This window comes from Benincasa hispida, chromosome 1, assembly GCF_009727055.1.
Source record: "Benincasa hispida cultivar B227 chromosome 1, ASM972705v1, whole genome shotgun sequence".
Taxonomy (NCBI): Eukaryota; Viridiplantae; Streptophyta; class Magnoliopsida; order Cucurbitales; family Cucurbitaceae; genus Benincasa; species Benincasa hispida.
In genome coordinates this window covers 10,176,532-10,248,620 of record NC_052349.1, presented here as the reverse complement: position 1 = coordinate 10,248,620, position 72,089 = coordinate 10,176,532, and the positions used below count along the sequence as shown (strand labels likewise).

Here is a 72,089-nt window from a genome sequence, read left to right as displayed (position 1 = left end):
TAATTCGTTCATGTTGGACATAAGGAGTGGAGGTGTCCTTGTGCAAAAGAGTTTGTACAAAATCGGACCACGAAATGAGTCACTCTTACTTTATAACGTTGTTTACTATTTAAGACGGACTATTTCAAAGCGATAACCTAGGTAACTTGACCTTAATCCTGAGCTAATTATGAACTCCTGTTTATTCGGGATTCCCATTAAATTTGCATAAGTGAGGATTGGCTCAATAGCGCTGGCTCAATATGACTGCCATTTCAGGGGTAAGACTGGATAGATAATTGGGGACATAGGGTGCAAGAGGGAATCCACTCCTACCCACTTTAGGGATAGTAGAGAGGTTGTTCCCTTAAGTACTAATTCTGGGGTTTGAACAAGGGATCCCGCCCTCTCATTTGGCATGAGATGGACTCGGTTTTATGATTGGATCACAAAACAATTGTTCATTAGGGGATCAGTGGGGACTTAAGGAACAAGAGGTAATTTCGGGGGTAAAACATAGATTTGACCCAGCCGTTATTGTGAACAACCTGTGAAGGGTTAACTTACTAATCATGGATATATCGAGTGGACATGATATATCTACAGTGAGGGGAGTTTAACTATGGGATTTAATGGAGTGACCCATTAGTTAAGGAATGGGGATTAGATCAGTCTAATGAGTTTAGCCGATTAATCTCGGATCGTTGGAGCCCATGATCTGTAGGTCCATGAGGTCCTTTTACTAACTCGAAAATGGATTAGCTCTAGAGTAGTGATAAGTTAATTTGAAACGTTCAAATTGAATCAAACAGAATTGGAGAAAATATATTTAAATATGATTTAAATATGAAGATAAATTTGTGTAAAATTAGTTTAATATTGGATATTAAATTAATTAGAATTATTTAAATTCTTTAAATGATTATTTATTAATTTTATTAGAAAATTAATTTATGAAATTAATTTGTAAAATTAATAAATTTTTATTTTAGAAATAAAATATGATTTTAAAATCAAAATGATTTTGAAATTGAAAAATTACACAAAACTTGAAAAATGGGTTTTTCAAGTTCATCTTCAACTTGCTCACAAGGAACCCACCACCTCTTCTTTGGTTTACTCCAAGCATGAGTTGCATCCCATGCAGCACATCTCTTTGCATGATAGTCTACAATATATTGAAGAGATTGGAGTAAAAAAAAGATGTTGAACCGACTGAGTTTTTACTGAAAAATTCGGATGAAGGTGTTCGGGTTCTCTTCAGTGAGCTTTCTTCATATTCCCTTTGATTCTAGCTTATTTTAAGTTCCACAACTCAATCTAGAGCACCAAGAGGATAGTAGAGAAGATCTTGTAGTGGTCTACACAAGGATTCAGCGGATTTTGCAGCTGGAAATGAAGATTTCGCTGGTTTGGCCAAGGTATGTTCTTGAAACCCATTATACTCTATTTTAGCATGTTTCTTTTCAACCAAAATTAATGAATTAGAATGCTTATGGATCCTGATTTCTATCGCTGCGTGCTGGTGTCGATCCAACATTGCTCACGCTCTCATATGTAATCACAAGGATCTGCCTTAAGGTAGAAGCTCGGATACCTTGAATTTGGGCTTTAAGGCTCTATTTATAGAGCTCAATTGCCGACAGCATTGATGGTCCTGCTCTGAATCACTGCCACATTTGGCGCGGTAGGTGAAATGTCAACATCACCTTTTTTATACTCCCAAGGTATGCATTCATGCTAGTTTTTTCCAAAGTACCATCGCATTCCACCAACCTTGCGATCACCCTTCTATCATGGTTATTACTTTATAGCCGCAACATCCATACGATGAATGCATGCGATCAACTTTGCAATGGTATGGGATTCACCGCATGCGATTGATTCCTGCGATAGCTACAAAAATAGATATTTTGACACAGAATAACGCATAATATTGGGTTAGCAGAGATTTCCCGTGTTGATCGACGCAAGCTCACTTTTCACATGAATTCTTAGTATTATCATCGCATATTCTACTTGTTAGCCCTCACAATTCTAAATAAAAGGCTACAGTAACTTGTATTTCTACCAGCTATCAGCGTCGCTTACTTGTGTCCCCCTTTCGAAAGGTGTTTGCATAGGTTAATACCAAGGTGAATGGAGAAAGTGTTTATAGTAAGTGGGTGAGGGACGTGTGTCAACATGTAACAACCCAAATTTGTATGCATACACTACAAGAAATTAAATGTCAAATGTTAAGCAGGATGAAATTTTATTTAAAGGGGTGGTAAATGTAATACCCTAACCTTAATTTAGAAAGTAGGAAAACAAATAAAATATATAATTAAGAATGAAAAATATATAGGAAAATCGAGTAGAAATTTAGAATTGAAAAAAAAAAAAATTATTAATTATCCAAAAATAATGAATAAAGGGGCAGAATTAAAGGGGATTAATTAGAAGTTGAACGGTAGCTAATTCAAGAGACAAAGGGCAGTAGATAACTTTTTGGTTGGGCATTGCTCATTGGAAGAATTGGAGGTGAATTAATTGCCCATATACTCTTAAAATTTGAAAGAGTTAAAAAGGGTAAGTGGAATCCACAAACAGTGAAGGCAACCCACGTGTGAAAACTAGCGAGATTGGAGAGAGTGAAGAGAGTGAGAGTCACAGTGAGCGAGAACGGGAGCGAGAGTCACGAGAGCGAGAGCGAGAGCGAGAGTCACGAGAGCAAACCAGCGAGAAAGCTGGAGAGAGCGAGATTCTGAGAACAGAAAAAGCGAGATTTGGACAGAAGCATGGATTATGCGTTGAATTTGTCCACGATCTTATAGATTATACATGGAAAAACCCTAAAATTGAATAAAAAAAAGAATGATGACGTAAGGGCAAACGTTAGCCAAGATTAGGTGTCTTATTGAGAGGAATCATTAAACCCTAAGTAATTTTAAAGAAGCCACATGTAGAATGATTTGTCACACTGAGAAGAGCTGAAAACTACTATAAATAGGACCCTTTGCTTGAAGATTTAACCCATTCTCAAACAAATCTCAGTAACAAAGAATCGTGTGAAAGAGTAAGTGTGAGTGAGGAAGTTCTGTGAGGCTAAAAGAGAAAAGCTCGGTAAGGTACTGCCCAAATTTCCTTCTAGTTTAAAAAGGGAAAGCTCTACTGATCAAATCATAAAGAATAATAAGGAATAACTAAATCACAGTAAGTAGTTTATATCTTACCCTCTCTTTAAATGTTCTATGTAGTGTACTTTTATTATGTTGCATGACTATGTTAATTGTTATATTGCATTACATGTTTAGAACACGTTTCTCTACAAGGACCCCATGCATTATGTTTGTTCACGATTACGTTAAAATAAAGTTTTAATTAGGTGTAAGTTATGCTTCCAGTATAATCTTACGTTCATGTTAATGGTTGATGTTGGAAGCAACTCTGGCCCTACTAACTGCATGACCTGCTAATCATTCAGATGGGTTAGTTCCGCTTAAGTACTCATCTTCTATCAGGGCAGAGAAATTCATGCTTTCAGGCTGGCAGGATATGTATGGTTGCACCCTCCAGGCCTAATCTTACTTATGTTTCGTTAGGGACTAGCAGGGTATGTATGGTTGCACCCTCTAGTCCAATATTACTTTATGCTATGGTTGATGTTGGATGCGACTCTGGCCCTACTGACTGCATGACCCGCTAATCATCAGATGGGTTAGTTTTCGCTTAGGTCCTCATCTTCCTATCAGGGCGGAGAGATTTATGTTGGAAGCATAACCGACCACCACATGTTATTATACGTTTTCAATCCCAACCATATGTTTTCATGACATGTTGCTTGTGATTATGCATTTGGTCACTACCCTACGTGAGAACTACTTATTGGGTATATTATATACTCATCCTATATTTTACAAACTTTGTAGGTAAGGACACAGCGTAGATGGCAAAATTGGACGTCGCTCAAATGGCCAACCATCAAACTCACTATTATAGGCACATGCATTTTGTACCACCACGCTAATGTTTTATGGATTCTGGTGTTTTGATAAATAAACTTTTTATATAGTTTTTCTATCTAATTAATAAAATTTAGAAATGTTCTTTGAAGTTTTCATGATAGAAAACTCTAAGTATGCATGTCGTAGCGGTCGGATCATAATGTGTAAGGATCTGGTCGTTACACAACACATCTCGCGGTCTCTTTCATTAGTTCGTTGTGAAATTTCATGCTCGACTTTGTGGCACCTTTACTTGTGTCCCTCTTCGAAAAGTGTTTGCATGAAAGTGATCACAAACTAAATAAATAGATAGGATTTCTTTAGTTTTTGCCCCAATCGATTTTTCCTTTCAATTCGCTCATTGGAGTGGAACTCTAGGGTCCTGTTGGGGCTAATGCCCTAAATATCGTACGGTTCTGTAGTTTATAAATACTTGTATGAACAAACACTTGTGATGTAATAATATGAGATATTTTCTTCACTGTTGTCTATGAAATATGGGACATTTTAGTTTCATTAACCACAAACCAATAAACTAAGATCCCTGGTTATCGTTATAACTTAAGCATATATGTGGAGACATACAAATGGATCATGCTTTAACTGATAACCTAAATGGTCTGTAGTATATGGATAAATGAGGGGAACCTTATCCTGGTGACACTACGGATACGACCCTCTTTGTAGATGTTACAAGTGTTGTAAAGTGCTACAAATAGTCTGATCCTAATCATTCATGTAGAGACATGCGAGCGGGGGTATCCTATATAAAGGAGTTTGTATAAGACTGAACCACGAAATGTTTAGTCTCGTTATATAACACTATTCATGACAGAGATTATCATTTCACTAGGATGACCATAGGTAACATGACCTTAATCCTGAGTGAGTTGGGAACTCCTGCCTATGAGGGTGATCCTTTGATTTGTATGGGTGCGAGTGGCCAGATTGCCGAACCACTTTGGAGATTCGTCTGATTGGGGAGCTGGGAACTCAACTACATAAGATGGAATTCACTCCTTCCCCAAAAGTAAGGGTAAGTAGATTACTCCCTTAAGGTCTGATTCCGGGGATTGAACGATGTGGCGGCACACACTTCTCATAGCCAGAGAAGTGTTCACTCATAGTAGAACTATGATGTATTGTTCATTAGAGGAATCAGTGGTACTTAAGAAGTTAGATGTAACTACAAGGGTAAAACGATAAATTAGCCCATTGTACTTACGAGCGATCTGTGGAGGGTTATCGTACTATTGATTGGTTATATCCAATGGACACAGAAATATATCTGTAGTGAGAAGAGTGCAGCTGTCGGTCTTTAGTGGAGTGCCCGACAGTTAACGGATGGTGGATATCATGATTAAAGAGTTTAGTCAGTTATTCACATATCGTTGGAGCTTCAAGCTACAGGTCTGTGAGGTCCCCTTGGTAGCTCAATGGATTCAAGTGGAGAATCCATTTTTGGGTTAGTTTGAAGTGTTCAAATTAACAACAGAGAATTTGATTATATATGATATAATTAAATTGGTTCAATTATATGAGATATAATTGATTTAATGTATTAAATACATTAATTGGAAGATTTGATATAAATATGATTTATATTAAATAAAGTAGAAAAGAACTATGGTTGAAATATTACATATGATGTGATATTAAAATGATAGGTTATAAATATAATATGATGAGTTTGTTATTATATTTATTTATAGTAAAAACAATTATGGGATAATTGTTTTTGGTTAGTTATTTATTTTCTCCTTTAACCGTGCAAGTGGGAGGTTATATTCAATTTTAATAACTGAAGAATAAAATAAAAAAAGTCTTCATTTTACAAAGGATCGCTTCATTTAGTGAATTACTAATCGTTTACTCACGAGAGACTATACGATGGCCCTCACGAGAGACTAAACGATTGAGCGAGATTTGTTAGACGATTGCTCACGAGAGTGAGATATTACTAGACATTGGCTAGACGATTGCTCATGAGAGCGAGATATTACTAGACATTGGCTAGACGATTCTCACGAGAGCGACAGATTATTAAACGATCAAGTACTCTCAGTCTATGCGATAGACAAAAACCTTCTTCCACTTACTTGATCTTATAGTTCAATCGTTTTCTTCCTCCTTCCCTCTATCAAATTCACACTGAGCCCACATCTCCTGAATTCTCACCCCGAGAATACCAAGGTTGCCGAGTGGTAGTGTTGAAGGGTTACTGTTTGAGGATCATACTGTTCGTAATTGTGACAAGAACGTGAGATTGTTGTTCGATTGCTCACGAGAGCGAGAGATTACTGTTGCTCACGAGAGTGCGGAATTTCTAGAAGAACAGTTCTTCAAGGGTATGTCTCTCAATTCCTTTTGTTTAGTTAAAAAAGCATGATGTAATTTTCTTTAAGATGCATAACTGTTCTGTATGTTTGTGAATGCATTTATTCTTTCCCAATAAGCTTGGAAAGATCTTGCTTCCGCTCACTGGTTCTCTTCAATAAGAGTTTCTCCAGGTCTAAAATAAAGAGCTACACTTACAAAAAAAATTTAAGTAAGTTAATAATTTCTTTACCAAGAATGGTGACTAATTGTTATATCAATAAGAGTTATTCTTGTTTAATGATTGGTTGAGATTGTCTCAATTCAGTGAAGAGATGATCGATCACCCTTTGATAGCTTTTATTCTAACACATTGAAGCATCATTGCAAAATAAGGTGTCATATAGACTACATTGAAATTTTGCTAAATTTGATTGGTTTTTAGTGGGTTGTGCATATAACTAATATAAATAATTTGTATGGTTTCAGAAAACTTCAAAATGACTAATGCTACAATCAACCATTTTAAGTGTTAATAACCTAACTAATGATAACTATACTAATTGGAAGAACACAATAAATGGTGTATTCATCATCGATGACTTAACGTATCGGAGTAATGTCCCTAGGTCCTCACTCCCACTACATCTTGAAATGTTCAAGACACATATGAGAGGTGGACGAAGGCAAACGAGAAGGCCCGAGTGTGGGATGTTTGTACAATCGTCCTCATAGGTCAAGCACGACGCTCTAAAGTTTATTTTCAATGCTCGTATACAAGAGGAGGCATTCGCACAAGAACACATTCTCAATATAATGGTCAACTATAATGTGGCTAAAATGAACGGTGTCGTCATTGATGAGGTCGGTCAAGTTAGCTTTATTCTGAAAACTCTGCTAGAGAGTTTCTTTCAGTTCCATTGTAATGTTGTTATGAACAAGCTAGACTACACCCTAACCACCCTCCTTAACGAGTTACAGACTAACCAGTCCTTGATGAAGGTTGGTTGGGCATGCAAGTGAACGCAGTCAAGTTATAGTAAATCAAAACAACGTAAAAGGTTGAGTATCGTCATATGGGAATTAGATTAATATTTTTTTTTTTAGATATTCAGAGATCATTCCAATTTTGTTTAGGGTCTAACTCATGATGTAAGATAAAGAAAACTAACTAAGAAATCAATAAAAGTGATCGATTATGAAGAATTATCAACTAAGAGACGTTTTAGGGTATAGATTTCATCAAAGGTATTATTGAACACACATGCTTTGACTCTTGAAGTAAATAACATAAAACCTAGATCTAGAAGTCTTTTATCCAGATTGAATATTTTGCAAACAATATTTTCTCATTCCAAATAAATGGTAATTAACATCAGGAAATCAAATTAAGAAACATGGCATTACGTTCCTTCATCAACAATCTCTATCATTATCCAACTACAAAAGTGTGTTCAAACGATAGTCTAGCATACATGATCTAATATAAAACTCACTTATTCAAGCAAGATTCTAAATCATGAAATCGTTCAAATACTGATCAAATATTCAAAATCATTAAGAATGGTCATGCTAGAAAGCATAAATATAAATTAACATACCAGAAGCAAAATTTCAACAATTTAAACCTAAAAATCCATCAACCCCTAGAACTATAAGAAATTTAGCCTAACATGACTTCCATAGACAAAACTAAATCAAGAATGCAAAAAAAAAAAATACAGAAAATAATCCAATAAACAAGACCGAAAGAAGAAGTTATCTGGTTTCCAATTACGTTCCCGTGTCGGCCTTTGAACAATCTTTGATTCCTCTAACATCAAGAAAATTCCATATTCTACCCTAAACTCTCTCTCTAGACCTCAGACACTCCAAAATTTGATGTCGTGGCCAGCTAAAAACCTTAGATTAAATACATAAAGTTTTCCAAAAGTGCAAGTCTTTTTTATTTAAGGAAGGACAGCGTAATGTCACTCCAGTCGAGCGTAATTATGTCGGTCTGTTGTTGCCATAGCGTAAAGCTACGCTGGTTGGAGTGTAATTACACTGCATTAGATGCGCAACTACTACCTTCAAGCGTAACAGGGCAGTGTAATTACCTTGTATATTATGTTGTCCTTATAATAATAGACAAAAGATGACAAATGGCAAAAATCTCCACATCTTCATGTTTTTTTTTCTTCTTTCTCTTTGATCAATTGCTCGACTTTGACTTCTTTAGGCATAATTTGATCCTTTTTTGCTCATTTTGAGTATAATTCAATTCTCAAACATAAAACCTAAAAATCACAAGCAAACACATCAAAAATCATAAAATCATATAAAAAAAACCATCCTAAATCTAAGGCAACAAACACACATTTTGTGTGCGTTTCACCACCCCAAACTTAAGATTTTACTAGTCCCGAGCAAAAAAGAAACAAGAAGATAGAAGAGTTCTAAATAAGTGTGTCAGTGATTCATGCTTCAGAGAATAACTAATTAAAAACATTCAAGCAAGTCTACATTATGGTCATCCATGGCCAAATCTAATCATCTCCCATGTGTGTATGTGCAAGTCACATTCAATTCAAAACTCAGAAACTAAAGTTAGGTTTAAGAAAGCTTCTCCAATTTTCCCCTACTCTGGCTCATGCACCAATCATCAAGCATCCACACATTTCAAGAATGAAATATGTCCACTAAGATGCCTTAATTATAGTCTTGCATCCTACACTTGCATCATTTTACCTAGGGCACTAACTTTCACACATTCACTTTAGAGAACCATACCTAGTCAATTTCCAGGTGTCCTAACTGATCATTATAGAAGAGAATGAGAGGTTGGCTAGGGTAGAAGCTCAAGTGGTAGTGATAACTTGTAGAAATACAAGTTTTTGTATCTCTTTCATTTAAAATAATAAGGCAAAGGCATGAAATTTAGATAATTTCTATCAATAAATCTATACCAAAAAAAAAAGGAACCATGCGATCACATACTTTTAATGCATAACATATTTAAATTTCGGACTAATTTTGCTACTTTTATGCAGAATATCCTTCAACAGTCTGATGAACGTGTGATCGCATGTTGCATACCCACTGATGCGATCAAGCAAGAATTGCCAGAGAAGAAAAGGAAACATGATCACATAAGCTACAAGCGTTGAGGCATGACAAGACATGGGCGGTGGGTGTCACATCATAAGTTGCATTGGTGGCTGACAAGAAAACTTTATTGAAGATTCAATGAACCCTTGACACATTCCAGACGGCGTGATAGGTTATGGAATTTAATGTGCCCCCTCAATACAATCATAAGTTAGGGAAAAGAAGTGCTCACGAACGTCTATAAATACCCATGCAAAATATACATCGGGGGAGATGAGAAGAATACCCTGAGAAGGGATTCTGCTAGAAACCCCTACCAATTTTCCATAGAAATTCCTTAGTGGGAGCTTAGGATTATAGGGAGAGAAGAGGATAATATTGTTCAATCACCTAAGTGAAGCAGTTGTAAATTGAGCCGGAGGAAGCAAGACATTACAAACCACGGCTTGACTCTTTAACCTTCTCTTTGTTTTGTGTATTTGTATTGTATTTCTTGTATTGACAAATTCATATTTGCAGTATGAATACATGTTTGTTATATATCTTGTCTATCTTTTTCATCAACATCATGTGTAGCTGGTGATGGGAAATTAGACGTCAAACACTCGACAACTAAAATCCCTTGGACGCAATATGCGATGCATGTCTTTAAGGTATGCGTTAATAGTCATGCGTCGATGGTCATGTATTGGAATGATAATGTGTTAACGAATGTATGCGATGACCAAGCGTCCTGTCACAAGTTTTCTTGCGCTCACGCCAAGTATAACGCGAACGCAAGTTTCTCAGGTGATCCGAGGTCGAACACGAGGACTTGTAGCTGGCTGAATGCGGTAATGTGCATGCGGCGATTAAATAAAAGAATGTTGGAGGGGTTGCTAAGCTAATCCTACTCCTACTCCTACTCCTACTTCTAACTAACAAACAACGCAATGAGAATATGCATGAGAGGTAGAGACACGACAACTCTTGACATGAAATAAATGAATGGGAAAATAGAAAAAATGTGGAGATGATTTCATTGCAACCCTTAAGAGTGACCGCAAGGGCAGCCTTAGTCAACGCAAGCCATGCAATCATGCTACACACACTTGAGCCTAACTCTAGAACGTATACGGTGTATCTGCGATATTGCCGGAAAGCCTATGCCTGCCTAAACCTCCATAACCCGCTCATTAGCTCTCGCCGCATGAGCGTGATAGTCGCATAACACCTTATCCTACTTCCTGGACGCATGCAATATCCTATCCATAGGATGCATACGCTGTGTGAGAGCAAACAAAGTTTATCCCTAAGTTCCCCATTCTTGCCTATGCATTCCAATCCGCTCTCTCGAGTCTTAGATTTGGGTTTTAAACTACTCTCCCAAGTATGCCTAAATGATGAATGAAGCACTCATAGGGCAAGGTAATCGCATGATCTTTACTGACATAAAATTATTCCTATCTCTACTGAACAATACATACATTACTTAATGCAACCAACCACTTACCCTCCCGGGCAGTTGGTTGTTGCTGACTTTACTCATAGACAAGCATTGCGTTGGCCTATAGACAGGCGTTGCTACAACTTCACACTAAGAAAATAAGGTTATTCACACACTCACGCAACGCACACCTCTCAGTGGTTTGCTACACGCTTCATATCCCTAATCCACATGACTAAGTATGCGATACTCTAGCAATCTCACTAAGTGATGCAATGAAGTTAAAGATGCTAAGCAACGAAGATAGAGATGTAATCGAAGGAAATAGAGAAATGCATTGAAAACAAATTGTATTAATTCCTTAATCACAAAATGTATACAATACAATGTAAGAAAAGAAGGAAAAATGAAATGACCGGCTGGAAGCAAAGACTTACTTCCAGCAGATGCGCGTCAAGGCTGCCGGTGGTGCCATGGATGGGCGGAGAAGCTGACTCTCTCGAGATCTAGCTCCGGTCGAAGGCTCCGGTCATCACTCAGAATGGATGAAGGAGATGAAGAAATCTCAAGTGTCTTCTCATGCATTTGTCTGGGTCGCAGGGAAAACCCTGGGTTGCAGGGGTAATCCCAGACAAGTAGAATTTCTGCTCATCAGCTTTTTTATATAAAGCCTGAATTGCCGACAACATTAATGAACCGGTCTGATTCTGACATTCAGCTCATTTAGTCCTTTCTGAACCTCTGCCGCTAACGGCGTGGTAGGTGAAATGTCAACATCATCTTTTGAACTTTCTCGAGGTAGATGCGTTGATGCATTTATTCCACCAACCTTGCGTTGATCCCATTATTATGCGTTATTGTGTAGCTGCAATCATTCAGTAACCGCATTCACTTAATATCGCAACTCTACACGATGACCACAATCGCTTGACGAAGGCAACTCTCATGCGATGGACGTATGCGGCTGATTATTGCAACATCCATGCATTGATCGAACGCGTTCACCGTTGCGATGGAGAGTTTCTCTGCATGCGGTCGTCTATGTGGTGGTTCAGTTTTCACGTTTGCGTCCACTTCCTGCGTTAGCTACAAAAATAGAATATTGAACGCATAATATCACATAATAATGGGTTAGCCGAGATTCATCATGTTGAATGACGCAAGCTCATTTTCTCATGCATTCCTAGTATAATTGTCGCATATTCTGCTTAACACCCTTCATAATTCTAAGTAAAAGGCCTAAGATGACATGCATTTCTGCACAATTTATATGCAACAACCAGAGGGTTTCATTGAGCAAGGTCAAGAGCAAATAGTTTGTAAGCTTAATCGGTCCCTTTATGGATTGAAATATACATCTTAATTTTGGAATATAATATTTGATATAACAATCAAATCTTATGGCTTTGACCAAAATATTGATGAGTCTTGTGTCTACAAGAAAATCACAATAGTTCAATAGCTTTCTAAGTGTGGTATGTTGATAATATCCTACTCATTGAGAATGATGGAGGTCTATTGACAGATGTTAAACAATGGTAGGCCACCCAATTCAAAATGAAAGATTTGGGAGAGACATGTTTGTTGTAAAGATCCAGATCATCAAGAATCGTAAGAACAAAAAAATAGCTTTGTTTTAGACATCGTATATTGTAAGATGCTTGCCAGATATTCAATGCACAATTTCAAGAGGGATTTATTATCTTTCAAGTATGGAATTGTATTGTCTAAGGAAAGACTCCTCAAGAGATTGAGTAAATGAGACGGATTGCCTATGCAACGACTATTGGCAGTCTTATGTATGCAATATTATGTATTAGACCTGGCATTTGCTATTTAGTGGGGATTGTTAGTAGATATCAGTCCAATCAATGATTAGGGTGGGATAGCAGTTTAAACCATCTTCAAGTATATTTGGAGAATGAGGGACTACATGCCTGTGTATGGAGCTAAGGATTTGATCCTTATAGGATACACTAACTCTGATTTTCAGACTGATAGGGATTCTAGGAAATCCACAACAAGATCAATGTTCAGTCTTAATGAATGAGCTATAGTATGGAGAAGTACAAAGCCAGGCTACATTACTGACTCCACCATGGTGGTAGAATATGCAGCGGCTTGTGAAGCTGTCAAGAAGGCTGTATGGCTTAAAAAAATTTTGACAGACTTGGAAGTTGTTCTTGATGTGTCAAAGCCCATCACCCTTTATTGTGATAATAGTGGAGTTATGGAAAATTCCAGGGAACCTAGAAGCCATAAGAGAGGGAAGCACATTGAGTGCAAATATCATCTCATCCAGAAGATTGTGCATTAAGAGGACATGATCGTCACGAAGATTACTTCGAAACACAATATTGCTAATCCATTTATAAAGGCTTTCATGGCTAAAGTTTTTTAAGGTCACCTGGAGAGTCTAGGTCTACGGGAGATGCATCATCTGGTCTAGGGCAAGTGGGAGATGTTATTGGTTATATTGTATGCCCTAGTTTATTGTTTTGTGTATATATGATATATATGATATAACATATAGGCTATGTGTTATATATGATATGATAGAGTAAACTAACATGCAGCGAAGAAAAACAGAATCAATAAGCACTCTAATTACACTTAATTTGAGTTTAAAACATGCTTTAGAAAAACTATTTCATAAGAGGGTTTGCTGAACACAATACTTTTGATGAAACTTCTTCACAACCAGCTGAGCTCCACGAAAAGATGCTTCAATCTACAAGTAGACCACCATAAAGTTCTTCTCTACTATTCTCTTGCAAGGATTGTGTGGTGGAAACACTAAATTGAGCTAGTTTTGATTAAGACTGAAGAGGGTTTCAAATTCTGCAGAATTCTTGTAGAAATTCAGAATGATTGACTAATGATTCAGCCCAACACTCTAATTTATAAAGCTTTCATCATGTAATCTCAAAGCTTGCATGAAGGCCAACTCCTTCTTCATGAATTGAGTGAAATTGGATGAATAAGATGCTTGCACCCATATTGGAGATTTCCAACGTTTGGAAATTTCCATTTTGTTTTTCAAATTTTGTTTTCAAAATTGATTTCTAAAATCAATTTAACAAATAAACTAATATATTTGTTTATTATTTTCATAAAAAAAAAATAATTCAATTAATTAATTTTAAATAAAACTAATTAATTTTGTTAATTTAATATCTAATATTAAATTAATAAAATACCAACTTCACTACAATGAATTTAATTTCATATAATTAATATTTAAATCATAAATTAAACATTATTGATTCTCCAATTTTGTTTAATTTTGATAAAATTAAACATTTCAATTGTATTGAATACAGATAATAGAAGCCCTAATTGAATTTGAAAAATTCAAATTCTAAACCCTAATTTTAAATCTCATCAAGATTACTCAATTTACTAATCCAAATTATGAGCTAGTAGAGAGACCTTATGGACCTACAGATCATGAGCTCCAACGATTCGCAATTAATTGGTTAAACTCTTTAAGCCGGATTAATTACTATTCATTTGATGGAACATGAGACATATGCAGCAGAATAAGGATCTAATTACACTTTAATTGCCTCTAATTAAAAGGAAATTAGCGTGCAAATATAGAAAAAAAACAGTAAACTAAAAAGAGATAGTGTACAACCTTTGTAGCTCCCGAAAAATGCTTTTTCTCGCTGAATCTCAACCAGAACTCTATCGGACCACTACTAGAGTTTCCCTACTATTCTTTATACTCAGAACTGGGTTGTGGGACCTGGTGAATGAAGGAATGAAAAGGAAGAATGGGAGGTTCAAGGTTAATGTGAGAAAAAAGGAGTTTTTGGTGAGAACTTGGAAACCAAAAAATAACAAATTTAGCAAGAAGAAGAAGAAGAAGATTTTATTTCAAAAAACCTCCTTTTTATAAAACAATTACATGCATCTAATGCATGTAAAAGCTCACCAAAAATCAACACCTCACAAAACACTAAACCAAAGTGGGCTATGTATCATTCTATAATGTTTACACATAGTCCACTTAAGTTAGTGAGATTATCCAACAAAAATGTTGGATAATTCCATTAACTCTAGTCAAGGGCAAAAAGGTCTTTTTCCATTTGGTCAAAGTCAAACTTTGACTTTTCCCTAGCGAAAAAGTCAACCTTTTGACTTTTTACAGTTTTGACCCTCTTGACTAATTTTGACATCCCGAACATGAATCCGCATTCATATTTTCGAAATTCAAATTACATTTGAATATAGAGCGCCATACAAAAAACTAATAGCGATATCACATATACTTGTCGGTTTTAATCCCTTTTCCTAATTCGAACAATTCGAATTAATCCAACATACTGTTCTAAGTTTAATCCATATGAGCTAGCAGGGGGACCTAATGGACCTACAGATCATGGGCTCCAACAATCCGAGATTAACCGGTAAAACTCTTTCACCTAATTAATCAACATTTTTTAACTAATGGTTCATTCCACTAAAGTCCAGTAGTTGCACTCCCCTCACTGTAGATATATTTCTGTCCATCTGATATAAGCATAACCAGTAAGTCAATCTTTCATAGGTTGTTCGTGGTCTTGGCTGGGTCAAAATACCATTTTACCCCCAAGAACACATCTTGTTCCTTCAGTCCCACTGAACCTCTAAAGAACAATTGATTTATGGTCCAACCAACAAATCGAGTCCCTTTCAGCCTAGAGAGAGGGTGGGGCCCCTTGTTCTAATTCCGAAGTCAGCACTTAAGGGAACAACCTATCTACTACCTCTAGAGGTGGGTAGGAGTAAAGTCCGTCGTGCACCCTATGTCCCCAGCTATTTACCCGGTCTTACCCCTGAAATGGGAGGCTTATTGAGTCAGCGTTGATGAACTACTCTCACCCATGCAGATCTAAGAATAATCCCGAATAAACAGGAGTTCATAGTTAGCTCAGGATTGAGATCGAGTTACCTAGGTCATCAAATTTGAATTAGTCAGTTTTATACAGTAAACAGTGTTATAAAGCAAAAGTGACTAAGTCTGGTCTAGTCTTATACAAACTCATTGCATAGGATGCCCCCATTCATATATCTCTATATGAATGATTCAGGATCACATCGTTTGTACTAACTACAAAGTGGACCGCATCCATAGTGTCCCCATAACAAGGCGCCCAACCTTATCCCTATACTATAGACCATTTTAGCTATATACTCGAACTTGATCCATGTTTTATGTCATCACATAAAGTTAAAGTCTACATAAAATAGCCTCAAGATCTTATTTTATTGGATCCAAGATTACAATTTCAATAATAATTTTATCGAAAAAACAAAACAGAATATATTTATCAATTTACAAACTATGAGTTTTAGGACATAAAATCCAACATCATTAACTATCAAGACATTCCACTATAGCTCAATAGTTGCACTCTTCTCATCGTAGATATATTTCTGTCCATTTTAACCATAATCGGTAAGTCAATCCTTCACAGGTCGTTCGTATTTACAGTTGGGTTAAAGATTACCGTTTTACCCCTATAAATACATCTTACTCCTTAATCTCCCATTGATCCTCTATTGAACAATTGATTTATAGTCCAACTTATAAACCATAACCCTTTTTTTCATAAGAGGACGAGGCCCATTGTTCAAGGCAAGGCATCAATGCTTAAGAGAACAACCTATCTGCTAACCCTTAATCGGGTAGGAGTGAATTCCATATTGCAAAGTTGTCCCCATCTATCTATCCAGTCTTATCTCCAAATGTGAGGCTTATTGAGCAGTGTTGTTGGACTACTCTCACCTATGCAGATCAAATGATAATCCCGAATAAACAGAAGTTCATAGTTAGCTCAGGATTAAGATCGAGTTATGTAGGTCATTGAGTTTGAGATAGTCAGTTTTAACAGTAAACGGTTGTTATAAAGAAAAGTGACTATTTCGAGGTTTAGTCTTATGCAAACTCATTGCACAAGATGCCTCCACTCACATGTCTTCACATGAATTATTTTTGGATCACATCATTTGTATTTGTAAACAAAATGGGTCGCATCCAATAGTGTCACTAGGATGAGGTACCCAATCTCATCCTACCTATAGACCATTTTGGCTACATACTAAAACTTGATCATTTTTTATGTCGCCACATAAAGTTAAAGTATTCATATTTAGCCATGGATTTGTTTATTAAATTTTAATAAAAGAATGAAATATCAACAATAATTTATTGAATTAAATACTTAACAATATTTTTATTGATAAATAGAGTATGTTAACAACATTTATGAACTACGAGTTTAGGACATTCCTGACAATCTCCCACTTAGTCTAACACTCCAGTGAGACAAACATATAAATATATAATGTTTACAATGTTGAGAGATAAAGAGAGAGAAAAATACAATAAACTAGGGCAGCTAAAATACCCTTTGATATTCTGCACTAGATTATGATGTTCGTAGACCTAGTCCAATCAGGTGGCCTTCGAACACTTTAGCCGAGAGGGCCTTCGTAAAAAGAATAGCAAGGTTGTCTCCTGAGGCTATTTGCGTGACTATTATGTCCCCTCGGTGTACAATTTCTCTGGTGAGATGGTACTTTCTTTCGATGTGTTTTCCACGTTTATGACTCCTTGGTTCCTTGGAATTGGCAACTGCACCATGTTGTCACAAATACAGAGCACTGGGCAGGTGCATATTTGGAATCACTTCCAAATCTGTTAGGGACTTGTGCAGCCACACTGCTTCTTTAGCTGCTTTGCATGTAGCTACATATTCTGCATCCATCGTGGAGTCAGCTATACAACTTTGTTTAATGCTTCTCCATACTATAGCTCCTCCGTTAAGAGTGAAAACTGAGAAGTAGATTTCCTAGAATCTACGTCAGATTGAAAATCAAATCCTTAGGTTCATTCACAAACGTATAGTTTCTCATTCTTCTGAGATACTTGAGGACGTTTTTTATAGCTATCCGATGACTATGCCTTAGGTAGATTGGAACCTACTGACAATTCCAACTACAAAGCATATGTTAGGACGTGCACACAATATAGTGTACATCAGACTCCCAGCTGTTGATGCATATGGAATTCTTTTCATTTCCTCAATTTCTTGAGGTGTCTTAGAACACTATTTCTTTGACAATTGAATTCCATGTCTAAAAGGTAACATACCCTTTTTGGAATTTTGCATATTATATCTCGACAACATTTTGTTAATATAAGATGCCTGAGATAGTGTAACGGTTCTGTTCTTTCGATTTCGAAAAATCTGAATCCCAAGAACATATTGTGCACCCAAATCTTTCATTTGAAACTGTGATGCTAACTATCTCTTTACGTCAGCAAGGAAACTTTTCTCATTCCCAGTGAGTAAGATATCATCAACATAAAGTACCAAGAAAGCTACAGCTTTGTAGACTATTTTCTTGTATAAACAAGGTTCGTCAACATTCTGTTTAAAGCCATAATATTTTATCGCAGTGTAACATCTTATATTCCGGGATCTAGAAGCTTGCTTCAATCCATAAATGGATTTCTTAAGCTTACAAATCTTTTACTCTTGATCCTGTTCAATGAACCCTTCTGGTTGAGACATAAAAATACTTTCATCAAGATCGCCATTCAAGAAAGCTATCTTGATATCCATTTGTCATATTTCATAGTCATAATATGCGGCAATGGTTAAGAGTATTCTTATTGATTTTATCATGGCAACAGGAGAGAATGTTTCTTCATAGTCAACCCCCTCCCTTTAGGTAAAACCTTTTGTCACGAGTCTGGCTTTATAAGTTTGCACCTTACCAGTTTGGTCTCTTTTCCTCTTGTAGATCCATTTACAACCTATAGGTTTAACCCATATGGTTGATCTACAAGTTCTCAAACAGAATTGAAATACATTGACTCCATTTCTACGTCCATGGCTTTTATCCATTGTTCTCTATCAACATCTTCCATTGTCTGTTTAAACGTCAATGGATCCTCTAGACCATCATCAAGTATGATGTCTTGAGTTTCTATTAAACTTATGTAGCATTCAAGTTGATTAACAACCCTCTCACTACGTCAAGGCATTCTCAATTCTTGATAAGAATGTGATGGGGCAACAACTATTGCTGATGGACTAGCATGATCAATAACTTTTGTTGACTTGTCTGTAGTATCTTTCGTCATTTCTTTCAATATAGTTAACTGAGAGATTGATGACTTTTAATATGATCTTCTTTCAAGAATGTACCATTTGACAAAAAAAATATATTTTATCTTATTAGGGATCATAGAACAATCAGCCTTTTGTTTCTTTAGGGTATCCAACAAAGAGGCATAATTTTGAACGTCATTCCAATTTCTTAGGGTTTTGTACCAACACATGTGTTGGACATCTCCAGACCCAAAAGTAATGTAAACTACCTTTACGTCCTTTCCAAATTCATATGGTGTTTTAGAAACACTTTTCGAGGGAACCATGTTCAGAATATATACTGTAGTATGTACTGCATAACCCCAAAAGGATTGAGTTATCTGATCAAAACTCATCATTGATCAAACCATGTCTAACAAGGTTCGGTTTCTCCTGTCTGCAACATTGTTTTATTGTGGTGTTCCAAGTGCTATGAGTTGGGATTGAATTCCATGATCTACCAAATAGTTCTAGAATTGTAAATCCATATACTCACCACCTCGATCTGATCGAAGTATTTTAATTCTTTTACATAATAAGTTTTCTTGAACTTTTCGAGAGTTTCAGACTTATGACTTATTAAGTAAATATAGCCATATCTAGAATAATCATCAATAAAACTGATAAAATATTCATATCCACCTTGTGCTCTTACATTCATCAGACCATAAAGGTCTAAATGTATAAGTTCAAGGGGTTCTTTGGCACGAAGACCTTTTCCAAAAAAAGATCTTTTAGTCATTTTTCCTTTAAGACATGACCCACGAAAAGGTAAAGAATTGTCTTCTAACTGATTTAGATGACCGTTTTTAACTAATCTCTCAATCCTGTTGAGATTTACGTGACTAAGTTTGAGACGACCGAGTTAAACAATAGAATCGTTTAACTCTATTGTTTAATTCGATCGATTCTACCCCTGAGGGCGGTCCTTTGATTTGTATGGGTGAGAGTGGCCAGATCATTGACTCAACAAACCTACCATTTTGGGGATTCGTCTAATTGGGGAGCTGGGAATACAGCTACATAACATGGAATTCACTTCTTCCCCGAAGCAGGGGTAAGTAGATAAATTGCTCCCTTAAGAGCTGATTCCAGATCTTGAACAACGTGGTGCCACACCCTCTTCTGGCCCGAGAGACGTTTAGTCATAGTAGGACTATGATCTATTGTTCATTAGAGTGAACAGTGGTACTTAAGGAGTTAGATGTAACTACATGGGCAAAACGGTAATTTGGCCCAGTTGTACTTACGAGAAATTTGTGAAGGGTCATCGTACTGTTGATTGATTATATCCAGTGGACACAGAAATATATATGTAGTGTGAAGAGTACAACTGTCAATCTTTAGTAGAGTGTCCAATAGTTAACGGGTGGTGAATAATGTAATTAAAGAGTTTAATTAATAACACATGTACCGTTAGAGCTTCAAGCTACAGGTCCATAAGGTCTCCTTGGTAGCTCAAAATGATTTAGTTAAGAATAAGTTTTTGGGTTAATTTGAATTGTTCAAATTAATAAAAGGGAATTTAATTATATATGATATAATTAAATTGATTAAATTCTACATGATATGATTATTCTAATATATTTGATACATTATAGTTTAATTTGAGGAAATAAATATTTGAATGAAATTCAAACATATTTTCTATGAATGAGATTCATAGTTGTTAACTTTAATATAAATATGATTTATATTAAATGCCATAAAATAGAGAAAAGAAACTATAGTTTATATTGTATGTGATACAATATTAAAACTATAGGTTATGTGTTATATTTAATATAACATATAGTTTAATATAAATATAATATGATAAGTTAGTTATCATATTTATTTGTATTATTTTGAATAATAAATTCCTATTTTCTCTCCAACCACCTTAGTGGGTGGTTATTGGGTTTTGTGACAAAAAGAACTAAAAGAAAAATATGTTTTCTTGTTCTTCAACACCCGACATAACACCTACACGATAGAAGAGATTACTATACAATAGAATTTCACAAAAACGTTATGTGTTTCTTTAATCTTCTTCCTCCTCCAAAACTCAAACAATCCCTCCTAACCAAAATAATCAGAGCTCACCACTCCTTGGTTCTCACCCGGAGAATACCGAAGGTTCACTGTGGTAGTGTCTCCGTTTGGTTCGTGAAGTTCTTGAAGAAGGTCTTCAAGTTTTTGCTAAGTTCGAGGCTCGTGACCGTTCGAGGGATATACATGAAGAAAGGTTCTTCAAAGGTGGATATCTCTTGAACCCTTTTCCTTTGTAAAAAAAATGTTATAATTTGTTTATGAATGTATATCTTGTATGTTTACTGTGTTGGTATTGGTGTCCTAATCCTTCCGGAGTCTCGTTGTTTTGTAAAGATACACATTGTTCAATAATAAAATTAATGTTATTTAATTATGGCAGTTACTCATATCCAATAAACAAAGCTCCCTGGTTATCTTATGTGAACTTAAACATGTATATGTGATATAAAAGTGGATCATGTCTTAAGTGATAACCTAAATCGGTCTGTAGTATAAGGATTAAGGTAGGATACATGTTCCTGGTAACACTACAGATACGGCCTGCTTTGTAGAGGTTTGCAAGTGTTGTAAACTACTATAGATGGTAGATCTTGACCATTCGTGTGGAGACGTGGAGCGGGGGTGTCCTATACAAAAAGTTTGTATAAGATCTGGACCACGAGATGATTAGACTCTATATATAACATTGTTGATACTAGAGACTTTCATCTCACCTAAACGACCATAGGTGACACGACCTCAATCCGAGTGTTTTGTAAACTCCTGCCTTTGAGAGCGGTCCTTTGATTAGTATGGATGAGAGTGGCCAGATTGCCAACTCAACATGCCTACCTTTTTGGACTTGTCTGATCTAGGATCTAGGAACTCAATTCACAATATGGAATTCACTCCTTTCCCAAGCAGGGATAAGTAGAGAGATTGCTCCCTTAAGGGTTGATTTCGAGGATTGACATAGTGGCCACAACTTCTCTTTGGAAAAGAAGACTTAGTCATAGTAGAACTATGATTTATGTTCATTAGAGGAAACAGTGGTACTTAAGGAGACAGATGTAACTACAGAGGTATAACAGTTATGGCCAAGCTGTACTTATGAGTGATCTGTGAAGGGTTATCGCACTGCTGATTGGTTAAGATGGACACATAATATATTTGTAGTGAGGAAAGTTCAGTTGTTGGTCTTTAGTGGTGCCTGGCAGTTAACGTATGGTGGATCCCGTGACTAAAGAGTTTAGTCAATTATTCACGTACCGTTGGGCTTCAGATCTACAGGTCCATGATGTCCCCTTGGTAGCTTGGATTCATGTTGAAGGATCAGTTCTTGGTGTTGATTTGAAATGTTCAAATTGACAAGAGGTATTTTGACTATATGTGATATAATCGGTATGATGTATGAGATACATCTAGTGGAGGATTGATGTAAATGAGATTTACATTAAGTACCATGGAATAGAAAAAGAATTTATGGTTTATATGTTTCATGAGATGAAATATTAAAACTAAGGTTATAAATATAGTATGATAAGTTGGTTATCATTTATGTTTATAATAATATTAATTTATTAGATAATTAATACTTTTTTGTTTTAAATAACCAAAGTAGTGGGTGGTTATTGATCATGGTACCGTGAGTTTAAAAGGAAATCGGTTTCCTATTTTTTTTTTAAAAGAGAGATTTTTTTACGAAAGTTTTCCACAAAAGTTTGAAAAGAATTTGAGTTTTCTCTTCGGCGAAAAGAAACTTACGAAAGTCATCAAGTATAATATAGATTTACTAAACAGGCGGCTAGGCGAGCTAAACGATCGTGCAGGTGCTAAGCTAAATGATCGTGCAGTATTTACTAAACAATCGCATAGCTTTGCTAGATGATCGCTGGCCTAAGGTAAACGATCGTGTAGAATCGACCGAGTGAAACAATAGAGCTAAACGATTGCATAGATTTTCTAGACGATCAAATAGTTTTATCTAAAAGATGGGCATCGACCTATACGATAGGTCTCTGACTTCTCCCACTTACCCAATCGTGTACGCGATCGTTGTTTCCTCCGTTCGTTTGCCTCACACCAAGTCCGAATAGAGCCCACCCTCTGGATTCTCACACTGAGAATACCAAGGTCGCCTTGTTGGTGGTGTAAGACTCAATTCGACACCATACGAGGTTTCCCGGAGGCCATTCGTGGGTGCTTTGGAGGAGTCCGTTCGTGTTGCGGAGAAGATCGTGACCGAGGAGATGTTGGGATCGGAGCGTGAAGAGTTCGTGCTGTGTTTGTGTGGTGTTGTGGTCGTGTAGATCGAGAGCTCGTGGTTGCGATTGTTCGATTAGAGTCGCGTATCGGAGCGTGGAGACGTTTCTGCATATGTGCATAAAGTTCTCTTTATGCATTTGTTGTTCATGCTGTAATTTCTGGAATTATTTTTATAACTGTCTGTATTGAAGTCGACTATAAATGTATTATTGATTCATTATTGTAATTTGGAATAGTCTTGTTCCACTGCTCATGGGCATCTCGATTCCAATTTCCTTGATACTATAAATTTAGTTTTCAATAAAAAAATGAAATTTGGACGATCTACTTTCGCTCAAGGATCTCCTTTAAAATGAGTTCCTTCAATTTAACTCTATGTAGTTGATGCACAGGTGCAATGATCAATCCTTTTTTTTTACAAACAATACTGGTGCACCCCACGAAGACACACTGAGGCATATGAAACCCTTATCCAAAAATTCTTTTAACTCGACTTTAAGCTCCCTCAATTATGTTGGTGCCATTATGTACAGAGATTTCAAAATGGGAGGTGTGCCTGGCTCCATTATCTCCCGTTACGGAGGCAGTCCAAGAAGATCCTCTGGAAAAACATGTGGAAAGTCTCTTACTATTGGTTCTGAAGTCGAGGTAACTTCAACCTCTCTATTGTCAACCACACTGGCCATGATACCCCAAGAACCTTGGTCAAACAGTCTATTGGCCTTCAATCCTGAAATCACCTTGGGTAGGACCACAGTTCCAACCCCCTTAAACTCAAAACTGGCTTCTGTAGGAGGATTAAAGATGACCTTCTTACGGGAGCAATCTATGTTGGTATAATTAGCAGCTAGCCAATCCATGCCCAATATCACATCAAAATCACGCATATCTAAAATTATTAAGGTCACGTCTAATGCATGATTTGCTATCTGTACCTGACATGCTTTTATCTTTTTAGTAGCTAACATGATTTCACCTGATGAAGTGGAAATTGACAGAGCATAAAGCAAGGGTTCTGACCCTAACATGGCATGCTTTACAAATGCGGAGGATATAAACAAGTGCGAAGAATTGAAGTCGAACAAAACTAAAGAATGGTGTCCCAAGATGGGAAGCGTACCTGTCACAACAGGTGTCTGACTTCTCGGCCTCACACCGAATAATAGAAAAGATTCTACCGTTCTGCTGCTGACGACTCAGACATCCCTGAAACAAGGTTACAGGCTGGCCCCTGATATCAGACACGTTCCTCCTTGGGCATTTCTTTGACATGTGCCCCTTCTGACCACACCGAAAACATACTCTAGAATCGACTAGACAATGTCCCAATGACGTCTACCACAAGTTGTTCAGATTGAATTATCTTCCTTGACAATTATAGCTTGAGAGCCCTGCTGTCCCCACTGACGTGAAGCATTAACTACATTTTGGTTCCTCTGTTGAGGCTTAGGAGCCCTTGGCTCAGCCTTCCTTTTTTGACCTATAGAAGTTCCAATTCTGAGCGACTTCCTATACTTTTCTCCCTCTTGGGAGTCAGCATCAATCCCCACGGTGGCCCGTAGTGCCGCAACATACATTTGAGATTCAAGGCATGCACCATACCTCGTAATCCGCTCCTCAAACCTTGGACGAACCTCTCTGTCCTTGCTACCTCGGTGGCTACCAACTCAGGGGGAAAATGGAACAACTTATCAAATTCCTACTCATATTCCTCCACCGACATAACCCCTTGTTTCAAATTCAAGAACTCTGCCTGCTTGTTGTATCGGGTGTTGGATGAGAAATATTTCTCATAAGAACGCTTCTTAAACTGCTCTCAGGTTGCAAGTCCTCCACGGGTATCAATCATTTTGTTCACTGAACGCCACCAAATTCCTGCGTTGCCCGTCTGCATCAAAACTGCATATTGGAGCTTGTGCTCTTCCAAGCACCTTATATAACGGAAAATCATCTCGATCAAGGACAATCACATCTCTACTTTAGTGGGATCCCTCGACGATCCATCGAAGGGGCGAGGGTCAAACTTCCTGAAATCCCTCGAGTGCTTAGCTTCATTGGACAGATCTTGCATGTTCTGACTCGAAGACTGGGTCTATTGCAACTGAACTGGTGGTACTTCCCCAGTTCTTGCCTTCATTTCTTTTTCATCGACTTGAGCCATAAGTGGACTTGAAGTTGTCGAGACTGACTTCCACCGACTCCCTCTTCTTGCACCCCTAGAGGGGAAGGATCCTGAACTGTGGATGTTGCACCTGGGGGTCTCAAACCCCTCTTCTAACTGCCTTTTTTGGTCTGAACTTAGGTGCCATGTCCTGTCATGAACTCACGAATTGGCTCTTTTTCTTTGGATCCCTCTCAACAAAAACAAAAAAAAACATGTTTACTGAAACGATACATTAATTAATCTCATGTTTATACTAAAAACTTCCATTATTAGGACATATCTGACGATGACGGGGAATCTATTACTGGGCCACAAGGAATATCTAAACTTACATTGTAAGTTAGTCTTCAGAACCCAAAACATGGGCTCTGATACCAACTATAACGACTCGACTCCCTAGGACTCAAGCTAGGCCGTTACTAAACACATGCATGCATGAAACTTAAAATGACACCCTTTTATAGCGAAATAAATGCTACATAAATAAGGTAAATTTAAAAGACCTCCATTGAATTAAAATATTAAAATCGAATGATAGGGTACCCATAAATCATAAATGAAAATAAATAGGTTTGAAAACAAAGCTTAACAGTAAGTTTCCAAATAACAAGACCGGAAGTAAAAATAATAATAATAATAATAAAAGAATTCTTAAAACATGAGTGCAAGCATTAAAACTGGTCCTAGTGGCTCGATCATGGATTCTGCTTGTCATTCACCGGTGCATCCCTACTCTTACCTGAAACATCAATATGAGAAAGGATGAGTATAAAACACTCAGTAACCCCACTACTGGGGTCAGGCTAGGCATCTATGTTCTTTAGATGCCTACCTCTAGTGGGACGTAAGCACTCCCCTAGTTCTCATGGGACACATATATACATGGATATTTGAATTTCATCTTACTGTCCCACTACCTCTAGTAAGTCCCGTAGGACTCACAATCTCTGGTAAACCCCGAAAGAGACACCACCTCTTGTGAATCCCGAAGGAAACACAACATCTGGTGAATCCCGAAGGAAAGCACCACCTCTCGTCAATTCCGAAGAAAACACAACCTCTAGTGAATCTCGAAGGAACGCACCACCTCTCGTGAATCCCGAAGGAAACACAACCTCTGGTGGATCCCAAAGGAAACTATCACCTCTCGTGGATCCCGAAGGAAACACAACCTCTGGTGAATCCCGAAGGAAAGCACCACCTCTCGTGAATCTCAAAGAAAACACAACCTCTGATGAATCCCGAAGGAAAGCACCACCTCTCGTGAATCCCAAAGGAAACACAACCTCTGGTGGACCCCAAAGGAAACCACCACCTCTAGTGAATCCTGAAGGAAACACAACCTTTAATGGGTATCTAATTAACACTGAGGACGTTATTACTATTGCAACATCATAGGCATCATAACATGGTTCTATGACATGAACATACATCTCATCATCCTCAGATCAAATAGAATCTCGTAGAATAATAATATACTCAAATCATGCTAGCATTCAAATATCTCTATGTGCATCTAGTCTTTTAAATCCTCATTTCAGCAAGGCATACATAAACATCAAACCATCAACAATCCTTAGTAAATCATAACTATATTGTTAGAATGTGGGCAGTTTTAGTAGTAAGATTACTTACCTCAAGATTAGGTCCACATGATCAGTAATCCAAACTTTATTTTATCCTGAATAAAATACTTTGATAAATCCCTAAATGTTAACCAATTTTAATTTTAAGATTAAAGGGTTAATTTCAAACCAAGCTACCCAAATCCAAGTGGGTTTTCAAGAATAACCATAGAAACCACAAATCTCATCAAAACACTTGCCGAAAACGATCTCGAACCCACTGGATAGTCGCTTCAATAGTTTCCCAGACTCAAATCTAAAACCAAAAATATAATTAAGATAAATTAGATTTCATTCCAAACTTAATGGGTATCCCATTTTTTACCCAAAACTTTATAAAATAGATCTTACCCAAATCCAAGATTCCGGCAAAAACCCACGAGACAGTGATCGACTGGCAAAAACTGATGGGCGCTAGTAGATCTGAGAAGCAATTGATGGCTGGACTGGCGGCGTGGGTGTGCGGCGGCGTAGATGGTTGCGCAAAGGGCGACTAAGGCGAGAGACAACTTCGGCGTGCGGGTCTGACGACAAGCGGCGGCTGCACAGTGGATGGGGGCGCAAGGAGTGGTGCAGCGTGACTGGTTTGATAGTAAGCGACTGGCGACTAGAGGCACTCACACCTGACACAAAGAGCTGATGGCTAGCGTTCGGATTCAGATCTTGCGGGTTCAGACAACTGATGCATGTAATTATGATGCGTTATGATGTGAGTTTTCGATGATATGTGTTATGCGATGAACATGCAAGTTTCCCTAACAAGGCCCAAGTATAAACCTTCCTAGGTTTCCTGGTAAGTCTAGGGTCGAACATAGGGACTACTGAGTAAATATGCGACAGACACTTTGATTCTATTACGGTAGTAAAAACAAATGAGGTGGATAGTGTTTTGATCAAGGTTTTTTCCTATGCAACGGAGTTGAACGCAGAGTTGATAAAAGCGTAGAGTTACAATGAGTATGTGATGAAGGGGTTGAGAAGGGTTTTAGCTAACATTCCTTAAGATTGTGCACAAGTTATGCGATCATGCTACACACAAATAACAGCACGTCATTTCTTAATGCAAAATGCCATGATTCCTATTTCTAGGACGCATGCGATGTGTATACGAAACAGTCGATATGACTTATGTCTAAGCCTCTATTCTTGTCTATGCAATGATGAATGATGCACACATAAAACAAGGTGACCGCATACAATCATTCCTATCTCTAGGGCGCATGCAATGTGTAGATAGCAATAGAACTTATGTCTAAGTTTCTATTTCTTGCTTATGTGATTCTAATCCTACTCTCTCAAGCCTGGATTCTAATCTTACTCTCTCAAGTCTAGATTCTATCCTTAGACTACTCTCTCAATTATATCTAAAGGGTGAATGATGCATACATAAGACAAGATGATCGCATAAAATGTAAATCTTAAATCATGATAGCTAAGTACTTCTCAACCCATTCAGAAATTTAGCTACTCATGCGTGATATGGAGAGATTGAACATAGATTGAAATGAGATTTCCATTTTCTATAAATAAAGTGTTGAATACAAAATAACAAATGGAATTGAGAGATAAGAAGCCCGGTAAGCAATGTCTTGCTTCCCGTGGCCTTTTACATTGCTATTTTTCACTCCAACTCTGTTCTCGATGTGTATTATTGCTCTCGCAAGTGTTGGCCTTCCCTCCTTTGTAACACTTTCCAGCAGTCTCTCGAGTTGTCCGAGAATGATCTCTCGGCTTCCTCGTCTCCTTGCTCTTCTCCGTCCTCTAAGTATGACTATGTGTGTGAATAGATTAACTCTCTCTAAAAACACTAACTTCGAGCTTGTTAACCCTTTAACACTGGTAGCCTTCGGTATTTATAGAGCTCAAGGTGAAACAGTCTTTCTTGCTAATGATTGCAATAATGGGCGAAATTAATTCCCCTGTTTTGATGCACCGATTATTGGTCACCGAAAGTTGAGTGTACTTGCTACAGTGTGACTTTAATAGCTTGTCAACTAAATTCGGATTCGACCGTTATTAGCTTTCCGTCCCATCGTGATTTATTATGTTGTCACCTTGATGCGTAGTCTTTATACTGCCACCTTTTTAAAAAGCTTCTCACAATCGCATACGATCACATGACTTGCGATCCCAATCTTCAAGCGCGCTAATGCCTTGTTCTTTTGGATCACATTTTCACTTCGCCATCACATTTTTCCTGCACAAAATAAGTAAATTGACTATTTTTATGTGATAGGCGCTTGCGATCGCAATTTCTTTCAGTTTAGTGCTTTTGGACATGATATTGCTTATTTTACCATCACATTCTCTCATTGTTTTACTTATTTGAGCTTTAATAACTTGTATTTCTACTAGTTATAAAACGACGGCGGACAGCGCCGCTTCGAGGTTGATGAACGGTGGCAGGACCGGGGTTGGCGCTAGGGTTCATGTGAAGAGGAATAAAGAAAACGGGGGGGAGGGTAGGGGGTCTTGGTTGCTAAGGAGAAGGATGAGGGAGAGAAGAAGAAAATAATGTATATAAAAGAATAAAATAAAATACTTTATTTTATTCTATTATATTTTATCTTATGTTATTTTATTCTTTTCCTTAAATTTCTAATCCCTTTTTCCCTCACAATTTCCAATTAAAAAAGAATTTAACTAACCCCATTCAAAATGAAATCAATTTCTGACATTAACTCTAATTTAAATTCATGTATCTTAAAATCCAAAAAATAAAAAAATAAAAAATGTTCTCAAATAATAGAAAGTACTGAAATTACATTACAAACAAAATTCAGGGTGTTACAGATTGACTTTGACATGTTTGGAACAACTTCCAGATAAGTAAGAAATTTCCTCAGCCAGACAACCTCCTTGGCAACTTCACAAGCCGCTACATAATCTGTCTTCATGGCAGAGTCAGTAGTGCAACCTTGCTTTATGCTTCTTCAAACTACTGCTTCTCCATTAAAAGTGAACACTAATTTTGATGTGGATTTCCTAAAATCCCTATTAGTCTGAAGATCGGAGTTAGTGTATCTTGTAAGGATCAAATCCTTAGACCCATACATAAGCATATAGTCCCTTGTTCTCTAAAGATACTTGATAATGGTTTTAACGGTTGTTCGATGATCTAATCATGAATTGGACTGATATGCGCTGACAATCCCTACTGCATAACAAATATCAAGTCCAATACATAACATTACATACATCAGGCGATGCATAAGGGATCCATCTCATTTCCTCAACTTCTTGAGGTGTCTTAGAATATTATTCCTTAGATAATACAGATCCATGCCTGAAAGATAATATTGTTGGGGTTGATGCCCTAAATCTCATGGCTTTTGTAGTTTATAATTGTAATGTACGAACAATTTTCTTTATATAATAAAATATGAGATATTTTATTCGATATTTAATAGCATTAACCCACAAACCAATAAACTAACATCCAAGGTTATTTTTTTGTAGCTTAAACATGTATGTAGAGACATGTAAGTAGATCATGTTTAAGTGATAACCTAAATGGTCTATAGTAGATGGATAAGGTTGGGTACCTTGTCCTAGTGACACTACGAATATGACCTGCTTTGTAGATGTTACAATTGTTGTAAAGTGCTACAAATGATCTGATTCTAATCCTTTATGTAGAGACATGTGAGCGATGGTGTTTTATACAAAGGAGTTTGTATAAGACCAGACCATGAAATGACTAGTTTTATTATATAGCACCGTTCATAATAGAGACTTACATTTCACCAAGATGACCATAGGTGACATGACTTGAATCCTGAATGAGTTGTGAACTCCTGCCTTTGAAGGCGATTCTTTGATTTGTATGGGTGAGAGTGACCAGATCACCAACTTATGCCTACCATTTTAGGGATTCGTCTAACTGGAGAGTTAGGAACACAGCTACATAAGACGAAATTCACTCATTCCCTAACGTCTGGGTAAGTAGATAAATTGTTCCCCTGAGGGCCGATTCTAGGGCTTAAACAATGTGGTGTCACACCCTCTCTTGGCCTAATAGAGATTTGGTCATAGTTGGACTATGACCTATTGTTCATTAAAGGGGTCACCGGTACTTAAGAAGTTAAATGTAATTAGGGGACAAAATGGTAATTTTAGTCCAACTGTATTTAGGAGTAATTTGTGAAAGGTCATTGCATTGTTGATTGGTTATATTCAATGGACATCGAAATATATCTATAGTGCAAAGAGTGTAGTTGTTGGTCTTTAGTGGAGTAATTGATAGTTAATGGATGTTGTATGTTATGTTATTTCATTGTTATGTGAAAATAAAAATTGGGACGATCTTCGCTTTCGCTACGGAACTTCATAGTTTCTTTAATTGGTACTAGAGCAGTGATTTTTTTGTCCCAATTTTTTTGTTCAAGAATTGATTTTACAGATCTATTAGTGAGTTGCATTATGTTTATTTTCATATGATGAATGATTATGAATGGTTTCAATTTTTGGATGTTTCGGGATTGGACCTTTTTAGATATATCTTCTTCTTCTTCTTCTTCTTTTTTTCTTTTTTATTTTTTACAAACTGGTTTGTAAGGGTCCTTTGTTTTTGGGCATTAATTGTGACAGAGTATGTATTTCTTTGATATTGAGATATTCGTGATTTTTTTGGTGGATTTTTGGATAAAACGAGACCAAAATCGGAGGAAATCGAGAATTCGCAACTGTACAGTAGCGTTTCAACGCTGCGAACGACGAATGGAAGAATTTTTCGTAGCATTACAACACTAGGTCACAACGCAACACTCTGAGATGGAATTTTTTTTGGTTCGCATGCGGTTCGGTTCGAGTTGCAATTGGTTCGCGTCCGGTTCGAGCGGTTCGGGTGCTGGGCGGTCCGATTCGTGTGGTTCAAGATCCCGTTCGCCTGTTTTGAACCGATTGACTATTACTTTGTAATAGTTAGTTGTTTTTTAATTAATTAAAATAATATAAGTGTTATATTAATTTAATTAATTATGTAGGAGTCCAGTCCCAATTCAATAATTGTTTTAAAGTATGCAAATGATGTATGATTTATTTTATATGTTTATATGTCATAATGTATGCCATATAGTAAAATCCCACCATAGATTATGCATCGTTATATTAAAAATGTTATAATATATAGTTGCATAATTTAGTTTTATAGCATGACCATGCATCATATAATATAAATGTTATAATATATATTTGCATGCATTAATAACATAGTCATGCATCATTTATATGATAAGTGTTATAATATATAGTTTTAATGTATGGATGGATGTATGTTATTAATTATTTCATTACTTTAGTATATAAGTGTTATGTATGTTAAGCAATGAAATAAAATTGCATGAAGCATATCACTACTTTAGGTTATTTTATAATTATTATAATTTACCTATGTATACTTTAACATGCAATAATTAGTTTTTATTTATTTCATTAACCCTTATTGAGCTAGTAAGGAGACTTTATGGACATACAAATTAGAAACTTCAATAATATGAAATTAATTAATTAAACTCTCTAATTAAATTAATCAACCTTCATTAACTGTCGGTTACTTTACTAAACACCGACAATTGCACTATTTGCATTGTAGATATATTTTTATGTCTATTGGGTGTAACTAATCAACCGTAAGTTGACCCTTCATAAATTACTCGTAACTACAGTTGGATCACAAATACCGTTTTACCCCTATAGTTACTAACTTCTCAAGTACCATTGATCCCTCTAATTAACAATTAGTCATAGTCTAACTATAACCAGACCCCTCCCTGGTTAGTGAGAGGATGAGATGTCTCACCGTTCAAGACTCGGAATCAATCCTCATGGAAGCAATTTATCTACTTACCCCAATAACGAGAATGCGTGAATTTCTTCTTGTGTAGTTGCGTTTCCAACTCTTCACTTGGACGAACCCCCAAAATGGTAGACATATTGAGTCGGCGAAACTGGCCATTCTCACCCATGCATATCAAATGACCGCCCTTATAGGTAGGAGTTCACAATTAACTTAGGATTAAGGTCAAACTATCTATGATAACCCTAAACATTTCGTGGTTCGATCTTATATAAACTCTTTGTATAGGATAACCACACTCATATGAATGATCAGGATCATATCATTTATAACATTTTAGAATAATTGTAACACTTACAAAGCGAGCTGTATCTATAGTGTCACTAGGATAAGGTATCCAACTTTATCCATCTACTACAAACTTTTTAGGTTATCACTCAAACATGATCTACATGTATGTTACCACATTAATGTTTAAGCTACATTAAAACAACACTTTATCTTATTAAATAAATAATTTGTTTGTACAAATAAATTACAAACTACGAAACCACTACATTTGGGGCATCAACCCCAACAATCTCCCACTTGTCCTATATATATAGGGTTGGAGACAGAACAATTATCATTATCTCCTCTCCTTTAAAGCACTGTTCTGAACATTCTTTTCTGGTCGATTCCATTCCTAGTTTCGGCAAACACACATTTGAATTAGGGAGTCATGTTAACCTTGGAGCAACCGAATTACGCGATTTAGCACCGAGATCGTGCTGAAATTTGCTTTCAAGGCAGTGAGATTACCATGACACAACAACGAAATCTGGCAGTTGATTATTACAATGATGGTGAGAAATGGAGAGCATAAGCTTAATTTTCTAAAATAAAAACTAAACAAATGAAATAGTTGTCAAATCGACCTAAACGAATTGAGATTTAAAAAAAAAAAAACCTTAAATGCAAGCTTATGAGATACGAGACATGTTTGCACACCTAGTAATAAAATTATTATTTAAGAAAATCATGCACAATAAAATGGTACGAATTCGCCAACAAACGGGGACAGACGTCGAAAGTACCATTAACGACTCAATTTTATTTTTTTTAGGATGACATAATTTCCCAGACTCGAGCAGCGTAGGCCCCTCCAATCCATGACTTACCTCCCACGTAAATCATTAGCCTCACGGCAGTCTTGAATCTTGATCCTTCACCTGTTTGTGGTTTCCATTGCGTCATAATTCGTGTATCGTCGAACTGAATTTCAAATTCAATTCGTTTGTTCCGAAATAGTATTTAGATTTCTTCATCCGTTGATTCCGTTTCACTTCTTCAGCCCAAATCAATCGGTTAATTGACGAAGGCGCACTTCTCAAGGATGAGGGAGAGCGGGATTACGAAACGAGGGGAATCACGCAATCCATCAGTGGTAAGTTATGCATTATGTGAATCGTCCTAGTTTTCCTGTGCGCTGCAATTTGTATCATTTTTATGCTTTTAATTCCGAGGGAAGTTGCAGATTTTGTGAATTCGTAATATTGTCATCTGCGCGAGATCGTTTAGTTTATAGGAGTTTATTGCATTTATTTTTGCCGTTTAGAAAATAATCAGTTGATATGGTAGTTTAGTGTCGGTAGGTTTAGGAATGTTTTTTCATTGTTCGCTTTTCTTAATTGATTTAAAAGTTTATGAGGCTTTGAAACTTCGAATTGAAGAACCAAACAATTGTATGAAATGGTACACTTACTGAAATAATAGAAACCAGAAATTTGGAAGCAGAAGATATTTCATAGTTGATGGAAGTTCGTTTCCCGTAAAAATTGATATAACTTAATGCAAGGGCAAAAAATGAAGATAAGTATTGAGGGGAAAAATGTGGGATTTCTATTGATGGATGAGTGAGTTACTTGGAATCAAGGTTTGGACCATTGGCATCATAATTCCTTCTCGAAATTAATGTCAGGAGAAATTAATAATTGAAAAATTAACTTATTATCTCATTTATGAAACATCATAAACGGTTTGCATAACATATAATTCATTTTCAAGAAGTCTGATAGAAATGCAATAATTGTTGGCATCTTTTTTACCTCCTTTGTTAAGTCTGAAATATTTTGCTTCTACCTGATGGTTTAATTGTTTTTTTTCCCTCGTAAAATAATGTTCCACAAATATAAATGTAGAGTTGGGAATGCTTGTTTTGTTCATACGACTGTTGTTTATATTTAAGCATGATAAAATGCTCATCCTTATGATGACCTCTCTGGCTGATTTATATGGTCCTTCTTTGTTTTACTTGATGCTGAATTTTTGGTGGTTGATGTATTGTCTGCTATTGGAACTTACTACCCTGTAGTTCACAGATATGGTCAATATCCTTGACAAAAATTATTTAATTCTGGGTGGAAGTAACTGTCAACTATGTGTTCTTTATATATACATGTGTGTATATATAATATAATATAAATATATAGCCTCTGAACAATTCCTCTTTCTCAGGAAGAGAATGATGGTTTGATTGAGGGCCTTATTCCTCAGCTATTTACTTCTGTACCAGTTCTCAACGAGGCTGCTTCTTATGTGGCACAAACAACTTCATACTTTACTAGCTGTTTTTCTGATTCTTCGGGTATTTATCTTTCCGTTTCTTTCGTGTTTCTCTTACTGTCTTTCATCTCTTCAACTACCTTTATCTTAGGTCACTCTTGAATTTACCTGCTTGTGCATGTGTAAATTATTCCATCGGTTTGAAACTCTTACAAACCTTTTCAAAATTTGCTCATCTGATTGTTGATTTGTTGACTCTTAGAACCTTCTACAACCTGCCTGTACGTGTGTGCCCTTTTCTAAAATTATTTTGTATTTACAATAATTCTCTATTTTCTGGTTCATTCTCTTCTGTGTTTTTACTTCTATGGTTATTTTATAGTTTCTTTTGCTCATTACCTTTTTATTAATGGTTATTATGATGTTTTCAATTTAACCAAGCCTGGCTCTAGAAGTGCTAATGATTTTATGTCTTACTTTTTTTATATTGACCACTGTTTTACATTTCCATGGCATTCTTACTAATTTTCTGACAGTTTTATGGTGATTTGGTCTCAGTTGACCCTGACCTTAGAGAACCTAGGAATTCTGCTTTACACGAAGAGGAATTAGTGATGTTTTCTTCCAGAGAGCCTGCAGAAACGCCATCCAGAACCAGGGGAAATCAAAAGTCTAGTGCTACACAACCAATAACTTCTGAACCACGTGAACCTGCAGTCAAAGCTCCACCTGTACATACTGAAGTTTCAAGGACCACAGTTGAAGAGTCATCTGGCCACAATGGTGGTCTCCAATTGTCAAATAATACTGGTCGGAATGGCATGTCAATTTTTCAAGGGTATTGTTTTGTTAAACTGAAATACATATACCCAATGGGAATCTTAGGTGTGGGCTAAACTTTGTTTAGTTTGGTACATATAACTTAATTCCTTTCTTTTGTTTGTTTCATTTGTAATGCTCAATCTCATTCAGCCTTATTGATCGGGCTCTGAGGACAGTACGCGGATCTGCAGATGATATAGGATGGCTTCAAAGTGCATCTGGAATGCCGCCGGTTGAAGATGGAACTGAGAGGTTTGTGGAAATTTTGGAAGACATCAGGTACTATGAGTGATAGCTGCCATTGCTTTTCTACTAGTTATCTGCATAAATACATCGTGGCCTCACATCTCTTTTTGTCAGGCATGGTATTCACAGATTACCTAATTCAGTGGTTTACTTGCTGGTTCCAGGTAAATTTTGCTATTTACTTAATTTTGTTAGTTGATATTTGACAGTGCATGTGAATTGGGCATCTCTGAATCATTTGGTCAAACTAAGTTGCAACCTTGTGTTAAGCCTGTTATGAACTCTGATTCTTTTTAAGTGCCCAAGGACAGTATTGTAGACTTAAAGTCACGTTATCTCATGGGGAACTATATCTCATAACTCTGTTTTTGGTCATCAAGGCAAGGTCACCAAATCCTAGATTCGGAAACACAGAACTTAAATTGTTCATGATGTTGAATTAAAAGTGAGAAGATTGAATCTAAAAAAATTTGAGGTTCTGGAACAAAGTTTAATTATAGAAGTGTCAAAATTGAATTGTGATTTGACAATGCCAGATCTAGTTTATGCCAGATCTAGTTTTAAATCCCAGGTTTCTTTGTTGTAATTGAATATTAATATGCGGTAAGGGAACACTTCTTTAAACATTGAGTTTTCTTTAGATGCTTTTGTGGTTTGCTTGAAAACATACTTACCTGGTTCAGCCGCTGTAATACATGTAACTGATAGGCCTTTTCAGCAACCATGGACCATTGTATTTTGTTGATACAAAAACGAAATTCTCAAAGATGGGTCTGGCATGTCATATTGCCAAGATTCATAGCGAGGTATTTTTTATTTGCTTTGAATTTTTTACCTTTCTGTATTTCTCTTCCCATCATGTTAAACAATAAAAAATCTATAATCAGGCGTCAGTGGAGAAAAATGCAAGAGAGATCAAAGACTACGTTGAAGAAATATATTGGGGTTCGGGAAAACGTGTATTAATTCTTGGGCACAGCAAAGGGGGAGTAGATGCAGCAGCTGCCTTATCATTGTATTGGTCTGATTTGAGAGAAAAGGTTGCGGGCTTGGCATTAGCTCAAAGTCCATACGGCGGCAGTCCAATAGCATCTGATATCTTGCGGGAAGGACAGCTTGGTGACTATGTGAACGTACGGAAGCTTATGGAGATTTTGATTTGTAAAGTGATCAAGGTATGCGAAGGCAAATTGTTTTGGAGATTCTTTCATAGAAAATATGCAAATATGGACTCCCTCTCTATTGGCAAAATTCCTAAATTTATGGCGAATTGAAGTTGCAGCTTACTTTACAAGTATCGATGTTTTTTAATAAAAAACTTCCTCTCTGTCAGATAAATGCATATTCTAGCTATCTTGTTTGTATGTCATGGGCTTTATATAACATCACATTTATCTCTTGTTCTTTGGCTGTAGCTTCTCGTTCTTATTTGCTAGCCTAACTATTACTTAAAAGAAGAAATTTCAAACAGCAGGAGCCCTCTTTTATCAATGTTTTTAGAACGATGATTTGTATAGCTTAGACTCCAAATGCGTACTTGAAATTTGAACGGAAAAAAAAATTATAGATGATTTGTTTGCTTTCTATCTAGGGAGACATGCAAGCTCTCGAAGATTTAACGTATGAGAGGAGGAAAATTTTTTTAATGCAGCACCACTTGCCAGCAGAACTCCCTGTGGTATCATTCCACACCGAAGCCAGCATTTCACCTGCTGTTATGGCCACCTTGTCTCGTGTTGCTCATGCAGAATTACCAGCCCCACTCTCTACTGCTCAAGCTGCAAAACTCCCTGTAGTGATTCCCCTGGGAGCTGCAATGGCAGCCTGCGCCCAGCTGCTGCAGATCCGTTACCGCGAGAAGAGTGACGGACTTGTAACATGCCGTGATGCTGAAGTCCCCGGATCCACTGTGGTGCGTCCAAAACGTAAGCTAGACCATGCCTGGATGGTATATTCATCTCTCAATGATGACACGTCCGAAGCAGATGCATCTCAGGTGTGCGAGGCACTTTTGACATTGCTTGTTGAGGTTGGGCAAAAGAAAAGGCACCAGTTGACGAATAAAGATGAATAATAGCATTGATATGATATCGTCTCTGTTCACTTCCAATTTTCATTCTCCCAAGTATAATGAGTAGGTCGCAATGGAATTTGTTGTGTATATAATTTGGCTTGTGAGATCACTACTTTTGATGGGTTGCGATAATTCTAGTATTAAAGCGGCGATGAATCCATAGATAGCAAATTAGATAGATAAAATAGGCGATGCTTGAAAAGCAATAAAACAGTGGTGAAGCAGGTTCTTCGTTTATGCCATTCAATAAGGGCAGGCCGACTGAGTTTTAAATTTATTTGTTCTTCTTCCTTTTTTGGCCTATTTGCTATTATCATTTTTATTTTTATTTTTTACTCTTATGTGCAACTTAACCATAATTATGAGATAATTTAACCATAATTTGATGTTATGAGTACTCATTAACTATTGAGCTTAACTCGATGGTAATTAATATGATTTTTTTATCTATATGTTGGAGGTTTGATCTTTCATTCCTATAGTAGTTGTTCTAAAAAAAACTATCTTCAAATTTAGATGGAAAATCTACTCAAAATCTTAAATGTCCTTATGTAGATAATATATAAAATACAATAATTACTAATTAAAAATCTAATTTGTTTTACATGAAAGAATAAAATTGTAACTACATATAATGACAAAATGTTGTTTTAAAAAAATGGCCAATTCAGTTCATGAAAAATTACACAACTTGTTGAACAAATCAAACCGTAACTAACGACGTTCACTATAACCAATTACACAAAATAATAATAATAATATTATTATTTTTACAAAGGCAAAATATTAATATTTATAGAAGTGAAGCGAAGGGCAAAACACTTGAATTAACTATAAATTTATACTGGAAAGCACGGATTTGTATAAAATATTGACGAGTATAAATAAATGGCGACGACAAATTCCAATGGGTGATTTGCAGTTGCCGATAGAATTTCCACTTTCCGGAAGTGCCCCCATATCTTTCAAAAATTTCGACGCCATCGGAAATTTGGCACTGCCACAGCACCCACACAACTCGCCATTTCCCCCCCCCTTCCATAGAACAAGCACAAAGTGGGAGCACAAGGGCGCATCAGACCAGACCCAGGTTACGCCCCACAAATTCAGCCGTTCCTCCGAGCTGAGGTTTTTGGAATTTCATTCGTTTTACAGGTTTTCGCCTTAACTAGGGTTTGAGCGGCTGAATCGATCATATATATATTTTTTTATTGGTTTTTGTTGCTTCAAGACTGAGTATATAAGCCCAACTTCGTGCAAATACCTTGTTAGCTCTAGGATTTTCTTGAGGAGGGCTTTGGATTGGAGTAGTGAACGGTAATTAATCTTCCAGAAGGGTGATCCTCTGAATTAGGGTTTTCAGGTGCGTATTCAATTTTTGAAGAGGTGTTATGTGAGTGGACCTGGTGGCTGGCTCTTGTGGCCTGTATCAGGGGCAATGGGGAGCACCGTCGAATCAGATAGAAAGCGGCGTCACTTTAGCACCATATCCCCAACGGCTGCTACTGCCAAGAAAGCGCCCTTCTTGCCCATTTCCGAGGACAAAAAGGTAAGGTCATTCAGTTAATTAGTTTCTAACTGATTCGAACTTATTGTGCTTCGATATTCGGCTGTGTAGTCCATCCTGCCCAGCGGTTTCAGTATAGATTATTACGTTTATTGAACAACTTTGCATGTTTAGTTATTATTTTTCCTTAAGCTCGTATTGACTAGAGATATTGGATTTTTAATTTTTATTTGTTGCCATCTTCCTTTTACGAATCCCAGTGTCAGGACTTTATGTCTTCCTAGTCTAATGCAATCATTGTAAATTTCTGTTGGTTTCTGTTAGAATTTGGAGGAAAGTCATCTTCCGAGAAGGAAAGTCATCTTCTGAGAAGAAAAGATCATGAACTTTTGGTTCTATGTACGAGAATTTTTAATTAATGACTTATGATTTGTGCTTATCTTGAGTGGTGTATGGAGTTCAAGAAAATCCAAATTGATTTTGAATACATTCTCTCTGATGTGGCTTGAGATTCGGGAAAAGCAACCTATTATTTGTATTGAATAATGAAAAAATTCCAAATATTGGTGTTTTTCTTTCTCCCCCCAATTGAATCACGTGTTGCAGTGTATACAATAATTCAGAAGAATCTTAATTCTTGTAATTGATACAATTCAAGAATTAGCATTCTTTATATATCTATATCATGAACATTGCATTGTACAAATATGTAATTTTCACTGTCATTGATTTTGTCATGTTAATCTCTTCATAGTTTCCAACATTTCATAAAACTGGATATTTAGAGGACTACCTGTATGGCTTTGTACTAAAGAAAAAAATGAAAAGAAAAGAAGACAACCAGTATGCCGCAGTCTGTATTCCCATGCATGTAGAAATATGTCCACATTTCTGTATGCCCCTCACATGCGTGTGAGAAAAATACTGTTGGACAATAAATAATTAACACATTCTTTATTGGGCATCCATGTGCAATTTAGGAATAAGCAAGGAAGAGGTTTGTGGGTTCTGTTTATTTGTGGAATTTTGTCGAAGTTTTATTTCCTCAACTTTGCTGTATTTAGGATTCTCAACATTGGATATATCTTTTGAATATCTAATGGATACTTGAGTTCTAATTCATTCTATTTGTTTATACTAGGGAATATTTGTTTTTTTTGTTTAGTTTATATATATATTTTTGTTTATGTTTTTGAAAAAACAAAAAGTGTGCTAAGCTTGGTATAAGTTCATTTTGTTACATGTTTGGAAATTTTGAACTATGAGTTGTTTTTCAGTAATTTCATGTTTTCTTTAATTACATTATATTAACTCTTTTAAGCTGGGTTTCATCAGTGGTGGTTTGTGGGTGCATTCTTCGGGTTTCTTTCCAAGTTTTTACGGTCATTACTTATTAGTGCAGTTATCTGGATTTTCATCTCATACACAAAGTCTTATTTTCTTTACAAAAATTTTCTCCTGCAAAACTTTGTTATGTTCTAAATATCCGTGGCATTTGTTCCCTCAATGATTTCATTTGTTGTTAAGAATACTCCGTCCTCATCAAATTTCATTAGTAGATGGGAAAATGCATAATGAATATGTAGTTAGATTTTTGTTAGTTCTACCAACTTAATTTGTTTCCAGTAGAGAGAGAGAAAAAAAAGCAATAGCAACACGACATGCTATTAATTTATGAATTAAGGAAAGACCCCTTAAACATAATGTCTGCATCCAATGAGTGAACTGATAACACCAAAGGAAATGATGGTCTTTTTCATGGTCTGTGTGCATACTACTGTTTAAGAAATTGAAAACTAGGTCCTAATATTCCCCGCTTTCCTTTGCAGCTTGATGTTGCTGTTCTTCAGTACCAAAATCAGAAGCTCATACAGAAGTTAGAGATTCAGAAGGTAGAGTACAAATCTCTTCAGAATAAATATGCTCAGTTAAAGGAGAAACAAGAGCCATATGATATGACAGTGGCTGTGGTTAAAAACTGTTGGGAAGAGGTATGTGTTATAACTATCACTGGTCATCTTCTAGACATACCACACGATCTTTTGCACGTTGCTTGAGATATAAGTTTATCCATTTTGCAACAGCTTGTTAATGGATTGGAAACATCTTCTGTCCGTATGAGGAGGTGGAGGAGCAAGCAGGATGGCGAACCTACTATAGCTGCTGCAGGTGAGGATTTTTATCCTTTATTTGGACTGATTATGTTATCTTTGTCTCTCTGGTGTGATAAAGTGCTTCCATTTATTGTTAAGTTCTTTAGTTGGTTCTTATAATGAAGTTCTGAAACACAATATCAACAATTGTAGCTTCCCTATATGACCTGCTTGTGTTCCTCTGGATGTATTTTTCCTTTCCCAGTATCTACGGAACTCGAAATTCGCAGTGTTACAGATCATTGATAAAATTATTTAGGTTGTCATGAGATCATGCATATTCTGAATGAGGTTGCCAAGATTCTTGACAAAATGCCTCTTAAGTGAACTAGTGAACTGGGCAACATTTCTTTGAAGGAAACATGAGGGTATATTAGAAGACAAAAGAAATAAAGCCTACAGGCAGGGGATGAGAAGGTCCCCTCCCAACAAAACTAATGAATAACAGCCTGCCAGTCTTAAAGAATGAGGGCGAGGCTGTAAATGTCAAAAAATTGCGATAGAAAGAAACAAGAAATAATAGGGTCTTTCTTAAGGTTAATTGGAGAGCTTCTATAACTCTCTTTGGTAATAGTACATCGTAAAAAAAAAAAAAACACGAAGTTCTCTGAAGGGAAGTGCACAAGCTGGGGTGTGGTTCTAAACCTATATTATTTTCATGCTGCTTGGTTTATGCTTTTCAATTCTCTTGTAATTATACTCCTGTTGTATTTAGTCAACTTAGAGCTCTTAAAATTGTTATAAGATGTTCGAGTAACAAAGACAATCTGCATGTTCCTTTGGTTTCTTGCTTTTTTAACGGAAAGAATCTCTGCTTATTTTTCATATCTTGGTCCCATTCTTTTGCTAGTTATGATTTATGAACATTAAACATTTCTTAATCATGTTGTAGATGGATCTTTGGCTAGCTTTGAAGATGCTGTTCTTAGTCGGCTTGCAGAAACAGGTGCTACTCAAAGTTCCTCAACATATAGTTCCTCTAAGCACATGGAAGAAGAAACAGAATCACCATGCGAGAAGACCAAAACCATTGAGCGAAATATAGAAGCGTCTATTGAAAATCTCTGGTATCTGAAGGATGGTTTACATGCCACATTGTTGAATGAGCTCCCAAAAGATGGTATGAATAAAAAAACGTGGATGCTTATGTGATGATCTTTATCTGCTATCATTCTTTGTTCCATTTGGTTTCTTGCTTAGTCTCTGTACATATTGGTTGTTTTGTTAGATTCATTCAGGGATAGGACATCCGGTGACTTGGTTAAAGAAGCAAGGAATATGAGGTTGAGAGTAAAGGATTTTTTGTTTAAGCAGAAGGCATTGGCTAAAGAATTGGAAAATCACCGAGACTTGAATGCAAAAACTAAAGCTGAGCTAAAAGTTTTAAAAGGTAACTTCTGGACATTTCATATGATTTATCATTTGCTGTTGAACCACATGATAGATACATTTTATCGAATCTACACCTTTTATGTCAAAAAAAACAATACTCGGATTTTTTTGGTAACTTGGTTCCCCTAGCATTTTAAGCGATTTGGTTGGATCACTTTTGGTACTTATACATCATTATAACTTTTTTGGTATAATTATTGAACATGTAATGAGAAATGAAACATGAGTTATTTCAGTATTTATCTATGTCATTAATATATTATCTTATTCATAAAAACAACTTTATTGAAAATCATGGAATAGAAATTAGAGGTTAGAATAGCGTGCTCTGAAACCAAGCAAACTGAGATTAGAAAACAAAGTTTCAGTTGGTATTACAGAAATGAACCTTTCTATTTGGTGTTAATATAAAATGAAGTATGATAAAAAAGAAAGTTAAGAGATGGCTTTGAAAAGAATCAACTACCATTTTTCCTCAAAACTCCTTGAAAGATTATTTTATTTCTTTCCTTCAGTAGTCCAAAACATATTTATCTTCTACACCTTTATACCTCTATTGATCTTCAAGCATGAGTCTAATAATCAATTGCTAAAATAGGATTTACCTCATGGTGGTTTAGTTTTATGAGATTTTTGTAGGTTGCTTTAAAACAACTTCTTCTTCTTTTTTTTTTTTTTTGTTTTTTTTTTGAGAATATTCCCCCACAAATAAGGGGAGGGTGATTCATGAAAAGATAGGTACTTGTAGGAATGTTATTTTCTTTCTTTGTTTTTTGGTTAGAAACTACTTTCATTGAGAAAAAATTAAGGAAAAAAAAAAATACAAGAGCATACAAAAAACCAAGCCCACAAATATCCCACCAGAGAGAGGAGGACCAAGTAAGTAAGGAGTACTGTAGGTGTGTTAAAGGTACGATAGACATCTAGGAAGCACTAACACTTCAATTTGGTTTATGTATCCGTGTTTGTCTCTTGTTGAACATATGTTGGTCACTTGTTAGCACAATAGACATATGTCAAATGCTAGTTGTATAGAGTGAATACAAGTCGAACACTTGTTAGACATAATAAATTGACTCAAACAATGATGTGAAAAAAACAATAAACTTTATGAGCAAAACACGTGAAACTCATCTTTTTTAAGCATATAGATGCACGAGATCAAGTGTAGTTTCTGACATTGTATAAAAATTATTTATATTTTAAAAAAATATATACTTCAATAGTCGTGTCCTAGATTTCTAGAAAATAATGTGCCGTTGTGTTTGTGTCATCTTAGTGAATTATTCTGCATCTCTTGGAATCATCTGTTTAATCAATCCCTTATTGATACAATTCCCAGTTTCTTATTAAAAGAACCCACATTTTCAATTTGGGGTCTCATCATAGAACTTCACAACTTTGTCAGGGGTTTTCTTCTTTCTTAGAATTTTATTTGAGGAATGAGGGATTTTGTTTCCTATCAGCAAAAAAGAAAAGAGAGAGAGAGAGAGAAAAATAGAAAAAAGAAAGAAATGAAAAATGGAATGTCGTGCAACATTATACAGGGGTTTCGATCCGAAGGAGAATATTTTTTATTTATTTCTTATTATTATTGTTTTCTTTAAAATAAAAAATCATTATCTGCCGGATTTTCTGTTGTTTCATTTTTCTCTTTATTTGTTATGAAGTGGAATTGGAGAGTGCAGTGGCTGAACTGGAAGAGAGCAATTCCAAGCTAACGAAGCTTAGAGCTGAACATGATGCCGCAAAAAAGGCTGGATTTCCTGTTTTGAATCTAGCAGGTAAACATTCTGGCAGTGGTAAGGTGAGAGATAAACAAAAAGATCTGCGGGATATGGAGTCTTCTCTCAAAGAGTTGAAGGTAACTCCTCCCCCCTCCCTTCCCCCTTTCCTCGTTTTGGTTTCATTTTGAAACTTTAGGTTTTCCCCTCCTCTTCTTGTTTGAGAAATAATAAGACATTAGTTACTAATGTGATTTAATGCTGCTCTACAGGACCAAGCAGTTGATCGACTGGCAGAATTAAACAGTCTACATGAAGGACGGCTAAAAATGCTTCGACAGTTATCTGATATCCGGGTTGGAACTTATTTAAACGTGGTCTTTTTTTCAGTTGCCTGTTTCCTAATTGTAGTTATTTTATTTTTTTATATAGTCTGAAAATCCTATCACAAGGGTTTACCACATTTAGGATCTGATTTACAATTCTGTTTGCCTTTTTGACAGAATACTATGAAGAGTGTGAAGTCCATTTCATCTTCCAAATCATATCTTTTATTGAGAGATCGAATAGAAAATTTAAAATCGCAAGTAAACGAGCAGCAGGCTTTATTTGAGAAACTACAGGTTGTAAACTGGTCGGTAGTTGCATTAATGCCTGAATCTGTCATTTATTCTGTTGTTTTTCTCTTTGAAGTTAACACAGTTTCTGCCAAATTCAGGATGAGAAGGATAGCATTATATGGAAGGAGAAGGAACTGAATATTAAAAATAACATACTTGATGTCTTGAGAAGATCATCCACTGTCTCTGATACTAGGATTAATGATCTGGAAATGCTGATTCAGAAACAAAAGGATGAAAAAAGGTCAATTGAGAACAAGATGGTTGAAGTATTGAAAGAACCAGGTTGGATGGTGTTTAATGCTTTTCTCAGATCATAGAATATATATTGCCCTCCACATTGATTTTTAGTGCCATTTCCATTCTGATGGATTGCTTTTTCTTCAGGAAGGAAAAAAATCATCTCAGAATTTAGAGCATTGGTTTCCTCGTTTCCAGAAGCAATGGGCTCTATGCAAAGTCAGTTACACAAATACAAAGAAGCTGCTTCAGATGTCCATTCTGTGCGGGCTGACATGCAATCTCTTTCTAGTATTATTGATAGAATGGTAGGGAGAGTTTGATTATGCTCGACTTGAAAAGGGGTTGAATGCTGACATCATTTCTTTTGGACTGATACAGGAAATGGAGTGTGAAAGTTTGTCATCTCGATCCAAGGATCAAATTGCAGAGATACAGAAGTTGGAAGCCACGGTATAATCAACTTTTCTGACAAAAATTTCTTTTCCTTTCTTTGCCTTTAAAGATAGAAATCTTAAGAACAGGTAGTGATAGTGAGGTTTTTTGGATAATGGGCTTGAGAGGGTTGACATGGTAGCATTTGTGTGTCTTGTGTGCCATTTGAGCCATATGTTTTTCTTTTTGTTACTAAGGTTAACTCTGTAACTAGTTCTGCAATGAGGTGTTAGCTTTGAAACTTCATAATTATAGTAATATTTTGTTGATTTGATTCCATAAAATGTTTCTAAAAGAGGTGAATAGGCATTAACCACTTGATGTGGAAAAATTAAGTAGTTAGCGTATTTTAGGTTTTAAGTTATCCTTCAACCATCTTTTCCTAGGTAATGGAAAAGTTATGAAGAATGTCTGTTTCTTATTTCAGAATATGCATGGGGTGTAATTTTTATTTAATGAGTCCTTTTTTTGTGGATTAATATGCCAAGAGTAATGATCAGATTCATGGACGGATTAAAGTGTGCTATCTTCAAACCACCTGAATGATCAGATTCATCACACCACCTGATCAGATTCATGGACGGATTAAACCGACTGCTTGTAATTTACAAAATATTTGGTATTTATAACATCCGTTTCTAAACGTTGATGCAGGTTCAAGATTTAACAGAAGTTAATCGGGAGTTGAAACTCATAATTGATATGTATAGTCGTGAATCAACTGAATCGAGGTAGGGTGGTCTAAATTCTCTCTATTTGGTTTATGATATTTTATATTATCATAAAAAATGAATTAATGTGTTGCAAGAAACGCCTCCTTGGTTGTCTAAAATGGCTTGTCAATTGATCATCTATCTTGTAGTTTAGAGTGAAGAATTACTACCAAATCCAGTCATTGTTTTGGCTATAAACTTCATCGATGAAAGTTCTTTTAATAGTATAGAGAAAATATTGTTAAACTTCGATTTTCTTTTTATTTCAATTATGCGATTGTGCTTTCAATCAATCAATCTAAAAAAGTAGAAGCAATTTGCTCCAAACAACGGAAACGGAGAATTGATTTATAATTGACAAAAAAATATCTTAGCATCAGAAGAGGCTAATAGAATGATTGCAAGACCGATGCCGGAGAAGGCTTTTATAAAGCACAGGATATTGATTTATTTATATTTTTTAATAACATTTCACACACACACATTATAATATACTTGGGCGGGGGCGGGGTCGGGGTCGGGGAATATAATCCCCGTCCCTGGCCCCGTATTGCCAATGGGGAAAAATGTTCTGCACTTCGTCCCCATTCTCCGTGCAATCGGGTATGGTCTGCGCGGGGCCTTGGCCCTGGTCCTATGGGTTAAATGGACATATCTAAAAATGACACATAGAACCTTATGCTCTGCAGAGCAGATCATGCATTGAAAAATGACTTCGATAGATGGTGGCCACAATTCAGCAACTGTCGGAACACCTGACAACCCATCAAACGGTTGGGGATCCCACTTCTTTTGAAAAGGACACATAACTTTTCATTGATAAAATGAAAAGAGACTAATGCTCAAACTATAATAACTAGAAAGGAGAATTGAAAAAAAAAACAAAAGAAGGAAAAAAGAACTACTGGGATTCAAAGAGAAGACAAAAAAAAATTTAATCTCTTAAAACCTAACAAACCAGCTCCAAAAAGAAAAGCAAAACTAGAGAGCACATAAACTAAAAAGCCAAAGCTGATAGTAGTCCAATGAGCCGTCGAGGTGAGAAGACCAATAAGGCTGGAAGTGCGAGAATCAAACCACAAAACAAACCAGTTTCTAAACTGTCGCTTCCAAGAATAAAATTACTAGGAGAAAAATGCAATTTCAAACAAAACAATTAGGCTTAGGCTCATAAATACGAGAAATCCACAAAAATAATTCAATTCCTGGACAGAACCACCAATCTCTTTGGGTTACCCATAATGAAGATCATTTCATGGAATATTCACAAGAGGACTTGGTGAACAATCAAAGAGATTGACTCTTAAAAGGTTTTTGAAAAAGATTAACCCGGATATAGTATTAATTCAGGAAACAAAAAGAGACAGCATTGATAGAGCCTTCATAAAAAGCTTATGGGGTTCAAAAGATGTAGGATGGACCTTTGTGGGAAGCTAAAGGAGGATCGGGAAGTATCCTAACAATGTGGGATGAAGGAAAGACTTCTGTAATAGATACCTATAAAGCTGAATTTTCCTTGACAATTAAGTGCTTGACTATTTGTAAAAAGCAGTGCTGGATAACAAATGTCTACAGCCCCACTGATTATAGAGAAAGAAGAAGACTTTGGGTTGAATTGTCTTCCCTAGCCGATATGTGTGTTGAGCCTTGGAGCATTGGTGGAGATTTCAATAGTATACGTCGAAGAAATGAGCAGTTTCCCATGGGAAGAGCAACAAGAGACGTGAGAAATTTTAACAAATTCATTGGCGAAAACAATTTACTGGAAATTCCTTTCTCAAATGGCCGTTTCACATGGTTTAGAGAAGGTGAAGTAGTTTCTAAGTTACTTATCAATAGATTCCTTGTATCTAATAAGGGGGAAGAGGCTTTTGAGAATTCAAGAGTGGCTAGACCAATGCGAATCATGTCCGATCACTTTCCCCTTTTGTTTGAAGTGGTGCTTTTGAATGGGGGCCAACTCCATTTCGATTTTGTAATAGCTGGCTGAATATCAAGGAATGTTGCAGGCTGATTGAGAGATCCTTTGAAATGGATGAGCAGCAAGGTTGGCCAGTTTCTTAATTTTCTCTAAACTAAGAAGGATCAAAACAACCATAAAAAATGACTAGCTGATTATGAGAAAAAGAAGAAAAGCAGAGAAGAATTCCTATTGAAAAATATTGGAAGGAGAGACCAATTGGCCGATGATGAAGGGTAGCATTGAAAGCAGAATTATTGGCAATCTACCAAATGGATGAAAGAAATCTTATGCAGAAAAGTAAATTAAATGGGCTCTATTTGGGGGGATGAAAACAATGCCTTTTTCCATCGTTTCCTAGCTGCAAAATAGAGGAAGAATTTGATAGCAGAATTGATCAATGATCAAGGAATCCCAACCAGATCCTACTGTGAAATTGAAGAGCTCATCTTGGGGTTTTATTCCTCTCTTTACTCCAAATGTGATGGGGTTAGATCAATCCATGTAACCTAGAATGGCCAAGAGTAGTAATGTTGAATTGGCACGCTTTCCTCTCCTGCCAAGATATTAGCTTGAATTGGCGCGCTTTCGTCTCCCTAGAGCACTAATGTTGCTGTTTCAAATGGCTGCTTCTAGGAGTTAGGGCTGGTTGCAATTTTCTCAGATGACAATAGCATTATTCTTTCAGTATTTTATTTTGAAATGCATTGTTTAATTGAATTAAGGTTGCCTTAAACTTTTAGTGTTTGTTTTGCTTTATGAACTTATATGTCTCGGCTGTATTGTATTGATTAAGTTCACGATTATTATAGTTCTTGAAGATGATGATAGTGCTAAAGGGGTGTCAACCTAGTTGAGATACTTGGATGTACCTGCTGATCCTAAGTCCTTTCATTTTTAGTATCTCTTGTACATTGAGCATTAATTTCATTTCATTATCTTAATGAAGAGGCTTGTTTCTTGTTTAAAAAAAAAAAGGAAAATGAGGAGGAATTGATTCCATCTAAAAGTCACATTTTTCAAAGCAGAGAACTTGGCCGTAATTTTGGGAGACAATTTTGCTTGAATATTTTTACCTTTCTCAAACAAAGTATCAAAACCATCTGCAAAGCAAACTTTTGGAGTCTCCTCAACAAGATCATCTTGTGCTAGAGAATCTATAATATCCTCACTAGTTAAACTAACATCTGAATCTCCATCAAAATTGTAACTCGAAGGAGCGTCTTGAGGAGGTGGATGGCTATAAACTTCGTTTACAAAAGTAATATTTGAACCCGATACTTTAATGATTGATTGACTGAAGTTCAAACTATAAGGTAAAGGATATGTATTGTTTGCTGGTTGAATCAACTAATAGGAGACGTGTACATGACTCCTCCCAAACATCTGAATTGAACTCAATGTTCCTTTGCGGATGGATGCTTCTTTTGGATAAAAAGAAAAGGAGAACTTTCTATGTTCACATCCCCTTTACTGCTCTCAAAGTCGATGGGTTGTGGAGTACTAATTGCGGTTTCCATAGGATTATTAAGGCTCCTTAGAGGAAGCGGATCCACCTCATTCGAAGCTGGAGCAAAACTGGTTCCTTGTCTAACAGAATGATATCACCCTCTAAAACAAAATTTGAAACCTCAAGCGCTTCTTCATCACACTTAACTTCAATCAATCTCGCATCTTTGAAAAATAACTCGACTTGAAGGATAGAAGGAGGGTCTAATGGATAAATATCATCAAGTCTAAGGTGAAAATTTCCATTAATCTTACCTTTAACATCAATTTCAGTTGGGAAAAACCACAAATTTCTTTTAACTTCAATATGAGCTTCGGAGCAAGAAAAAAATTCAGAGTAGGAGAAGAAATACCAACTAGACCCAAAGGTTTTCTCCAATGGCTGCAAAAATAGGACGAGTACATAAAGGCAAAGGTAAATTTTTTATCGACAGTCAACCTCCATTACTCACAATGAACTTTGGATGAGAATGTGCTTTGTAAGACCAATTTTCAACCTTCAAATGCAAGGATCCAATTTCTCGCCATTTTTCATTGAAAACCATATAAACAAAGCTATCATCAAGTTTTATTAATGCCTTATCAACCATGAAAGGATTGATTAGAACTTTAGACTGAGTCCGCCTCTTAGCTTCTTCTTGGAGTTCACGATCCAAACTTTTTGAAGATTATTCATCCAGGATATTTGTCTTAATTGGAATGCGTTTTTATTTTCTATGTAATCAAGCGATTTAGTATTTTTGTAATCCATGAATCCCTGTATCTCGTATTGGAAATGATGAGGGTGCTATGGGGTGTCAACATAGTTGAGATGTCTGGGTGTACCTACTGATCCTCAACTTTTAATTGTCTTGGTTTGATATTTTGTCTCATTATATTTTGAGCTATTACTCTTTTTATTATATCAATGAAAAGTTTCGTTTCTGTTTCAGGAAAAAAAGTTAGAACTTTAGACTGAAAATAATTTTCCAAAGCAAGATGAATATCTTGCCAAGAATAGTAGGCAAACAATCGAGAAACAACAAACAGATTGTTGAAGTTCATTGACAACACTTCCTTATCTTTTTTGACCCAAGAAGAGAAATCGGACTCAGATGGCTGAGAAACGACCTGAAAGTTTCTAGCCACTTTCAAATCGAGCTAAAGGCTCACCAACACCTAAACGAGGGAAGGACAACAAACAAGACTCCAGTTTACCCAAAAAATCTCTAATCATTTCCCAGAAAACCATTAGACCTTTCTTCAAGAAACCAGTCGGAACATGTAGATTTTTCCTACCACCAGTAGGCGACCAAACAACACATTTGAAAAATCGTTCATTGGGGATCCCATTTCTAATCCCACATATATTGTCTCCACAGAGATACTACTCTAGTATCTTGATCCTCCTAGGTTGCTTGACTGCTAACTGTCTGTATAAGGGAATGTGGAGTCTCTATTAGTAAAGATGTGGTTGTGGGTCCTTGTGGTTGCCCCACTGGAACTTCCTCCTCGAGATTTGTTGGAGGGGCTAGGGGCTGGTCACCTGCCTCACGAGCTTCTTAGCATGTTCTAAGTCTCCACGACGACGAGAACCTCTTCTCCAGCAGGCTTTCTCCACGATAACTACACTAAAATTACTTCTCTTAGTTTACATGACATTTCTAGACCATCAATGCGTTATCTACACCATAAAGCTCATACCTAGATAACATCTAATGCAGAAAATGATAGACTTGTACCTCAACATGTTGCTTGCATAAAATTTGATCTATTAAATTAAGTATATTTACATACACCTTTTCTCTCACTTGGTGGTGATAGAGGATCGTTGCTTAGCAATGGAATTCTTATCGCTTACGATGTAAGCTAGTCTATAGAACCTATAATTGGCTCTATACCAACTGTAACGCCCTAGGCTCTCAAGCCCATGATTCGAAATCTGGATTCTACACCTAATGGCTCCGACATTCCCTTGGATCTCTTGTGACCAGGAACGTCATCCATGCTTGTTTTAAATTGCTCCTAAGAGTGAATACTATCTCCACAAACCAACATGGGTCCTTTTAGCATGCTTTGTCACTCATACACTAATAAGCACAGATACTGACACGCGATACAAATATGACATGACACTGCCACGATGATGTGCCAATTTCCAAAAAAGGACGTGACACATCGGGACATTATTTTTTTTTAAAAAATAAATGTGTGTTGTGCATATAAATATATTGTGAAACATTGCCTTTTAACATCAAAATAACAACCATACAATTCATGAAAAAACGAATAGATAAAGATGACCAACATACACTATCATAAGTCATAACAATATTCAAGTTCCAATAAGTTAGTAATTAGTTTAACACAACAAAACTACAAAAAAAAAGTATCTACTTTGAGACCAAAAAAAAAAAAAAGAAGAAAAGAAGAAAAAAACAGAAATGGGATGTTCATAGAGATCAAAGTCATTGACGTTGAGGTAACAAAAATTGAATCCAATTGCAATCCATTGACCGACAAGAAGAAATTACTCAATTGAAACGGCTTCAATGTCGTTCACACTTGCTGAAAATAGAAAAGTCGAAGAAGAAGAAGTGAAGAAGTAAAGACGATGCTGCGAATCGTGAAATCCATTCGAGGAAGAAGTCGAAGAAGATGAATGAAACCAACCGAACAAAAAGGGTCTGAAAAGTTTGAATGTGGGCTTTCTTTGTGGGTCTTATAATCAAGCATTCTTAATTAAAAAAATAAAAAAAATAAAAAAATAAAAAATAAAGTAGAACATGGGGTTTCTTCTGGGCGCATGCCTTCGTCGGTGGTTGAGGCGCCAAAAGACGCTGTGAGGCACTATGGGTTGAGCGCCTCTTTGACGACACTTACCCAACCATTGCAAGAGGCGCTCCTCCCCTAGGTCGCCTCGCCTCTCGCCTTAGGCGCGTGCCTGGGGCAACTCAATAACACTGTTAGCAGCAGCTGACAAAGTGTAATCAACCAGCCGAATAAAATCCTAAAATAAGTTTAAAAAAAGATGGGGTGAAGTTATTGATGCATTCCAGTCCTATTCTTGCCTTTCCATCAATCACCAAAAGTCTGAAATTCTAGGCATCAATCTCACTCCCACACAGCTTCGGGACCTTGCGGGGTTGTATGGTTGCAAGGTTGGAATGTGGCCAAATTCCTACTTCGGGCTTCCTCTTCATGGTAAGGCCAGAACTCTCTTTTTGGGCCCTGGTGATTGAGAAAATTGAGCGAAGAATTAAAGCATGGTCATCATCTTACATATCTAAAGGGGGAAGGTTAACTCTTATTCAAACCTCATTAAGCAACCTTCCTACTTATTATCTTTCCCTTTTCAATCTTCCTTACTAAGTGGCCAATATGATTGAAAAGATCTTTCGTGACTTCTTGTGGAAAGGGAAGGAAGATGGCTCTAACTTACCTTTTGTTTGTTAGGACAAAGTCACCTCCCCACAATCCACCAGTGGCTTGGGGATCACCAATCTCAAGTTGAGAAATGAGTCTCCTTGCAAAATGGATTTGGCGCTTTAGGATGGAAAAATATGCTTTATGAAGGAGAGTAATCATGGCCAAATTTGGAACATCCTTGTGCAGTAACAAAGCTGGTTGTCCACCACCAAAGGTCCTTGGAAAGCTTTGTCCTATCTCCAACCTTTTGTGGATCAGCATGTTGTTGCTATTTTAGGCCGTGGGAATTCCATATCTTTCTGGTACGATGCTTGGGTGAACAATATTTTATTGCATAGGTCTTTTCCCAACCTATTTTCTCTGTCACTGGCAAAGGAAGCCATGATTTATGGAGCAGGGAGGATGGTGGGTGGAATCTCCACCTTTGTAGACATCTAAATAATTTGGAAACCGATGAATGGGCAATGCTCTCTCAAACACTCACTACCTATCAATCTCTCCAATCTGACGACAAATGGTTTTGGAAGCTGGAACCATCAGAGATCTTTTATACAAAATCATGGATTGATTCTAGGTATGACACAGTGGTTTATCTTCTAAAAGGGAAGGAGTTACCACGTATCGAAAAAAACAGCGGTTTATCTTCTATAGGCACCATCGGTGGTATTTGGTCTGATCACTATCCCAAAAGGATTAAATTCTTTCTTTGGGAGCTATCACATTGGGCTATTCTCACACATGACAAGCTTCAACGTCGCAACCCCTCTTAGCGATGTCTCCCAACTAGTGCACTCTTCGCAAAAAGGACACATAATCTCAAAGTCATCTATTCATGTTTTGCCTTTTTTCAAGGAGCTTTTGGAATCACATTCTTCATGCTTTTAATTGGTATGTGGTCTTTCCCTTGGATATCAACCAATTCCTCTCCCTTGTTCTCGAAGATCATCCTTTCGAGGGTAGAAAGGGTCTCCTATGGAAACATATTTCTAGAGCCTTCTTATTGTCGGTCTAGCTTGAATGAAACAATTGCCTCTTCAACAACAAAGCTCAACACTATGAACTCTTTTTTGATCAGGTGCATAACATTGCCATCTCTTGGTGTAAATTATTTAAACATTTCAAATGTTATAGTTTTGATTCTCTTTTGACAAATTAGAGATGTCTTTTGTAACTCCTTTGGTTGTGGGGCTTCTTTCCTCCTCTCTTTTGTAATTTCATATAAAATTGTCTCTTTTTAAAAAAATATTATTATTATTTTTTTAAAATTCTTTTTGCAGCTTGCAGTGTCCTGGATGTGCCCCTTACTGTATCTTGGCATGTCAGAAACAAAAAAAAGTTAATAAAATAATCAACATGCCAATTGGCGTGTCGCACACGTGTCCGACATGGACACTTGATCATTTTAGGAGTGTTGGTGCTTTATAGCTTCGCACGCTTCCTAGGAAATTTTTCAGGATGTTACCCAACATAGATTGCTCCCAGCTAAGCACACATAGCTTTGGAGTTCTTATGATTGAGCAACTGAAAAGGATGGTGTACCTTGTTGGTATAGGTAGTAACTTTCCGTTCTTGTGATTTTAGTTCATTCATGTACCTCTCTTGAACTCAACTCAGGTGTTATAATTTATCTATGATGAGGATCCATTTGGTGGTTGCTGCTCATTCTTTGTCTCCTCCTTTGCACGTTTTGGGGTTCCATCATCCACTGTCCGATAGGGAAACAACAGAACAAAAGTTCTGGCCCATCTTTATTTAAATAGAGAATTTTGTAGTATTCTGAGGGAAGAGATGTTTGTATTTGGAGTCCTAATCCATCGAAAGGATTTTCTTGTAAATTCTCCTTTTGTTGTTTGGTTAGTCCTTGTCCCTCAAGTGGTTGTCTTTGTTTCATTATAGAAGGTGAACATTCCAAAGAAGGTTTAAGTTTTTTGTGTGATGGATTCTCAATTGAAGAGTTAATGCTTTTGGATTGGATTTAGAGGGAGGTGCCCATCGTGTTGCATTCTTTGTAGGTAAGCGGCTGAGGACTTTATTGTCTCCTTTGAAATTGTGATCTGACTCATGCTGTTTGGAGTCTTTTCTTTGAGGAGTTTAGGTTCTGGTTGCCTAGACATAGAGGGTGCAGAGAGGTGATCAAGGAGTTCTTTCTCCACACCTCTTGTTGTGAGAAGGCAAGGTTTGTTGTGGCAAGATGGGGTGGTTGGTGGGGGGCCTTTGGGGGAAGAGGAACAACATAATGCAATGTTTCTTTGTGGGCTTCGGAACTGAAGCCTTCTTATGACTCTTCACGTCATAATCAATGGGGGAGGGGGTATTTTAATTTCTCTCTGTTGCCTCTGGTAGTGAAGGGCCTTTATTTATTTATTATTCGTTTAATATTATGTAGTTTAATTTTATGTTTTTGTATTTTTTTTCTTTTCAATAAAATTCTGTTATTTATTAAAAATAAACACATAATTTCATGGACGACTTTTTTTTAGAGCCGTGGACTTTTTCCCTTAAAATTATGGATTTATCAGTGAATTTAAATCCGTAGTAAATTGAACCTTTACAAGCAACTCATGATACATTTGAAAGATTTTATGAGCAGAGACCTTAGCAGAAATCTATCTTCCAAAATAGCTCCCAAGCATGCCCTGGAATATCACATGAATTAACCTCCGTCTCCCCTGTTTTTATCATGGTAGAAAGTTCCTTTCCCTGCTTTCTTTGGTTTTTTTTCGAGGGGGCAGGGTGGACAACAAGATTTAAGGGGTGGAATGTTAACTTTTTCTTCTCCTTTTTATTTTGCTTCTCTAATCTTTGTATGCTAAGAAGTTCTAAAATGTACCGATATTTTATTCTGGTTAGGTGTGTGCTTAGAAATTTACTTCTGCAGGGAAGTCTTGGAAGCTAGGGATTTGGAATATAAGGCGTGGGCTCGTGTTCAATCTCTAAAATCCTCTCTGGACGAACGCAACCTGGAATCACGTGTTAAGACTGCAAATGAAGCTGAGGCTATATCTCAGCAAAGGCTAGCTGCTGCTGAAGCTGAGATTGCACGCCTTAGACAAAAGTTAGAAGCATCTAAAAGGTTGGAATTTGATCTGACTGCCTTATTCCTCAATTTATATTCAGGGTGCTTATTGTTCCTCCTCTGCCCTCTGAAACCAGATTCTTGGATCCATTTTTCTTGAGTTGTGTGCACATTTGTGTTCTATACTAGTTCTGCTAATAATTTTCAGTTACATTGTTTGAATGTTTGCTTGCTATCCGGTTAATACTATTCTGGGATACTTGACAGCTTTTCAAGTTGTTTTCCCTCTAACATTATAATCATATAGGATTCAAACCATGTGCTCATCTTCTTTACTTTTCAGGGATTTAACTCGATTATCAGATGTTTTAAAATCTAAAGGCGATGAAAATGTGGCATACTTGTCTGAAATTGAGGTAACTTTTTTGTATTTTGAACTTTGATTGTTTGGTCTTCTAAGCATTGTGAGGTAATCGAATTGTTAGTCTTTGACAGACAATTGGGCAGGCCTATGACGATATGCAAACTCAAAACCAGCATCTGTTGCAGCAAATAACTGAGAGAGATGACTACAACATTAAGGTGATTACATCTTTTGAGGCTAGAAGATTGATGAGGATAAATTTTATTTACCTTCTTTTATTACTTCTGCATATTAAGTGAATGGAGGCAATCTTCATTTTCATTATATCCTTTTTTTTCCTCGTAATCTTCAAAAAAAAAAAAAAAAAAAATTCAAAACACAATGGTTCAAACTGACCTCAGAAAAGGAATTCAAGCTTTTGACCTAATTTCCATGGTGTGTGGGCTATGTGAGAAAGTGTAGCAACAAATAATTTTTTGGTGCACTATGGAACATTTTTTTTTTTGGTTGAAAGGGCATACAAAAGATCCTAACTGTGCAAAAAATGGCTTCAATCGAAAGTGATCAGTTCTAGTGGGAAATTGGATGCCCAATCATAGGCATGACACCTAGTAATTGACTGAACCCCATCCCACGATATCACAAAATCTAAAAAAGAAAAAGAAAAGAAAAGGTAATACTCCTCTCAATCTTAAGGGCCCAAAGGATTTGTATAAAGTACAGGTGGCACAATATCCAAACCTCACCATGAAACAGTAGATGCACTATGATGTCCTCCATAGAGCTACAATTCTTTTGTTCTTTTTCTTTTGTTCCTTTTTTCTAATGAGTAATTTGGCTTTTACTGATAAAAATGAAAGAATGTACTAGGGCACCTAAAAGAGAAACCAACGAAAAGGTGACCCAAACCTTTTCAAGGAACTGGCTTCAATCCGAAAAGATAAGAACCATATGATAATCAATAAAACGGAGAGATTGACTCCCAAAATAAAATTTTAAATCTAACAATATCCAAAACTTCATTCACAGACCTCTTTACGGCCCTAAAAGTTCTACCATTCCTCCTATAACCGTACCTTAATAGACAACAAAAATACTAGTATGCCAAAGGAAGCAATAACAAAGCTCTATGAGGTAGACTACAAATCTTGGAGAATTCTCGAAGGAAAACCTTATTCATTAATTGTTATTCATACATGAGGGGAAAGACTCCTATTTATAAAGTTTGAATACAAGTGGAGGTAAAAAGGGGATTGAATACAAGTGGGGGTAAAAAGGGAATGAACCTATACTTTTACCCAATTACCCAATTTAAACCCTTTTCTACTTACATCATTCTACCCGTCCAAAAAGAAAACTCGTCCTCGAGTTTTAAAAAGAAAGAAGAAAAAAATTGAAATAATCAAGAAATAAAATAAACTCGTTCAATGGAGTATGGCTAAAACAACCTCCTACATAATATTGTGAAAAAATCTCTAAGACAAATTCTTCATCAAGTTCATCAAGACTCTAAGCATTGTAGGTGTTCGAGTACCTGTTGACCAAGCTAGTATCTCTAAGCAAAAAAAAGAACATTTTTGGCCAGCTAGTTATAAGTCTTTTCCCATAAGTACGTCGGTAGCCTTGAATTTGATCCCACGAAGCCGAAGCGCCACTTTTTAGTTTGAGAGAAACAAGCTTAACCTTCCTGTCGTTCAAAGTCCCCATATAATCAAAGAAGCATTCAACATTCTTTACCCAATTGAGAAATACTTCAATGTTTATGCGCCCGTTTTAACATGGAAGGTCAATTTTCATCTTATGTTTGGAATCTTGCCTCCAAGGTTATCTACCATAATTTCCTTGAGGTTGGTGCCAATCTTGAAAATTTTCTATCATTCCGCCTATGATATGGCTGATCTTGGAAAATTTTCTTGAAATGGAAGGTGGTCTTTAGATTGGAGGGTATCTTTGGCAATAATCTTGCATTAGATTTCCAAGATTTTCCTCGTCAGAAGAGATGGATCCCAATCCTACCACACTGTGGGGAAGATGTCTTTGCTGAAAAAAGTGATGGTTTTGTACAGGATTCTCCTACCCAATTGCCCCCTCTGACCAATGCCAAATTGAGGTCCATAAGGTGCTCTACCCCAGCCTTGGATTCTTTGATCAGCTTGAGGTTGTGTTTCTTGAAATCTTGCAGCTCTAGGATTGCCTCTCTCATGTGGCAATTGAGGTAAAACAGCCCGTTCTTGGTGATCTTGGCGTGGGTTAGCCATGTGTTCTTGGATGCGGTTGAAGTTTGGATCTTGTTCTTGAATGTTGGTAGAATTGTAGTTTTGTTCTTGGATGCGCAGAGGATTGGGATTTGGAGCTTGGATTGGATAGAGGCAGCAGTAGTCTTACCCTTTTCTTGAGTGAGGAGTTCTACTGCTTGTTGAATTCCAGCCATAGAAGCCATAAGGCCAACCATTTTCGATTGTACATCCAGTAGCCAAATGTTATTTTCTTCAAGTGATGCTTCCACATGAGTCAAGCGTCGGTTGAGAGATTGAGGAGAAGAGGATGATGCTTCGGCATCTGAAGGAGGGTCGGGATTCTTGGAGGTGTTCTTGGTCACCTTCAGGCTCTTTCATGAAGGCGCTCTGATACCTTTTTTGGTGTATCGGGAGTTTGTAAGTGAACTAAGAGTGAGGTAGTTAAAATAGGTAGTTTGTTATTCTACAAGCTTGTAATCATTTCATCTATAAATAAAGCATCTCCCCTCATTATGAGGAAGAGAATTACATTCATTCAAATTCAGTCCTTTGGTATTACATCAATTTGGTATTAGAGAATCCGATCTTGGCCAAGCTGATTGCTGTTGATGGGACTCTGGGAAACTCTTGGCAGTGCCGATCGTAAGAAGGAGTTTCGTGAGCTATGCTCGTTGCCAAACAACACACACCTAACTAGGGGGAAGCCTTTAAATTTAAGAAAATTGAGAAGAAGCCGATTATATTGACATGGATGAAGGTGATAGGGTGTCTTGTGTTCTCCAAACGGTGCCGATTGCTCTCAAAGGAGATTTTTTTTTTTTTTTTTTTGAATACCAAATTCCTCATCATAAGCAGCTCTCAAAGTAGATTTTAATCCTCAAATACATGGCAAAATGTTTGTTCAAGAGAGGGAGACTGATATATTGGGTCTTGTCTTGTTGAAATGAAAAAAAATATATACAAAAAACAGCGAAGACATTCAGCACCATATTGACTTGGTTCTACAATCCCTCATCTTCCTCACTATAGGATGAGTCTTAAGGAGTATGAGATCCTCTACCGACATACTGAAGAATTATTGAAGAGGGGGCCACATTCAAACAAGGCTTAACGCATGTGCGGTGCTAATACTTACCCCTAAAATATAGTAGTTGGAGGGTGTACATTGATAGTAGAACTATCAACCGGATTACAATGAAGTATAGCTTCCCAATCCCTAGAATAGATGATTTACTTCATCAACTTGGAGGAGCCTGGATTTTTTCAAAAGAGGACTTGAAGAGTGAATACCACCAGATTCGAATGAGGTCGAGGTATGAGTGGAAGACTGCATTTAAGCCCTAGTTCTCATTCGTAGACTAATGGCCAAACCAAGTTACCACATTGAGTTGCCTTATGACCTACATATTAATCCAATATTCAATGTTGCCGATCTCAAACCTTATTTTCCCCTCGATGACTACCGATTGGCATCCTAATTGTCATCCTTGAGATCGAGTCTGATTTTAGGGGGGGTGGAATATGGTGTATCGAGAGTTTGTAAGTGAGCTAAGAGTGTTTTAGTTAAAATAGGTAGGTAGTTTGTTATTCTACAAGCTTGTAATCATTTCATCTATAAATAAAGCATCTCCCCTCATTTTGAGGAAGAGAATTACATTCATTCAAATTCAGTCCTTTGGTGTTACATCAAATTTGATGTAGACTACAAATCTTGAAGAGTTCTTGAGGAAAAATCTTATTCATTAATTGTGCATACATGGGGGAAAGCGAGTTTAAATACAAGTTAGGGGTAAAAAGGGAATTAACTGAAACCTATTACCTAATTACCCAATTTAACCCTTATCTAATTACATCACTCTACCATTGTTCTTTATATATGTGTAGGTGTGTGTATATATATAAAAGAAACAATAAAGTTCATTCCGGAAAAAAACTAGGAAAGGGAGGGTTCGGGAGTCTCCTCAATTGGAGAACCACAAGGGAAAATTGACAAGAGCAGTACTGCAGGTTCAACTCATTGGAAGAACGCTTCTGGAGTCATTATTATAATAAATTGCATTATGGAAAAATTAATTATAACATAGTTAGAAATATGGCTGGAGTTTTAAAAGAATTCATTATTCTCACTTTTTGTTTTTCTTTACCATATAAGTTTGAACATCCATCTCCATTCACACTATTGTCTACTCTTTATAACCCTGAGAGGGGGAGTGAAAGGTCTAGAGATGCAAGTGGTTACTTCCGGCTTACCAATCCTAAATTTTAGAGAGTAAAGATGCAAGTGGTCACTCAACTTTTAGCCAAAATCGTCACTGAAATTACCGATTTCTGGTTGTTTGGTCTCAAATGCTGCATTATTTTCATGTTAGGACTGTTGTATGTCAACGATAGAGTATTAATGGGTTATATGAAATTTTCATAGTGGTATAATTGTAATTACTTGGTAGTTTGTTCGGTGAATTCGTTGGAGTTCACAAATTAGACATAGTTTTGGGACATCAGTCTGTAGCGATGGATTGTGAGGGAGAGATAAGTCCTCTTGAAAGGTTGTTAATATTGTAATTTCTTTCTATTGTGCAATATAGCCACTTTTGGGAACGTTATAAATATCAGTCTCAATTTTTTATTTGACGTTCATGTGCTGTCCATATCTGTTTTTGCAGCTTGTGTTAGAAGGTGTGAGAGCAAGACAATCGCAGGAGAGTATGCTCATAGAGAAACAGACCTTGGAAAAGGAGGTTCAGCAAGCCAATGCATCTCTTGTACTTTACGAGATGAAAGCTGCTAGAATTGAAGACCAGGTAATATGAGAATATTTTGAGACTAACTGTGGGGATGGAGAATTTTAACTTACCTTCTGAATAATTATGTTATATTTGCTTATTTATCATTGTAGTATGATTAATATTACAGTTGAGAGGTTGCTCGGATCATGTTCAGAAAATTGAAGACGGCAAATTACATGACACAGATACTCTAGAAAACACTCAAAAAAGATTATTGGATATTAGAATAGCATCTCAGCAAACAAGGGAGTCACTTGATCAATCTCAATCTAAAGTTGAAAAAAGTCGAATAACTCAAGCAGAGCTGCAGATAGAATTAGAAAAAGAAAGGTCTGGATATTTCCTGTTTCTCTTCTTTTATTTTGTTCTTGCAGAACTTGGGAATGATTTTTAGCTCTTTTTTAGGTTTGAGAAGAAAAGAATTGAAGAGGAATTAGAAGTTATTGGGAGAAAAGCTTCACGGCTTGAAGCACAGATGGAAAGCTCATCAGTAGTTGAAAAGCTTCATGAGGAACTTGGGGAATATGAAAAGATAGTGAATTGCAAAATTTGTGTCAACAGTAGAAAGCAGGTAACTTTACTTTTTCCTAGCATATTATGCATATTTAGATTTAGCTTAGAGATTGGAGAATTTGGTATCGTTATTGCAATTTGTTGCTTCCAAGAAAATAGTACAAACGAAGAAATCTTAGTTGGCTAGTAACTGGGAGATGAATTCCTGTAAGAGATAAACTTATTATAGAAGGTGAAATCGTATGTTTTGGGACCAAAATTGCTAGGCTTGATTCAACATGTTGTATCGGGTGTTGATGCTTCAACTTCGAATTTTGTACTTCCACTTTCTTACTTGTTTAACAAATCTCTCGTCTGTCTTTTCTTTTCATTTGTGCTTCATTTCATGTTAAAATTTCTTTTTCTTTTGGCTCTTCAGGTTGTCATTACAAAGTGCTTCCACCTGTTCTGTAATCCCTGTGTACAAGATATCTTGAAGAGTCAACATCGCAAATGCCCAAGATGTAGTGCAAGTTTTGGGCCCAATGATGTCAAGCAAGTTTTCTTTTGACTTGAAACTGCTCATACATACCTATCGACAAGACTTAACTCAGCGGCCTTTGGTGCACATTTCATGGCCATTTGGTTGAGGCAAGAGTTGACATGGGGATACAAACAAGTTTATGTGTATGGCTATGTTAGAATGTAGAGCAAAGTGCAAACAGTGCGTGAGACGAGAGCAAGGAATGTGGAATTCCTGCTGCATAGCAATTTATGAAAATCATTTAGATTGTTGGCTTGGTTCTAGTTTGTGATTTTATCGAAAGTTTATTAAGATGCATATTTATTTCACCTTCTCTTATGATGTGCTTGGAGCAATTGGAAGCTTTCAATTCAATATTTGCAGATTATTCAAAATCTCGCTTCACACTGCTATACAGCCATGGATGGACATAGACAACAAGGTTTACTTTGCTCAACCAAAGAGTTGCACTCCCACTCCAACAGTTGAAGCTGCAGTTGATGTGTGGTGTTCTTAAAGCAACGGGTTTGCCCTCTCAAAACAGCTGGTGGGGATAATCTCATCACTCCTGCCGGCAGAAATTTTTGTACATGACTTGGTTAGGCCCTAGAAGCTAATATTTCCATTCGATATATTTATTCCCCTTTTTTTATACCTTCTGATGTATTTGAGTTTCCATGTTTCAATGTTTAGTGAATCTATCAATGCACATGAGGTGCAGAATTTGTTGAAGATGCTTTGTTAGTATAAGATTTGCTTGTTTATTTGGCTACTTTTTAATCTCGTTTTTTATCTTTTTATTTTTATTTCATTTTGGTCCTTGGTCCTATAGCAGTTGCTTGCTCCACTGTCGAGAAATGAAGGGGAAAGTTTCTCATGTTTTTCTGTCTTTACAGGCCAAGGATGAGCATTGTTTAACCGAAGTAGTGTTCGGTATAGAAAAATAGAGCTTTCTTCAATGGAATTTCAACCGATCTGCAAATTCCGGATGTCCAGATCATTAGTGATTTCCATTTTCTACTTTTTGTTAATTATTTTTCCAAAAGATATTTTAATTAGATTGATCAAGTTGTGATGCCTTAAACATGGCATGTGAAATATTCTGGGGTAATGATTATAACTGGTCTAGAAAAAGGGTCCTATTGTACGGAGGTTGAAATTTGGTTAGTCAGGAAGGACTATGTTGTCTTGTTATGGGCGTGTGGTTAAATCTTGTGAGAGCTTTTCTTCATTGTATGATTTTTAATTTTTTTTTTTATTATTATTTTTGTGTGTGTGTGTGTGAGAGAGAGAGAGAGAGGTTACTGTGACTATATACTGAATAGGCAAGTACTGAACGATTCTCATTTTTATAAGTATTACTGTAATTCATCTTACAAAAAGGCTCTGTCCCTTCAAGGAAAATCAATATGGAACAAAATGGGGACAGCACACATCAAAAGCATACAAGTGTCACATGATTTCTCCTATGGCATTTTGCACCTCTTTTACATAAAAAGCAACAAATTTGATGAAGGAAACTTAAGACATGGGGTATGATTTCTTTTCTCCTTTTCAGTTGTGGCAGTGCCCATAATTCTTTTTGGCTAAATAAATATGTTATTGAATAGTCTTCTTTCCTTTTTTTCCTCTCTCCATTTTATTACTTTCCTTGTTCATTTGAAAATGTCCCAAGATTTCAGTTTGTGTAGATTTGATGCAGACCAAACATAGGGTCAATGATGTAATGAATGGTGATCATGGTTTTTGGTTGTGATGTAGATTTCAATGAAGACAACATTGATGTCAACTAGCTCGCTCTTGAATCAACCCCATTTGCAAGGTATTCATTCAATAATTGTATTATTCCAAATCTACTTTTCTTCTTGTCTTTACTTTTGTCATATTCCAATTATTATTAAATCAGAAAACATTGGTGGTGCAGTTCAGCGATGGGATACCGTTAATTAAATCTTTCTTCTTTAGAAAGGAAAAAACTGCCCAATAATTAAGAGGATCATTTCTTCTATTGCAATATTTGAGTTGGGGCCAAGGGGATCTCATAATCATCCTTTAAATTTTGGCTAATAGCTAAAGAAAATGATGGAAAATTGGAATATTATAAAGAAGATATACCGAGACAGGATGAATGAGGTCACTTGCCACCAAACCTTGTGAATTGAAATGTGTCTCATGTATGAACAGGATAAGTTGATGTCTTGTTAAAAAAGTGATGCTTCTCTCTGTTTGCTAGTTGGAAAATTGTAATTCAACTGCTCTCTCTCACACATTTTTATAGCAGCTGCCTTGATGTCATCAACTTGTGTTTTTATTTGATCCTCTTGCAAAACTTGATAGAGAAAACACATCATATTCTATGGATGCTAGTCCATATTTGTGTGATTTGAAGTTTAAATTTCAACACGTACTTTTGAAGTAGGTACTTCAAATTCACATGCTTCACATTTGTGGTACTAGATAATAAGTTAAACCTTTCAACTTATATTTTCTTGATAGGTTTAGTTACTCTAGGTTAGTTTATGAAATCTACATTACGTATAGTCTATATTTCAGACTTTTGAACTAAGTTTTATCAATTATACATCTACTAATTAAACCCAATAATTCAGAGTATTTTTCAATACTTTTGATACAAATTATACAAACACATTTTCGAGCCGCAGAAACATTATCGTTTTAGAACCATCCAAATCATCAAATTAGGATTTTTTTGGATTTATTGCAATAGTCAGATGTTGAATGAAAAATATTTGATTACTTTAGTCTAAACTTTCAAATCCATGTCTAAACTTTAGTCTTTATAAATTCAATAAATCTTAAAACAACAACAATAATAATAATTTCTATCCAAGAATAGACAGTGTGAGTATCTTCTCAACATTTATAGAGTAGGGACTACACCTTTTCTTTAAAAACAAATGTTAACCAGATTAATCTCACAGGAAGACTAAATATTTCCAAAACGTTTTTACTCTGTTATTCATTTCATTATTACAGTAGAACAAAAATACATCATCTCTGGAAACAGAATTCTGATGGAGTGGAAAATAAAGACACATATTTAACTTAAATGAGCTCCCAGAATGAAGGCTCTTCCAGCCGAAAACCATTATGATCGGCCGCCGCACATAACTGCCACAATGAAGAATGATAAACAAACCCATCTTTCAAATCAGAACTTCCGGCGAACAAATCAGGCAAATCGAACAATGTCTCGTCACCGGCCGCCGTCGTCAGGGAGTTTGTGGAGTCCTCTGTTCTGTCTCCCCCATCGCTTCCAGAAAACAGAGGCTCCCTGTTCTCCCCCTCCGCTTCCCCTCCTCCACCTTCACCAGTGCTTCCCGCGGAAAATGTGGCGGCCGCCGCCTGTGCTGCGGCGGCCTGAATGTCCTTGTGGGACTTGGAGAGCGGGCGAGGAAGGAATTGTGCCAATTCAGGGAAATTGAGAAAAGCAGATTGACCCTTAATTGCCAGCGCCGCGGCGTCATGTGCCCTGGCTGCCATTTCCGGCGTTGGGTAAGTTCCAAGCCAAATTCTGGTCTTCTTCCTCGGCTCACGAATCTCAGAGACCCATTTGCCCCAATTTCGTTTTCGAACTCCTCTGAACATGGGGTGGTCTCTGTTTTCTTGAGTGCTCCTCTGTTTTCGCTTCTCAGAAACTTGTTCGTATTCGAAGGTCGTGATAGAAGCAGAGTTGCAAAAGGTGGTTGCTTTAGCATCAGATGCTTCAATGTAATTGAGAAATGGTTCCATTTGATGATGGAGAGAGAAGAAAAGCTAAATGTGGTCTTAAGTATAATTTGGCACAACAATGGGAGGCTTTTCATTTTATTAACACATTTTCATGTTTACTTTCACACAGCAGCACACTTCTATTTTTTCAATATTTTTTTCTCTCTTTCTTTTTTTCTTTTCTTTTTTCTTTGCTTTCAAATGGGATGGGCTGTATTGGTTGTGTGAAGGAAAAGAAAGAATAAGAGTACAAAAGAAGGATTGGGGTCCTCATGTTTTTAGGAAAATAAAGGAGAAAATACAGCTAAGTCCCAATTTTGATTTCCATGTGGGTGTTTTGGAAATGCATGTTCTCGTTTTTTTTATATATATATTTTGTCAAATCTTTTTTTTTTTTCCTTCTTTTTTTAAGTTTCATGACTATGTGTTTATGGGAAGAGAATTCGAACTTCTGATATAAAAAAAGAGAAAGCAATGCCTTAAATGTTAAGTTATACTTATGTTGGTTATATGATTATGCATCTCCTGTGATATGACAACGTCATTCTCAATGTTTGAATGACTTCTAAGAGCGAAAACTATATTCATAAACTTGTTTTTTTTTAGTATGATTTGATTTCATTCACAAGTTGCCTAGCAAATGAAGCTGTACCTTGTTGGTATATGTACAAAATTCTTTTTAAACATTTTTTAACCTTACTTTCATGTCTTTAAGATTCCTCCAGACTTGATTTTGGTTCATTCTCATATCCCTCTTGAACTCGAGCCTTACATGTACAGATACTCAGTTGTCTTTTTATTAATGTGTTTTTTATCGGAGTTCAATAAAAGATGTATTTGTTAGTGCATTAGGGATAAATACATATATATGGACAAATAAATAATTCTTAACAAGATATTTTTCGAATCAAAGAGACATACAATAAAACGAACATATGGAAGTGAGAAGGGATTTAATACCCTATTAGTGTATCTAAACGATTTAAAAAAATGAATCTCTTTTTAGTAATCCTTTTGGTGGAGCTTTACAATTAAACAAGGTTAGCTTGAAGTAATTTCAAGTTTTTTTTTATTTTTTTTATTATTTATTATTATTTTTTCTAAAAAGTGAAGGACGAATTACGAAACATGGTATAAAAAACTCTTTAAAAGTGATGTGTAGAAGCATGTTTTGAAAGGTCAACCTTCGTGGCCTCAACAACTCCAGATATTGGAGCATGCTAGAAAATTTTTAGTATTACGTAATACGAAATATTGTATATCATTAAATACTTAAGAATTATGTGGAGTCTGTAAAATAAATGAATATTAATTTAATAAATTATCTAATGACGTGTCAAATATTGAATGAGGATAATATGCATTATGATAGTAGTAAAAAAAATTTTAGGACATGCTAGTATAGAACAATAAATACATTGTTTACACCTTTTAATTTTTACATATATAAGTAACAATTTATGTGTTGTTTGGAAGGTTGAGTTAATTATTAAAGAATATGGATTATAATAGTTGGTGGATTATAATGGTCTGTATTTGGGGTGCCAACTATTTTAGTATGAGTTATAATAGTCCGTGTTTGTGGTGACTGTTTTAGTTCGTGTTTAATGTGCATGTTATTTTACTATGGGTTTAGATTTTTTTTCCCTACTATTTTATTATGCAACCAGTGATACCTTAACCATTATGTTTTGTCAACCACGTAAATTAGAAAGCATTCACCAGAATAGAAGAACGTGCCCCACCCATAAGTAAATATTTCGTAGTAGCCTCATTAGACCACCAAACTTATTTCTTAATTTGTGCATAGCTCAACTGATTAAAGCATAGATTTGTAATAAGGAGATAAAAATTATAGGAGACTCAAACTTATACAATAATTAAAATTGAGCCCAAAACTTGCAAATATAATTTATAGAATTTTTCCTGCATTTTTTATCTGTTATTTTCTGTAATTGATACACCAATTTTGAGACCCAATTTTAACAATTACAAGTTGGGCTAGTTATTTAATTTCATTAATTTTGTTTTTTTTTTCATAGAATGAAACTAAAAAGACGAGAAATAGAATGAAAAATGAAGAGAAATACCTTTTTGATCCATAAGTTTTGGGTTTAGTTTCCATTTGGTCTCTACATTTCAAAATGATACACAAGTTGGTCTCAAAAGTGTTTTTATGCACAAATTTATTTGATTTTCCATACTCAAAGTGTTTACATTAATTTCAGATTACTATAAAAGAAGACTATAAAATATTACGAACTAGTCATCACAAGTGATTATCAACGTTGACTGTCAAAGGGAGTCGTCAAAACTAGTTGTCGAAAGTGGTTGTCGCTGAAATTGTGGGCCGGAGGTGTTTTTCACTAGAATTGACAACTAGAGTGATCACAGGAGTTTGACACTGGAGTTAGTCACATAGATGGTTGCATGAGGCATTGGAGTTTGTTGCTGGAGCTAATTGTCACTGAAATTGGGCATCAGAGGTGGTTGATAACTTATAGAAATACAAGTTATTGTAGCATTTTACTTAAAAGAATGAGGGTAGATAGGCAGATCATGTGTCAATAAAGCTAGAAATTCATGCTAAAAATTATGCTTGTGCTGAAGTGCACAAAAAAACGTTGATGATCGCATATCATGAGTTAACGTGCATTAAAGTGTATATTTAGAAGTTATCACAAGAGTTGATCGCATTCCTGGGGTCTCTGATCCTGTTTTAGTAGATCTCCTACTGCAACTTCAGAGTAGGGTTGGTAAAATTCCTCTCGGGGTCGGATCTTCACGGGATCTCACCCCAATCGGGCGGGGGAATCCCTAGTTTAATGGGGATAGAGTTAAATCGGGGACGGGACAGGGATGGGGAGGGTATCCCAGGCCGTCCCCGTCCCCGCCCCCGCCCCGATTAGGTTTTTAAATATACATATACATACATATATATATAAATAAATATAAATATATTAGGTATTTAACTTTTTATATTTAGTCTAGTTTAGCCCAATCTAAGCCCAACTAAAGTGTCAAAATCCAAACCAAATAGAATTTTGGGAAAAAATAAAAAAAAAATCCCCATGGGAAACAAAGAGAAAATGAGGAATGGGTCCTCGTGGGGACCTTTCCCCGATGGGGAATCCCCACCCTTGTCCCTGCCTTCAAATGGAAGGGATAGGGACGAGGATGAGGGTAAAATCCCCCAACAGGGACAGGGATGGGGAACCCTCCCCCGCCCCACCCCGGCTTTGTTGCCAACCCTACTTCAGAGTGATGACCATGATAGCAGTGCTGACATCCTCAACTACCTTGTCAGGGATGGTGAGTATCCATTGCAGGATCTCCGAGGTCATCAGAGGGTGGCTCTATAAATATAGCCTTGACATCAATGGTGAAGGAACTCGTTTTACAAGGAGATCCTTGAGCAGAAGCGGATCGTCCAAATTCTATTTTATTGAGATATGCATTCATAAACAAACTACAACATGGTTTTTACAAGGAAAAAGGATTCAAGATATATCACTTTGAGAACCTTTCTTCATGTAAATCCCTCGAACGGTCACAAACCTCGAACCCAACAACTTCTTGAAGACCTTCTTCAAGAACTTCACGAACCAAATAGAGGCACTACCATAGTGAGCCTTTGGTATTCTCAGGGTAAGAACCCAAGAGTGGTGGGCTTTGACTATTTTGGTTAGGAAGGTTTTTTGAGTTTGGAGGAAGATGAAGATTGAAGAACACAAAATGATTCTGTGAAAACTCTATCGTATAGACAATGAACTTCAATCATATAGTGTTTCACGTTGGTCTTAGAAGGAAGAAGAGAAACTAATTTCTTTTATTCCTTTTTGCCACAAAACTAGATAACCACACACTATGGTGTGGAGAGAAAATAAGAATTTATTATTCAAAATAATAAATAATATAACTAAATAAGATAACTAACTTATCATATCATATTTATATTAAACTATATGTTGTATCAAATATAACACATAACCTATAGTTAATATTGTATCATATACAATATAAACTATAGTTTCTTTTCTCTATTTTATGACATTTAGTATAAGTCACATTTATATTAAATTTAACAACTATGAATCACATTCATAGAAAATATATTTGAATTCCATTCAAATATTTATTTCCTCCAAATAAACTATAATGTATCACATACATTATAACAATTATATCATATATAATTGAATCAATTTAATTATATCATATATAATTAAATTCTCTCTTATTAATTTCAATTCAAATTAACCCAAAAACCGATTCTCAACTAAATTCTTTTGAGCTACCAAGAGGACCTTATGGAACTGTAGCTTGAAGCTCCAACGGTACATGAATAATTAATTAAACTCTTTAATTATATTATCCACCATTCGTTAACTGTCGAGCACTCCACTAAAGATCGACAACTACACTCTTCGCACTATATTTCTGTGTCCATTGGATATAATCAATCAACAGTACGATGACCCTTCACAAATTGCTCGTAAGTACAGTTGAGCCAAATTACCATTTTCCCCCTCAGTTACATCTAACTCCTTAAGTACCATTGGTTCCTCTAATGAACAATAAATCATAGCCTCACTATGACCAAACCTCTCTCGGTCCAGGAGAAGGTGTGGCGCCACATTGTTCAAGACCTGAAATCAGCCCTTAAGAGAGCAATTTATCTACTTACCCCTGCTTCGGGGAAGGAGTGAATTCCATCTTGTGTAGCTGTGTTCCCATGCCCCCAATCAGACGAATCCTCAAAATGGTAGGCTTGTTAAGTC

The 72,089-nt window shown here is 36.4% G+C and overlaps 3 protein-coding genes across 6 annotated transcripts; 2 read left to right on the top strand and 1 right to left on the bottom strand.

Moving 5' to 3' along the window:
• Window positions 1–33,901: 33,901 nt before the first annotated feature.
• Window positions 33,902–38,787, top strand: LOC120089033. 3 transcript variants are annotated; one of them, XM_039046470.1, is made up of 8 exons: window positions 33,902–34,237; window positions 35,308–35,437; window positions 35,914–36,193; window positions 36,328–36,456; window positions 36,538–36,587; window positions 37,132–37,229; window positions 37,311–37,598; window positions 38,075–38,787. In XM_039046470.1, the coding sequence occupies exons 1-8, from the start codon at window positions 34,187–34,189 to the stop codon at window positions 38,495–38,497; spliced, it is 1,449 nt and encodes a 482-aa protein (XP_038902398.1). In that variant the 5' UTR covers window positions 33,902–34,186; the 3' UTR covers window positions 38,498–38,787. The 3 variants fall into 3 exon arrangements, with proteins under 3 accessions (XP_038902398.1, XP_038902402.1, XP_038902393.1); XM_039046474.1 differs by having other exon boundaries at window positions 33,904–34,237; window positions 35,892–36,193; window positions 38,015–38,787; XM_039046465.1 differs by having other exon boundaries at window positions 33,907–34,237; window positions 38,015–38,787.
• A 597-nt stretch (window positions 38,788–39,384) lies between these two features.
• Window positions 39,385–64,348, top strand: LOC120089198 (E3 ubiquitin-protein ligase BRE1-like 1). 2 transcript variants are annotated; one of them, XM_039046620.1, is made up of 20 exons: window positions 39,385–39,625; window positions 39,861–40,046; window positions 41,834–41,995; window positions 42,089–42,173; window positions 43,050–43,277; window positions 43,386–43,547; window positions 45,220–45,413; window positions 45,546–45,629; window positions 45,777–45,896; window positions 45,992–46,178; window positions 46,281–46,441; window positions 46,515–46,586; window positions 47,223–47,299; window positions 57,037–57,231; window positions 57,518–57,590; window positions 57,670–57,756; window positions 62,439–62,576; window positions 62,689–62,891; window positions 62,967–63,132; window positions 63,493–64,348. In XM_039046620.1, exons 2-20 carry the CDS (start codon window positions 39,936–39,938, stop codon window positions 63,622–63,624), a joined length of 2,637 nt encoding a protein of 878 aa, XP_038902548.1. In that variant the 5' UTR covers window positions 39,385–39,625; window positions 39,861–39,935; the 3' UTR covers window positions 63,625–64,348. The 2 variants fall into 2 exon arrangements, with proteins under 2 accessions (XP_038902548.1, XP_038902541.1); XM_039046613.1 differs by having other exon boundaries at window positions 39,385–40,046.
• Window positions 64,349–66,267: 1,919 nt separating this feature from the next.
• LOC120089217 (ethylene-responsive transcription factor ERF034-like) lies at window positions 66,268–67,591 on the bottom strand. The gene has a single exon (XM_039046629.1). It carries the CDS (start codon window positions 67,327–67,329, stop codon window positions 66,643–66,645), a length of 687 nt encoding a protein of 228 aa, XP_038902557.1. The 5' UTR covers window positions 67,330–67,591; the 3' UTR covers window positions 66,268–66,642.
• Between the last annotated feature and the right edge of the window lie 4,498 nt (window positions 67,592–72,089).

Coding starts and splice junctions, on each gene's coding strand:
- LOC120089217 (XM_039046629.1), bottom strand. CDS start 67,329: ATGGAACCATTTCTCAATTACATTGAAGCATCTGATGCTAAAGCAACC.
- LOC120089198 (XM_039046620.1), top strand. CDS start 39,936: ATGGGGAGCACCGTCGAATCAGATAGAAAGCGGCGTCACTTTAGCACC. Junction 47,300..57,036: donor CGTGAATCAACTGAATCGAG/GTAGGGTGGTCT, acceptor TTACTTCTGCAG/GGAAGTCTTGGAAGCTAGGG. Junction 57,232..57,517: donor AAGTTAGAAGCATCTAAAAG/GTTGGAATTTGA, acceptor TTTACTTTTCAG/GGATTTAACTCGATTATCAG.
- LOC120089033 (XM_039046465.1), top strand. CDS start 34,187: ATGAGGGAGAGCGGGATTACGAAACGAGGGGAATCACGCAATCCATCA. Junction 35,438..35,913: donor CTGTTTTTCTGATTCTTCGG/GTATTTATCTTT, acceptor ATTTGGTCTCAG/TTGACCCTGACCTTAGAGAA. Junction 36,588..37,131: donor GGTTTACTTGCTGGTTCCAG/GTAAATTTTGCT, acceptor TGTAACTGATAG/GCCTTTTCAGCAACCATGGA.